Source organism: Leptodactylus fuscus, chromosome 2, assembly GCF_031893055.1.
Source record: "Leptodactylus fuscus isolate aLepFus1 chromosome 2, aLepFus1.hap2, whole genome shotgun sequence".
Classification (NCBI taxonomy): Eukaryota; Metazoa; Chordata; class Amphibia; order Anura; family Leptodactylidae; genus Leptodactylus; species Leptodactylus fuscus.
In genome coordinates, this window is record NC_134266.1 from 86141568 (window position 1) to 86213656 (window position 72089).

Here is a 72089-nt window from a genome sequence, read left to right on the forward strand (position 1 = left end):
ATATAACTTTTGTTTGGTTTCTACTTTTAGGAACTAATACATATTTATTTGCAAATTATTATTATTTAAAAAAAAATAAACACACACTTTGAACCAAAATTGCATGAAGGTGCCTGTTTGTATACAGTACTAAGTGGCATTTTGAAAATGTTGCAGGTGTCTACTTTCAGAAAATATATAGGCATGGTGGGGGAAAGGGTTAGTATGATTTATTTATTTTTTTAACGCTACAATTTACATTTTATTTGTGCATCTGAAAACTGTGAAAATTTATCTGGCAGCCAGAGTTGCAAAATATCCAGAGACCAAATTAATTTAACTATTCCAAAGCTATAACATTAGTTCTAAGCAAGTTAGGGTATGCCAGCCAAGTGCTTCTCAGATGAGGTATGTTATTGGGCTTCTGAGACCAGGTGACAGATCCTCTTTAAGGGGCCGTTCACACTACCGGCGGTGTCCGACAGCTAGTGTCCGCTGCTAATGTCCGTTCAAAATCTTGTGCGGACATTAGCACCAGACACTAGCTGTGTCCGTGACATTTTGCATTGATTTAAATGGACATCGGGTGCGTTCTTTTACTGTCCGTTCCCAAAGATGTCCGACTTTTCAAGCGGACAGCAAAACCCGACATGTAGGTTGGGAACGGACAGTTAAGGACAGACACGGACAGTAAATAAACGCACCCGATGTCCATTTAAATCGATGCAAAATATCGCGGACACAGCTAGTGTCTGATGCTAATGTCTGCACAAGATTTTGAACGGACATTAGCAGCGGACACTAGCTGTTGCACACCGATGGTAGTGTGAACGCTCCCTAACTACACAGCAGAGCTAAAAACCTCTATAAATTGCATCTAACCACATACAGAAAGCGTCACTCCCTGCTATTTGGCTTTACATAAAACTATATTTGAATTTAATGTTGCATGTTTTCATTAAAGAAAAAGAATTTGATAACATATGTACAAATACATAAGGACAAAGTTTCATTTGGTGTAAAATACTGATCCAAACATAGGCTTAGTTTGACATAATCCAGTATGTGAAGCCTTCCTTGTAAGCCCTAACATCCTGTAATGTGCTACTTTTACTAATGATACTTCAGTGCTCAAACAGAGTAAGGCAGATGGTGAATACCAGACAGTCATCACTTAAAACAATTTGCACATTCATTATCCTTTTGGTCCTATAACCATTTTGTGCATATGAATACAAATCAAGCAAGAACAAGTCAAGTGGCCAGGCCATATGTTGCAGAGGCCATCAAATCTTCTTAAACACTTGGGAGGAGGAGATTGTTTTCTGAAGGTTACAATGGTTTCAAACAGATTATTAAGGTTTATAAGGTAAGGCTGAGAACAGTGCATCATGTCAGTTCAAAGTAAAGGGACATCTCCCATGTTAATAAGACATAGTATACTGAAGTATATACTGAAGTATAGTGGTATAGACCCAAAGTTATTCAAACAGCACAGCAGGTTTTCACCACACAAATCCTTGAGATGAAGTGCAGCAATAAAAAACAAAAAAACAACCCAAACATCTTCACATCATACTCTTAGTAGAACCAATTGAAGTAGAAAAATCCAGGTGATTTCCTTTGGGGTTAAAGCTTCACATGAGGTGCAGTTAACACGTTGGTCCACACGGCAGTGGCTGTATGCTAAGGACACACACAGTGATAAGACCATCCATGAACGAGGTAACTGATTTCTTAAGTGGAGTTTCTGTTAGAACAGTCTTGTGCAGGTGATATGTGCATTTGGTCTTCTTCTAGAGTGGAAGACCTCCAGTGCTTTGCCCAAAAAGACTATTAAAAAAAAATTAAAAAAAAATTTTTTACAAACCAAACAACAATTTAAAACATAATAATGTGTAATTCCTCTTATCACTTACCGAATTACATAAGGGAGCAACGCATTCTAATGCAGCCCTGGTTACTATCTTCATTGCTATCGAGTTTTTTCATCCTGTACTGATGGATTTCACGAACCAGAGTATAAAAAGCATCTTCAACACCCTAAGAAGGAAGTTTGCAAAGAAACCATCAGTTATATATAGCTTCATCACATCTATGTTAAGAAAGAAATGGTGGCTGGCTCAGGGAAGGATAAACTTATACCTGTCTTGTCTTGGCTGAGGTTTCAACAAATGGGATTCCATAACTCCTGGCTAGTTCTTGGGCTTGCTTGGTGTCCACAGTTCTTGTTGGCAGATCGCATTTGTTACCAACAAGTACCATAGGGACATCGTCGGAGTCTTTTACTCTTTTTATCTGCTCTCTATAAATCAAATAAAAGTTATTTGTAACATTTAGATTGTAGAGGCCTTCAAGATAATACAGAAGTCATATCACACACACATGAAAATACACAGAGCTGCAGTCATGGAGGCTAAAGGATGATACGGGAAAATTACTTTTGAATAGTTGATAACGTGTCAGATCCTTCTTCCTGAGTATTTAAAAGGAAAAAAAACCTCCAGAAAGATGCTGTTTCACCCAGCATTATACTAGCTGAATAAAAGAACAATTAACACAAACTTCACAGTTCTAGTATCAGTAGGTCGCTTATTCTCACAAGGAGAGCGATTCTGAGAATATCAACAAATTAGACAAGAAAGGCTACTGCATTCACATGACAGTGAAAACCTTCAGTCCTTAATTCACTAGGACTATTCACATGTCATATTTTGATGGTCCACTGTCACAAATCATCAAAATATAGGTTTTGTCCTATTTTCAGCCATTTTCACGGATCCCTTCATACTCTGATATGTATGGGAAATCCATGAAAATTGGTGCCCCCTATTTGCAAGACAGGTGTGAAAAATGGACTTTTTTCACATCTGTTTTGCACCTCTTTAACCCCTTAGCGACCTTTGACGTACTATTACGTCATGGACGCGAGGTACTTCGCGCACCATGAAGTAATTGTACGTCATGGTGATTCCGCCCGCTCACTAGCTGAGCGGGCGGAATCGGAACTGGGTGATGGCTGTTACTGACAGCTATCACCCTTTTCCATAACCTCCGGTCGGTACTTTTACCGATCGGAGGTTTTAACCCTTTGATTGCGATGGTCAAACATGACCACCGCAAACAAAGGGTGCCGCGATCTCTCCCCCCCCCCCCCCCCCGCCGGCACCCCCCGCGGTGAGATTGGTGGGTGCCGGTATCTGTAATATGTAGTCTGGGGTCTGGTTAGTGACCCCAGACAGCCCTGAGCACTCACTTACCTGGTGATGCTCCCGGCGTCTTCTGGAAGTGAGTCTGTGCCGTCCGCACAGCTCACTTCCTGTGTCTAGAGTGAGACACGTGCAGGCTGTCACTGCAGCCTGTGTCTCATTCTATAGTAGAGAATCAGTGATGCAATCATCACTGATCCATGTGTCCCATAGGGACACAAGAACAAGTAAAAAAAAAAAGTGTAAAAAAAATAAAATAAAGTATTTGAAAACAATTAATAAAGTTATAAAGTCCCAAAAATCCCTTTTTTCTATAAAAAATGAATTATGTAAAAAAAAACACAAAAAATTAATAAAAACAATACATATTTGGTATTGTCGCGTCCGTAACAACCTGTATAACAAAACTGAAACAATATTTAATGTACAGTGAACGGCGGTAAAAAATAACGGAAAAAACCCGCCGGAAGTAGTGATTTTTCGCCATCTCACCTTACAAAATGTGCTATAAAAAGTGATCAAAAAGTCATATGCACCCCAAAATAGTACCAATAAAATGCACAGGTTGTCCCGCAAAAAATAAGCTCTCAACCAACACTGTCAAGCGAAAAATAAAAATGTTACGCCTCTCAGAAGATGGCGATGCAAAAATCACTGATTTATGTCCCCAAATGTGTTTTTGTTCTGCAGACTTAGTATCGCATAAAAAAATAACATAAATGAGGTATCGCCGTAACCGTACCGACCTGCAGAATAAAGGTCACATGTTACTTATACTGTACGCTGCATGGCGAAAAATGTAAAAGGTAAAACTCAATACCAGAATTGATTTTTTCTCTTTTAAATCCAGCAAAAAAAGAGTTAATAAAATGTAATCAGTAAGTTTTAGGCACCCCAAGATGGTGTCATTACAAAATACATCGCATCCCGCAAACAACAAGCCCTTATATGGCCACGTCAGCAGTAAAATAAAGAAAATATAGCCTCTACCAATGTGAAGACAAAATCATGCAAAATCGCCAAATCATTACAACACAACTGGCTGCGGCAGGCAGGGAATGTATAAGCTGTGCGAGCGAATATCAGGGGACACCCCAGATTTACAGCTTATGAGGGAAAATATACCAGAAGTGACCCCCAGAGTGACTCCAGTGTGACTTCCCCAATCATAGGAGCTACTGGGGGTACAGTAGGGAATTTAGTGTCTGCAATGTCCTCCGCACCGCTTATACATTCCCTCTTCGCCATCCGCTGTGCAGTCACGTCCGGGATACTAATACTCACTACACCCCCTGATAAATTATTTTAGGGGTGCAGTTTTCAAACTGCGCTCACTCCTTTGGGGAATCCACTTTTCTGGTACCTTACAGGCTCTACAAACATGACATGGCGTCTAGATACCAAACATCTGAATCTGTACTCCAAAAGCCGCATCGCGCTCCTTCCCTTCTGCCCCCTGCTGTGCGCCCAAACTGCAGTGTATGCCACATGTATGACACTGGTGTAACCGGGGTAATGTCATATGTGAGTATAAACTGATATTAGGGCACATATATGACACTGGTGTACCCGGGATAACATATGTAATGTCATATGTGGGTATAAACTGATATTAGGGCCCAGCCAGACACAGAAGGGAAGAAGGTTATTTGGTTTTTGGAGCACAGACTTAGACGGTTTGGTTTTTGGATGCCATGGCACTTTTGCAGAGACTCTAAAATTTCCCCTACAAAATGGGGTCACTTCTTGGGGAATTCCAGTTTACTGGCACCTCCAGGGCTCTGCAAAAACAACATGGCGCCCAGAAAGTCCCTCTAAATCTGTACCCCAAAAGCTAAAAAGCGCAGTGCTCCTTCGCTTCTGAGCCCTGCTGTGCGCCCAAGCAGCAGTTTATACCCACATATATAATTTTTTTGCCCCTCGGGAAGGCCCACTTAATAGTTTTAGGAGTGCAGGTCTCTGACAACACAAAGTGGGTGCAATGCATTGGATACCAAAATGGCATATTTCTTTAAAAATTTCAATTTTTGGGAAGCATTTTTAGTCTCAAAATCATAATACCACTTGATACATTCCTTGACGGGTGTAGTTTCTAAAATGGGGTCACTTTTGAGGGGTTTCTATTGTATTGATACTTTAGGGGCTCAGCAAATGCGACATGGCACCTCAAAACTATTCCAGCAATATATGCCCTCCAAAATCCAAATAGCGCTCTTTCCATTCTGAGCCCCAACATGTACCCATACAGCAGATTATGATCCCATATGGGGTATTGCCGTGTTCAGGGGAAATTGTGTAACAAACTGTGGGGGGCTCTTAATTCTCTAACTACTTGCAAAAATTAAAAATATGGCGCTAAATGGACGATTTATTGGAAAAAAAGTAATTTTTCATTTTCACATCTCAATGGTAAAAAAATCTGTGAAACACCTGTAGGGTCCAAGTGCTCACTAAACCCCTTGATAAATTCCTTGAGGGGTCTATTTTTCAAAATGGGGTCGTTTGGGGGGGGGGGGGGGTGTTCCACTGTTCTAGCACTTCAGGGGCTCTCCAAATGCAACATGGTGCCTGAAACAGATTTCAGCTAAATTTGCCCTCCAAAATCCCAATAGCGATCCTTCAGCTCTGGACTTTACAGTGTGCCCATAGATCACTTTACATCCACATGTGGGGCATTTCTGTAGTTGGGGCAAAGTGCTTGACAATTTGTGGGGTGCATTTTCTTTTTTAACCCCTTGTGGAAATGCATAATTTGGGGTTAAAGCTACATTTTATAGCAAAAAATGTCACTTTTCCTTTTGTTGGGCCAATTCTGTTACACTCCTGTAGGGTCAAAATGCTCACTATACCCCTTAGTAAATTCCTTGAGGGGTCTAGTTTCCAAAATGGGGTGACATTTTGGGGGTTTCCACTGTTTTGGCACATTGGGGGCTCTGCAAAAGGGACATGGTGCCTGAAAAGTATTCTAGTAAAATCTGGCCTACAAAATCCAATTAGCGCTCCATCCGCTCTGAGAGCGACCGTGTGCCCGTACATTGGGGTACCAGCACATATGGGGTATTGTCGTGTTCAGGAGAAATTGTGTAACAAAATGTGGGGTGCAGTTTCTCCTTTAACCCTTTGTGAAGATGAAAAATTTGGGGCTACAGTGACAAAAAAATCTGTGAAACACCTGTAGGGTCCAAGTGCTCACTATACCCCTTGATAAATTCCTTGAGGGGTCTAGTTTCCAAAATGGGGTGACATTTTGGGGTTTTCCACTGTTTTGGCACCTTGGGGGCTTTGCAATCGGGGCATGGCGCCTGAAAAATATTCTAGCAAAATCTGGCCTACAAAATCCAATTAGCGCTCCATCCGCTCTGAGAGCGACCGTGTGCCCGTACATTAGGGTACCAGCACATATGGGGTATTGTCATGTTCGGGAGAAATTGTGTAACAAAATGTGGGGTGCAGTTTCTCCTTTAAACCTTAGTAAACGTGTAAATTCTAGGGCTAAATGAATATATTAGTGACAGAAATTGAAAAATGTAAATTTGACCTCCATTTTGTTTTAATTGTTGTGAAATGCTGAAAGGGTTAAGAAACTTTCTAACTGCTGTTTTGGATTCTTTCAGGAGTGCAGTTTTTAGAATGGGGTGACTTTTGGGGGGTTTTATTAGAGAGGCCTTTCAAGTTCCCTTCAGAACTGAACTGGTCCCTTGAAAAATGTGTTTTGGAAATTTTCTTGAAAATTTGGAAAATTACTGCTTGACTTGTAAGCCTTATAATATCTGAAAAAAATGAAAGGGTGCTTAAAATTTGATTGCTACATAAATCAGAGACATGGTTAATTATATTTATGAAAAAATTCGGGTAGTATGACTTTCTATTTGAAAGGCTTACAATTTCAAAGTTTGAAAACTGCATTTTTTTCAAAATTTTCACCAAATTTCCTATTTTTTCATAATTAAAGACAAAACATATCGACGAAAATTTACTACTGACATGAAGTACAATGTGTTACGAAAAAACAATCTCAGAATCACTTGTGTAAGTTAAAGCGTCTCAAAGTTATCGCCATTTAAAGTGACACATGTCAGATTTGAAAAAAGAGGCCTGGTCCTTAAGTCACTTTTGGGCTGTGTCTCTAAGGGATTAATGTGCATCTAGCCTAGCAATGGCACATAGAAAAACAAATAACAAAACACAAACACTGCCTTTATGTGATAAATAAAGGTCAAGAAGTATATAAACTAAATATTAAATATTTTAGATGGAAAGATATCTAGTCTTCAGCATTCGTAGGACTTGTTCACGTGGAGGAAAACTTTTAAGCTGTGTGGTTTTTGGCGCGGCCAGCCCCAACAGGATGCCAATGCAGTGCATTGGCATTCCGGTGCGGTATCTCGCTCCTGATTAGGCCTGAATGAATGGAATCTATGGCAGGATAGGTCAGGCCGCTTCTTTTTTCCGTTTCTAGTTAGCGGGGGGGGGGGGGGGGGGGGAAAGCAGGTGGCTCCCATTAAAATCAATGGGAGCCATTTTTGCAGGCTGAATTTGAGGCGGATTCCGTGTCAAAATCTGCCTGCAAAAAACTCCGTGTGAACATACCCTTACACTTCACTTCCTAAGACATATGCTGTATTTGCTAGTATGTACAACTTAAGAAAAAGTAGTTGCCACTAGGGAATTACTATCATGCATGGTAATGAGCAAGGTTGAATATGTATAGTGATTGCAAGTTACCTATAGGAGTTTATATCAGCAAATGATTTGCTATTGTTGATTGCAAACACGCAAAGGAAGCCTTCCCCAGTGCGCATATACTGGTCACGCATTGCGCTATACTCTTCTTGACCTGCAGTATCCAAGATATCCAGCAAGCAGGTCTCCCCATCAATTACCACTTGCTTCCGGTAAGAATCCTACAAGACGGTAGGGAAAGAAAAAAAAAAAAAGAATTTACATTTCAGGATACATATAGCTTGCTTAAACCCATCATATACTGAAGGCATTTATTGATTCGCAAGCTGCTATGACATTACCCATGCTACTTGAGCAGCTGAAGGTGACATACTTAGAAACGGTATGGTGCTTATAATGTGCTCTGTAAGACAATGGTGACAACTGAATATGCTTGGGGAAAGTGGTAGACTTTTTAAGTAAAGTTTTGCTAATGGAAAATTCCTTGTAAAGAAAACTACTTCAAGTGTATGCAAACTTTCAAAAACGTTTGATATTCCGACATCTTCGTGTCACTAATAATTTTATATAACATATTTTTCGGACTAGAAGACGCACCGGACCATAAGATGCACCTAGGTTTTAGAGGAGGAAAATAGGCAAAAAAAATTTTGAAGTAAAAAATGTGGTAAAATATTAAAATTTATGGGAGTTGTAGCTTTGCAACAGCTGCAAAGGCACATTGACAGGTGGTCCTGCAGCTGTACAGAGATGCATAGGGTGTCTTTTTTTTGCAGGGTAAGGTGTATTTTTTAGTTTGCCACTTTGAGGAATGTCTATTGCTTTTATCACTTTCTATTCAAATCAGAAGCGAACCAAATGGCAGTTCGGCAATTTAGATTTTTTTTTTTTTTTCCACTATGCTGTTTAGCCTGCAGGAAAAAATATTTTGTAGGCTGGGAATTTTTGGACACAGGGATACCTAAGGTGTATGTGTTTCACAGTAATTTTGTACTTTTATATGTATTCTAGGGAAATGGGGTGATTTAGCGCTTTTTGTTTTTTATTTTATATTTTTTTTTTTAAGACCCATCATCTTTACAGACCCAGGATCTGCCGTAATAGCACAGTAGATGCTTGGATGGGTTCGTGCTGCTGGGACAACCTGTCCCCGCGCCCAGGGCCTAGAGCATCACCCCATTCCTTACTGCTGAAGGAAGCACCGCTGCAGAAAGCTGGAGTAGGCCAATGTATTCAGACTATAAGACACTCGCCCGTACCCATTTTCCACCCAAATTTTGGGTAAAAAAAGTATGTCTTATAGTCCAAAAAATACAGTACTTTATTAACAAATTGTGGCTCTTTTGTATGAAATACTGTATTTGTTTATTCTTTCTCTTGCTTCTACATTGAGAGCTACAGTGTTTCCCCGAAAGTATGACACCCCCTGAAAGTAAGGCATGCGGGGGTTTTCTGTTGAATTGCCTAATATAAGGCATCCCCCGAAAAAAAGGCATGCCAGGCAGTGGTGTGCGGGGTTTCGGGAGGGGGGGCTTAGCGGAGGTTTTGGGGGGCGGGGCTTAGCGAGCTCCACTTCACTGACACAGCAGCCATGCTCTGTGCTCCGTGTGCACAGCAAAGCCGGCTGCTGCCTCTGCTGTTGTAGGATGAGCTCTCCCAGAGGCAGACACAGCAGCTGCCATACAGAAGAGGCAGCAGCCGGCTTTCCTGTGCACATGGAGCACAGAGCACGGCTGCTGTGTCAGTGAAGTGGAGCTTGCAAAGCTCCGCTAAGCCCCGCTCACCACTTCCAGGACGAACAGCAGCACCAGCGCTGCTAGGAAGAAGGGAAAGTTAAGTATGATAACTTCCCCCCTCCCCTACACTACACTACCTACAACCAGCAGTCATGCTGACGCTCCACTAAGGAAGTGCCGGCATGACTGACGGTTGTAATAAGACACCCCCCGAAAATAAGACAGGTCCTATATTTAGAGTGACAATTTAATATAAGACACTGTCTTATTTTCGGGGAAACACGGTATGCTCTACTGCTTACATGGGCTTGCAGGGAAAATAAGAGAAGGTGAGGAAGGACTCCTGAATTTTGTTCATTCATTCTGTACCTAGAGCACATCTATCTATCTATCTATCTATCTATCTATCTATTAGATAGTATCACCTTATTTAGTTAGAACTTTTTATCTGAAAATTCAGTGTTTCTTCTTCTCCCTATTTGGGGCATGTGATCTCAAGGTGAACCCTTGACATTAACATGGCTTTCTGTTCTCTCTAGGTCATCACAAGCAACAGACCTTTCTGTGCGATTCAAACAGCATGTCTGTTCATGGGGGTGACAGTCAAGTGAGGTTTTGCAGGGATGGAATAAAAAAGTGTTTCTTTAAACCCTTCCCGACACCCGCTATACTATTACGGCAGATGTCCAGTACTGAAAAATAGCAGGAGATAAGCAGCTGCCACAGCCGGTGCTAACATCAAATTGATCCCAGGCATCTTTTAATTTTCTCAATTTTTCTCATATGTTGCCTCTTGTTCAACAGATTTCACAGCAATGACACTAGTATAACTATCATCATTCCCTGTTTCTAGATGGTACCAGACTCTAAATTCCCCATCTCCAAACATATCTACACATTATGGCTGGTTTCATAGAAAGCCAATAAACCTATTGTTATGTTTTTGTATTTTGAAAGAAAACTGCAGTATCTGAGTATACAAATTCCACAATACTCCAGTACTCCTCAAACTTGATATTCTTTTTGTCATGCAATTTAAATGAAACCCTTCAAATTCATGTTGACATGTCAATTAACATTTGAGTTGATCCTCCTACTGCTATGACACTTCCCATCCTACTTGAACAGCCAGAGCAGGGCTCCTAGGGATGAAAGCCTGCGCCTAGCGCACCAACTGCCTCATCTACACAAGTAATTTTTCTCTAAATCTGAGCCTGACATACATAGTTAAGTTTGTGGTATATAATGAACTCTGTAACATGGTGGTTACAGCAGAATATGCTTGGGAGAACTTTCACCATACGCTATGCTTGAGCCAGAAGATGATAAAATTCAGAGGCAAGAGCAATGCTCCAGGGAGCTGGACATGATATAATAGGTTTATTGACTTTATATGAAACTGGTCATAATGTGTAGACGTGTTTGGAGATGGGGAATTTACAGTTTGAGCACCATTAGAAACCGGGAATGATGCTAGTGATGGTAGTCTCACTGCAACAGAGACACTTGAATAATCTTTAGGCAACATATGAGAGAAACAGAGAAAATAAAAAGATGTTGTAGAAGAGATGAAGTGATGTGTTCCTGCAGTTATGTCAGTGTGTAAAGCACGTGTCTATACAGGCAAAGGATTGGCTAGATCACTTCAAAATAAAGAGAGATTAAAAGTGAATCTTTATATAATCACATTTGCATCTAGCAGAATTTTGTAAATGTGCAGGATACCATTTAACCTGCTCAACAGAATGTCTTGTAGCACCAGCAAAGTGTTAATGTAATGACCGGACCTTAGCATCTTTCACAACAAGAAGTGACTGAATGTTATGTTAAGGCTGGTAGCGCTGTAGCTTAATATATAGTTCTTTAGGTCACTTGTGAACTGTACCTCAATAGTAGGATCATATTCATCTACAAAATGGTTCTGTATAAGCTGTATAGTTAAGGCACTTTTTCCAACACCTCCAGCTCCGACCACCACCAGTTTATATTCAGTCATTTCTGTAGAGTGGCTCCCTGCTGAAAAATAAAAGTAAAGTGCAAATTGGTAAGGTGAGTCATACTGAATATAAAATCACTCCTGAGTTTTTAACTAGTGATATTTCTAATTCTCTTATTTTATAGCTAGTAGTTCTTTTTTTTTTTTTTTTTGCAGATTGTGAGCCCCATATAGGAATCGCAATGTACATTTTTTTTTCCCTATCAGTATGTCTTTGCAGAATGGGAAGAAATCCACACAGACACAGGGAGAACATACAAACTCCTTGCAGATGTTGTTCCTGGTGGGATTCGAACTCAGGACTCCAGCGCTGCAAGGCTGCAGGGCTAAGCACTGGGCCACCGTGTTGCCCCAGTAGTTCATTCTTTTCCGTATATGAAAGCTGAGAATCTCATCTTTCTTGTAATACCATTTTTTTTGGTAGTTTAAAACCAGAGACACAACTATTTGCAGTGAACATCCCCCATTGGTAAATTCTTCAACTTTGCATGTTGCATTGAGTATGGATGTACGGACAAAAAATATATATATTTCTGTCACCACACACACACTAGCAAAAAATAAAATAGGTTAAATTATAAGGCAATCTATGATAGTAACTACTAACATAGATATGAAAACAGCCTAACAACTTTTGCCTGCAAATGCAATTCTTTTCTATCCTGAACTGCCCCAATTCTGAAGGAGAAATTTATATAATATAGAATGTACTCAGTGCCTTCACCAGCGCCAAGTTAAAGTTCCCATTATTTGTCCACCTCTTTGTTTATAACAACAAGATTGTAGTCATGGAGAAAACGTAACAACCACTAAGATGAAACCACAAAAATGATGATGATTATATCTGCAGGCTTCCTTTTCCGTTTGACATGCACATGAACTTCACAAGGCACCCATACATGGAAAACTCTGGAGCTGCTCAGGAGCCTTCTTCATAGTCACAAGAGCAAAAGTTAACTGGTAGCCTGGGAAAAGCACCTGAACTGGAGGAAGGAAGTAGCAAGGAGGCAGCAGAGGTTCAAAGGAACAAACATACATAATATTCATCTGGCAGATCTTCAGCAAGCTCAACCAGAACACAAAAGATGTATTTCTTCTTCACAAAGTACAACTAGAAGGAAGGCTAAGAAACTTCACCAGTAACAGTGAGATACAATCTAACACTTCTTCCCATAGTCAATTCTATTTTACTGAGTCTGTCAGGTAGATTTGGGAGACATGAACAACTACAGGTCCTTACTGGAGGCTTAGGGCGAATTCCGAAGTTTTCCGCTGTGTTTTTTTTAAATTTTTTGGCGCAGATAGCCGCGACGGGGCACCGGTTCAATGTGTCTGCATTCCGTCGCAGCATCTCGCTCCTGATTAGGCCCGAATGAATGGACCTAAACAGGAGAGAGTCTCGAGTCGTGACTGATTCAGGCACATGGAAAGAGGTTGTCCTACTAGTATACTTGCGTAATCCTGAAGCTGCTCATGGGCAATTCATTCCACACCTATTTTTTCCTCAGTACAGAAATAACCTTCAAAAGGCTGACCTATCAGGACAATTCAGCCCTCGCGGGCAGGGCCCTCTACCCCACCGTGCCAGTCGATCACTGTTAGTATTATATCTACCTGTATATTTTGTGTATTGTATGTAACCCCCAAATGTGAAGCACCATGGAATTAATGGTGCTATATAAATAAACAATAATAATAGTAATAATAATAATTCACCTCCACATGCCCTATATGTGACTGTGATGACGAGTTTATCTCACATCTGGAAACTTCAACCAACATTTGCAAACATGTGTAAATGTATTACACCATTGTGCTACAGTCTACCTTGCCAGGATTTGTTTACAAAGTGATACATATACATACACACACAAACACACACACACCACCTCTCGTGCTGCTCTGATCTGCGGTCAGTATGTTAGGGCTCGTTGACACGTGGGCAAAGCGGCGGATTTTGACAGCGGATTTCGCTTCAAAATTCACCCCTTTACAATGGTGGCCTATGCAGACTGCCGGGCTTCTTTTTTTCCGCTAGTGGCGGGCTGCTGCTAGCAGAGAAAAGAAGCGACGTGCTATCTTCAGGCGGAAACCGCGGCGTGCCTTCCTATGTCGGCTCATTCATTTGAGCCGACATAGGAGGGGAAAGCCGCGACCGCGATGGTCGCGGCAGGCGAGTTTTGACCAGAAAAGCAGATTGATATATGGTTCTGTACTGTAGGAGAAAAAATTCAGTGCTGCAGACTGCAGCACTTATCCAAACTCTGTACTTCCAATAGCTTGCACTCCTAATTCATAGAAATAAAAAGGGTTGTCCAGCTTCAGACAAACGTTATATAATGAAAAGTTGTACAATTTTCCAATATACTTGCTATATCAATTCCTCAGTTTTCTAGATCTCTGCTTGCTTTCATTCATTTTTCTTACAACCAGTGAACAAAAATCAGTCCATTGTCTTTTGACAGGGAGAGTGTGTGCCTACATAGGCAGTACAGAGACTTACAAGTCATTCCTGCTCCGCTAGGAATTCTGGGTAAAAAATATGCAAATCTATTCTCCAGGATGTAATTAATAGAACAGTGCGCTCTTTACACCGCCCTCTAGAGGGCAGCATCCTTAACATCATGCATGACTCAGTTAAAAAGTCTAATTATTCATGATGCAGATTTAATTGCCAAATTAGTATTTCTATTCCAAAAGGAACAGATTCCCTGCTATGGACAGCGCTGTTTCGGCCTATTGGGCTTCCTCAGCATAGCTTAGGGATACTGATTTGGCACAGTGAGAGACTATAGACCAGGGTCAGGGGATAATTGTACACATCAGGGAGAGTGTGCGCCTAGAGGGCGGCGTACAGAGTGCACTGTTCTCCTAATTACATCCTGGAGAATAGATTTGCATATTTTTTACCCAGAATCCCTAGCGGAGAATGACTTGTAAGTCTCCGTACTGCCTATGTAGGCACACACTCTCCCTGATGTATATAAAGTAAAACACACACATTAGGTATACCTGCGTACGACAATGTGTGATCAAAAAGTATAAAGATTTTTTTTCCTATACGTTGAAGAAAAAAAGAAAGAAAAAACAACATTTTACCATTTTGCCTCCCATAAAATTTTGTATTAAAAGCAAACAAAACATCAAACCGTCCTAAAAATGGTGTAAATAGAAAGTACATAAGGCCTACAAATAAAGACGGATTTTTTTTTTATTTATTTTTTAAAGGTGATAAAAGGTAACAAGAGCTATATAAATTTGGTATCAACCTGCAGAATACAGGTAACGTCATTTCGACTGCAAAGTGAACATCATAAAAACAAAGACTGCAAAAATTTTCCCGAATATTTGTATAGTATATTATTTATATTTTTTTGCATCTTGTTTTAAAAATGACATGGCAGCTTTGTTCGGCGGGTCATTAGGATTACGGCAGTACCATATTTATATTGGGTTTTTTTGTTACATTTTACTGTTTTTATAAATAAAACTTTTTGAAAATGAACAATTTTCCACGATGTAATAATACAGCACAGATCGGGAAAGGGTTAAAGGGTTTTTCCCATCTCAAGGATCCTAGCTATGCTGCTAGAATATGTAAATTCACGAGTTTTCCTAAATACATTGCTTTAGCAATGCTGCTTCATTTGTGTGCTCTATGAGATTATTCCTCCCATGGTTTACACACTGTTGTCAAAGCACCTGGCCTGATATCTTATATGAGGTCAGAGGATGTAATTCACTACTCTCTGGGGAGAGCGGAGTTCTTTCACTTGTTTATTTTCTGCTGTGCATATGGACAGTCAGGTCAGCTAAGGGGGCGTTCACACTAGCGCCGGTGTCCAACAGCTAGTGTCCGATACTAATGTCCGCGGAAGATTTTAGCATCAGACACTAGCTGCGTCCGTTCACAATTTGCATTGTTTTAAATGGGACACAATGTAGTGTCCTTTAGTGTCCGTGGGTGTCCTTAAGTGTCCGTTTACAAAGGTGTCTGATTTTTCAAGCGGACAGCTAAATCCTACACGTACGATTTAGCTGTCGGCTTGAAAAATCGGACACTTAAGGACACCCACGGACACTAAAGGACACTACATGGTGTCCCATTTAAAACAATGCAAATTGTGAACGGACACAGCTAGTGTCCTATACTAAAATCTTCAGAGGACATTAATAAGTAGCCCATGTTTCTTTCCAGGCTACAATGTACGTATGTGCCAAATGTCAGGCAAATCCGTTCAGTCGTTTTTGTGTGACTGAGGACCAAACATCCAAACACACAAACATCAAAACTTTCATACTCATTAAATTTGTAGGAGATAGATAGATAGATAGATAGATAGATAGATAGATAGATAAAAAAAAATTCTTTTTTAAGGTCTTCACTATACTTTTTTTTTTTTTTTTTTTTAATTGCTCTCTGTCTCACAATGGGACTTGAACCAGGAATCTCTGAACCCCAGTTCAATGTACTTCAATACATAATATTGCAGAACACTGCAGGTCGGCTCCCTATGGGGAATGTACATAGGCAGTCAGAAAGCTGTTCTTACCTCTTGGCTGCCATGGCAACCCCTGGAAACCCACAATCTCATTACAGGGGATCCAAGGTGTGACAGAGGGTTGCCCCCTGGATGCCACTATCACTATTGAAGATATTCTGGGACTAAAGCCGCCTACTCAGCAGGAGTCTCGAGCCTTGGCATGATTGAGCAGGATGCTTAGGTTTATTATTTTCAGCATCCTGCTGCAAACTCTGCCTCCCATTGAAAACAATGATAGGGAGGAAGAATGCACCCCTTAAAATCCACAGCAAAGTCCTTGTGAATTTATTCTTGCAATTTATCCTGCAACAATTAAGCCCAAATACTGCTCTGTGAACAGAGTAAAAAAACAAAAATTGAAAATGGCTGCAGCAGGAAGGGGTTAATCAGGACAGAATTTTAGACCTAAAAGTGTTATGAAGATAGTAAGTATATTTTAAATATGATTTTTATTGAAAAGAAGAAAGCTTTTACAATACAATAAAAAAAAGCAATAACAAACATAAGAAGAATCGGCATACGTCCAAGCAGTAGAATAGGAATCGCAAGCTGGAACTCCGGGCTGTAGGTCAAATACATGAATGACACAAACATGACCGAACACACAAAGACCAAAGGACCAGATACACAGACGCTACAAAGACACCAATTCTACAAGAAGACAAGAAAGGAATGAAAAGGGGAACACAACCAGAAGGGAACAGGAAAGAAACAAGAAAAAGAAAAACAAGGAAGACGGAATAGGAACAGAAAAGAACAAGAAAGCCAAACAATGACATAAACAACATAACCACATACCTGAATACAATACCAGAAAAACACAAAATACATCCGAAAAATTGAACACGATAAAATAAAATAAAGCCACCTGGGATAATAACATAGTAGGTAAATAGTAATCAAGGGGACCCCCTGGGGGCGGCCTGAGGCCGAGGAGATAGAGCATCCTTATTAGACTCCACATATGAAATCCAGAGAGACCACTGGGATCGAAACTTGGCATAAGTATGGTTTTTGTTAGACAACAAACGTTCCAAGGTACATGCCAAGTTCACATGGTGAATTAGTTCAGCTAAGGTCAAACACAGAGCGGACTTCCACTGGCGAGCGATCATGGCCCGAGCTGCGAGCACGATCTGACCCAGGACGACCTGCATCTCCGAGGGGAAACTACCAATATCCAGGAAACAAAGGGCGAGACCAGGAGAGGGACAGATATCAAAACCAGCTATGGCGGACATGAAATGAAATACCGCTATCCAGAAGGTTCGTACCGGAGGGCAGTCCCACCACAGATGCAAGAATGAACCTACTTGGCCGCATCCCCTCCAGCAGAGTCTAGAACAAGAAGGATCAATATGCGCCAACTGGGTCGGAGTCCTATACCACCTCAGCATAATTTTCAAAGCCGTTTCCCAATGTGCAGCCCCCTTAGATACACGTTTAACAAACCCAGCTGCCGTATACCAGTCAGACAGAGGGATGGTTCTGGCAAGATCCGCCTCCCAACGGAGCAGGTGAAGAGGCTTGACCCGCTCCGGGGGAACAGAGAAAAAGCCATAAAACACAGATAACCCACCTCTAACAGGCGTGGACCTATTCCACAGCTTTAAAGCTAGCCTGGGAAAGGTCAATCTAGAGGGTTCGTAGGATTGAAAAAAATGACGCAACTGCAAAAATTTTAAAAAATCCGTCTTAGGGAGCTGGAACTCTTCCTGTAACATGGAGAACGACTTAAGCCCGTCATCCGTAAACAGCTGTGTCACTCTATAGAGACCCCTAGAGACCCAACCACGGAGTCGCAGCTGGGGAAGAAAGGAGGTTAAATATAGTATGGGTAGCTTTGATAAAGGGACCAGGTCTTCTCTGGAAGTATATGACAAAAAATAACGCCAAGCGGACACCGTGGCCCTAATACTCAGTAAGGGAGGGGAAGTGACGGGCAGACTTGAATCTTTAGGGCGTAAAATACTCACAAGCGGGGCATCCAGAAGGCATTCCTCAATTTCGGCCCAGCGCCATTTAGAAGTCTCATCCCACCTGACCCTAAGATGATCTAGGACAGACGCCATATAATATTTTTTAACATCTGGGACACCCACACCCCCATGGGACCAAGGACGTGTCATCACCTTAAGTCGAACCCTGGATCTCTTACCCTCCCAAATGTAGTTGGAAAGAATGGACTGAAGTTTGGTAAAATAGGAGTCAGGGAGGGGGATAGCAACTGTACGGAACATATACAAGATTAAGGGTAACACCATCATCTTAACAATAGCAATTCTGCTCGCCCAAGACAACATTGGCTGTGAGAAAGAGGCAAGAAGAGAAGTAACTTTGGTCAGAAGGGGGATGTAATTGACAGAAAACAGATCAGAACTAGGGACCGTCAGGGAGATGCCAAGGTAAGCTATACGGGAGTCATTCCATTGGTAGGGGAATTGAGAGCAGAGATCCCGTCTCAGCGAGGGAGAAATGAGAACAGGCAATATCTGTGATTTGGAGGAATTTACCTTATAATAAGAAACTTTACCAAATCCCTCCAAGACCTCTGTAGCAGCACTCAAGGAGGAACCAGGAGAAGTCAGGGCCAGTATGACATCATCAGCGTATAAGCCGATTTTATGTTGCTGGCGACCCACAGTAATACCCTCAATATTTCCCGCCGACCGAATGGACTCCGCCAGAGGCTCCATCACAAGCGCAAAGATAATAGGGGAAAGAGGGCAGCCCTGGCGAGTACCATTCGAGATCCGAAAGGGCTCAGACAGGAAGCCCGATGAGAGTACACGAGCCGACGGGTGGGAATACAGAGCCAGAATAGCAGATTTAAAGACTGACCCCATACCAAACTTATCCAAAAGGCTGTCTAAGTAACCCCAGTGGACCCTATCGAAAGCCTTCTCAGCATCTAAAGCCAGAAGCAGAGAAGGCGTACCATCTTTTTCGGCTTTCTGAATAAGATCCATAAACCTCCGTGTGCCGACTGGCGCCTGTCTACCGAATACAAAACCCACCTGGTCAGGACTGACCAACTGGGGGAGAAGGAGGAGCAACCGCTCAGCAAGGATTTTAGCGTACAGTTTGATATCCGTGTTCAGGAGGGAAATAGGTCTAAAATTAGCCGGGACAGTGGGAGATTTACCGGGTTTAGGGATGGTCACTATAGTGGCTGACAACATTTCCTTCGGGAAGCATTGCTCCTCCGCTGCCTTCCTGAACACAGCTAGAAGATAAGGGGACAAAATATCTGCATATTTCTTATAGTAGATCCCTGAGAAGCCATCAGGGCCAGGGGATTTCAGTGGTTTCAGTGAGGCTATAGCTTCCGTAACTTCAAACAAAGTGATAGGCGAGGCTAGGGAGGCAGACTGCGCAGGGGAGAGGCGGGGCAGGGCCACAGAATCTAAAAATCGATCGATTTCTTCCCTAGATGGCTGGTACGTCTGGGGGTCATCCCTAAGATTGTATAACGACTTGTAATATAAGCGAAACTGCTCTGCAATAAGGCGGGGGTCAATTACTTTAGTACCCGAGTCATCCACAAGGTGAGCAATACGGGTTTTGGGACGCGACTGCTTGATTTTTCTAGCTAAAAAGGCGCTAGCCCTACTATTATGCACATAGGCCTGACATTGAAAACGCTTAAAAGCTAGGTCCTGTTGACAAGCCAGAAGGCCCTGCAACCGGAGTTGACATTGCCGAATCTCAGCAGAGACAGAGGGAGTGGGGTTAAGTTTATTAATTGCAGAGAGGGAGGATAGGGAGCGAAGTGCAGCATCTATGTCTTTAGAGCGTTCCTTTTTTGCCCTCGCACACGCCTGAATAAGCATCCCTCGCATATATGCCTTATGGGCATTCCAGAGCACATGAGGGTCTGATACAGAGGGGGAGTTGAGGGAAAAATATTCCCTCAGGGCCTCACGGAGGTGCTCAGCATAAGAGGGGTGATCTAGGATATACTCATTCAGGCGCCATTGGGTAGGCATAGCAGTGGAGAACTTCTCATGTAGAGAGAGGGACACTGGAGCATGATCAGTCCAGGTGATCAGCCCAACATCCGTAGATTCTGTCTGCATCAGCCCAATTTTATCAGTGAGAAAAAAGTCAATACGGGAGTAAGAGGAGGACGAAGAAGAGAAATAACTATAATCACGTTCTCCGCCATGTTGACAACGCCAGACATCATAAAGGCCCTGGTCAATCAAAGAGGAAGACAATATAGGGGAGCGTCTCTTGGGGTTGGAGGAGTCTAGAGAATTATCTACTAAGCAATTAAAATCCCCCCCAATGATCAACATACCAGTAGCAAAAGTTCAGATCTTGGAAAGCACAGATTTCCAATACTGCGCCTGGGAACGATTCGGGAGATAAACAGTGACTAAAGTATACTTAACATTGTTAATAAGGCAATTAAGCCCCAAAAACCGACCCCTGGGATCAACTAAAGTGGATTCAAGGGAAAAGGCTACTGAATCCCGCACAGCAATAAGAACCCCCTTACGCTTAGCATTGCATGAAGCCTGATATACATGAGGGAAAGAGGGATTAGAGAACTTAGGGCATTTGCCAACACAAAAATGAGTCTCCTGGAGGAAGAGTACATCGCAGCGAAGGCGACGGGCCTCCCTCCAGACAGAACTCCGCTTACAGGAGCTATTCAAACCCCTAACATTAAGTGAAGAGATACGGAGTACCATAGCGATAATCTAAAAAACAATGGCGGAAGACCCAGGTGGCTACACAGAAAAACAAGGATGCATAAAATATGTATGAACAGGCATAATAGGCATACAACATTCCAGGTATGAAACAAGAACAAAGAATGCGAACAAAATAACATAGTGTCAAAAAACACCGAATAACCAAAAGTAATCAGCTGGGGGGGAGAGAAAAACAGGTCAGTAACACTCAGCGAGAGTGAGTATTAGAAAGGCACACAGGTCACCTAAATCAAAGAATAAAATTATAACATTAGACAGGGCAAGTCAGTCCGCCGAGGCGGCTAACGGATTCACTTACGACCGCCCACCACAGTCCATTCCTTAGCAAGATGAGAAGGCCGCACTGAGGATTCAGGCACAGATGAGTGAGAGTCAGCAGGGGCAAGCTTCCATTTACGGAGGAGGGACATGCCCGCCTCCACATCAGGGACAGAATGGAAAATCCCATTGCGGGGAATCAGCAGCTTGGTAGGGAAGCCCCAACGATACCGTACGCCCCGGTCCCTGAGGATCTTGGTGATGGGAGCCAGCTCACGTCTGGCCTGCATAGTAGCTGCGGATAAATCGGGAAACAGGGAAATGGATGCAAACGGAGCTGGGAAGGTGCCACATTTCCTGGCTTCTGCAAGAATCGAGTCCTTGACTTGGTAGAAATGAACCCTCGTTAACACATCTCTCGGGACATCCACAGGAGCAGAGTTCGCTTTTGGAATACGATGGGTTCGATCCAGGGTGAGCTCCAGCTCAGTAAGTCGCGGGAGAATTTTCTTGAAGAGGCGTTGAACATAGGCCGCCAAGTCCTCCGATGCCACATCCTCGGGGACACCACGGATCTTAATATTGTTGCGTCTAGACCGATCCTCAGCGTCAGCAGCTTTAATTTTCAGCCATCTGACCTCCGCTTCCAGGGTGTTGTGAGCATCAACCAAGTCATTATGAGCAGTCGAAAATTCCTCCATTTTGTTTTCAAGGTGGTCAGTCCGCTCTCCCAAAGCATCAATATCCTGTCGCAATTTGCCCACCGCAGAGGAGACAGTCTTGTTAATCCCCGCCTGTAGAAGAACAAGCATCCCTTTCAGGGTATCACACGTTACAGGGTCTGAGGAGGCCGGAAAATCAGAGATGTCCGAATGAACAAAATCAGAGGTAGCAACAGAAGCAGGTAGGACATCAGCGACCCATTTACACACCGGTTCCTTGCCAGATGGAGAACCCTGAGGAGACACAACAAAACTTCTCTTACCACCATCAGCCAGCAGGGGGAGACGATCGGCTGAGAGAGAGCCCACTTCAGGCAGAGAGTCCGCTAATTCAGACCGTGGAGGCGACTTCGCTGGAGAGCGGGAACCTGAAGGTGAAGAAGGCATCGAACGCGACATGGTGCTCGAGAAGAAGTCAGATAGCTTCCTAGGGGTTTTGGAGGAGGATGGTTTCTTCCAAGGCATAGTAAAGACAGCAGGAAAGGTCAGGGATGCAACCGAAGACGGTGAGGCCGGAGGGCAAACTTATGCGACAGGGACAAAGTTCGCGGAGCAGTGCAGGAGGTCAGACAGCAGCAAATTCCAACAGGGCGGTAGGGGCCATATAACAAGAAGCCTAACAATCAGCTGAGAGCCGCCAGAGGTGACACTGTTGGCGAGTTAATCCAACATGGTGAGATAAGGAGCCAGCGGTGGGGACACACAGGCAATTATAAATCCACGGGAGCCCAGTGTGAGGAGCCCCCCCTGGTGGTGGAGTAGGGGCTCTGCACTCACAAAGGGCTCAACCAGATGAGGCAGGGAGCAGGCCAAATAACATGTAAAGTCCAGTCCAGGTGGCAGGTGAGGAGCCCCCCCTGATGGTGGTGTAGGGGCTCAACACTCACTGAAAGTAATATCACTCAGGCAGGGGAGCAGGAGGCAATGACCAAAAAAAAAGTCCAGGGGGACGGAGAGGAGCCCCCCTGATGGTAGTGTAGGGGCTCAACACTCTCCCAACCCCCCTGAAACCGCAGAGCACAGGCGCTTCACAAGATGGCCGCCGCCACTGCCAGTCCCAAGAAAGCAATATGAAGGCCGCACAGCAGGTTCCACACAGGCCAGGGACAGACACCGGACTCCGGAGGTGGCACACAGGGGGTCAGAAGAAGTACCGCTCACCTCCGTACAGCAGCCGCTGCCACAGCGCAGGGATGGAAGACGGGAGCCAGCCGCCGCGATCCACAGGAGGGAACCGGATGTGAAGATGGCGCAGCAGGACAGGCCGGCGGGTAGGCCGCAAAGCCTCCGAGGCCAGCAGAACCGGGATGGAGGCTGAAAATGAAGGTCCAGAAGGCACCGCCGTGATCCAGGGACACACCGCCGGGCGTCACTGACCAGGAGCAGGTAAGTAGAAAGGAGATGCCGAAAGGAAAAGGCCGCAGATGCCGGGAGCTCCAGCAGACGCGTCCTCTCTCCTTGCCGGCTAGCCACGCCCCGAAGATAGTAAATATAGTTACACAGCATCACAATGAAGGAAAGGTGATAAAGAACAGTGTAGAACTTTTTTTTTTTTCTTTAACCCCTTCCCAACATCCACTATAATAGTACGGTGATGTCAGGTTGTTTTTTTTTTTTTTTAAATTGTAATACAAAATTTTTCAATAATTGAGAGGATAACAGAGTAATAGCAACAAAAACAGCTGCCATAACAACAAATGGCAGAAAAAGTACCAAGACGCAATAAAATTATAACTGTAAGGGTACAGAATAGCAAAAACAATAACAAGGCCAGGGAAAAAAGGGAGACAAATAATAAAAGTTCTAAATCTCTTCTTTCCCTAGAATACATATAAAAGTAGAAAATTACTGTATAACACATACACATTAGGTATCCCTGTGTCTGAAAGTGCTCGGTCTACTGAATATAGAGCAGTGATGGCAAACCTTTGCCCAAAACTGCACCGAGTGCCCAAACTGCAACCCAAAACCCACTAAATTATCACAAAGTGTCAACACGGCAGTTTAACCTTAATACTGTGCTGATCCACAATTTAGGACAATTACGTACGCGCAAAATACAGCTCTGTGAATAGGGCTTTACAGAGCTTTCAATTATACAAACTGCATTTGGTACTTTTGAACAATTCATGTTCACTATTTACATTGTACAGATCTGTTTTATAGGACCATGCAATGTTATTTTGACCTGTAATAATATCACCTCTGCTATAAAACAGAAACTGTGTGATTATAAATAGTGAAGGGCCCCCACACAGTCCAATCTGCTCCACAGTGACCCCCACACAGTCCAATCTGCTCCACAATGGCCCCCACACAGTACAATGTGAACCACATTGGCCCCTACACAGTACAATGTGATCCACAGTGGCCACCACACGGTATAATCTATTCCACAGATGAGTGCCCACAAAAAGGGCTCTGAGTAACACCCCTGGCACCCGTGCCATAGGATCGTCATCATGGACATAGGGTATCTGCAGTGCTCCTGTTCCGTCGGGAAGGGGTTAATAGGAGTACTGCAGATACCCTATACTCAGCCAGGCTGAATTCCAAGTGGGGGGGGGGACCCAGTACTCAAGCTCAGGGAAGGGGCAGACAGACAACCAAAACATTAATGTTTTGGGTAAAACAGACTCTCACACAATGCAACACTCACACCACTTCCAAATCAGCTCTTGAGACCGTGCAACTTCCACAAAACACTCCTCCAACTTCAGGTTGGTAACAACGAAAACCGGCGAGGACTAAAGCCAGAGGCGAGTCTTTTACAGACCCCGGAACTACGTGATTGCCACAGCTCGGTGGCAAAGGGAATGACCAGAGAGCCACACGACACCAGCTCAAATCCCCAGACAAACCCCACAGAAAACACACAACAATTTTACAAACAACTCAGGTCCTGACAATACGTTAAATAAAACCATATAAAATCGGTATCTCTGGAATTGAACAGAAACATAGAATACAAATGACAAGTCATTTTTGTTGCAAAGTGAAAGCCGTAAAAACGAAGCCTGTTAGAAAGTCAGACAAATTCACTTTTTCTTCAAATCTACCCCACTTCTAATTTTTTTCCAACTTCCCGATACATTGTACAAAATAATAAATAGTAGCTTCATGAAGAACAATTTGTCCTGCAAGTATTAAGACTTCATATAGTTCTGAGACCGGAAAAATAAAAAAAGTTATAGGGTTTGGAAAGGAGGGGATGGGGAGTCAAAAATGTACAACTAAAATAAAAAAAAATTCATACTGGTTAAAATTCATTCTGGAAAAAAAAAAAATCTATTAAGAGGAGACAATCACTATAAAGCCACAGTCACTTCAATAAGCTGTAAATATACTGTGTTGCACAATGTTCTATTCATCGTTGTACTGTACAGATGTGACAGCAGAGGGGCACACCCTTGTAACATTTCCCATCTAAGAACGTGTCCAATTTCACATGAAAGACATCCCAAAATGAGTTCAATAGTATACTACAGGAAGCTAGTCATCTCACTAACAGTCTGAGAACAGTATCCTACACCAATATCATCATGTGTTTGAGCTGTGCCTGCGCTGGAGCACTGCCGCCCTTTCAATCAGCTATACTATACTAAGGATAGGTCACCAATACTTAAAGAGGACCTTTCATGACCTCAGGTACATGCGGTTTTATATACTGCTAGAAAGCCAACAGTGCGCTGAATATGTGCCCCGAAGCTGGAAATATCTGTGCCTTGACTGTACTCGTCCATAGACTAGTACTGGGGGGGGGGGGGGGGGCGTTCCTCACAACTTCATGTCATCACTGGGCGGTAAGGAACGCCCCCTCTGACAGTACAAGACTATGGACGAGTACTGTCAGGGGGGGGGGGAACATTCTTCACACAGCCTAGCTAGACTGTCAGACTGTGGGCAGAGATCAGTAACGGCTCCAATATCTCCAGCCCCGGACACATAACGGGAAATCCAACAATGCGATAAATTGAGAGCAGTATATAAAACCACATGTGCCTGAGGAAATTAAAGGTCCTCGTTAAAGGGGCTGTTGTACAAATAACAGCTATCCCTAAGAAGATTACAAGTGTCCCAGACAATTGACCCCCCAACAATCAGTAGACGATAGACTCGCATTTCATTCCCTTCTATCAGACTGAGAGACTCTCATTGAAATGAATGGAGGCAGGGGTGTACCAGCATCCTGCATCCACCACAGCTACAGTGTTGGCCAAAAGTATTGGCACCCCTGCAATTCTGTCAGATAGTCAGATCTGTCAGGTGGTGGCAATAACTAAATCAGACTTGCAGCCAGTTGAAATGGATTAAAGTTGACTCCACCTCTGTCCTGTGTCCTTGAGTGTACCACATTGAGCATGGAGAAAAGAAAGAAGACCTAAGAACTGTCTGAGGACTTGAGAAGCAAAATTGTGAGTAAGCATGAGCAATCTCAAGGCTACAAGTCCATCTCCAAAGACCTGAATGTTCCTGTGTCTACCGTGCGCAGTGTCATCAAGAAGTTTAAAGCCCATGGCACTGTGGCTAACCTCCCTAGATGTGGATGGAAAAGAAAAATTGACGAGAGATTTCAACGCAAGATTGTGCGGATGCTGGATAAAGAACCTCGACTAACGTCCAAACAAGTTCAAGCTGCCCTGCAGTCCGAGGGTACAACAGTGTCAACCCGTACTATCCATCAGCGTCTGAATGAAAAGGGACTGTATGGTAGGATACCCAGGAAGACCCCACTTCTTACCCACAGACATAAAAAAAGCCAGGCTGGAGTTTGCCAAAAATTACCTGAGAAAGCCAAAAACGTTTTGGAAGAATGTTCTCTGGTCAGATGAGACAAAAGTAGAGCTTTTTGGGAAAAGGCATCAACATAGAGTTTACAGGGAAAAAAAATAAATGAAGCAAAATAAATGAAGATATTAATACCGAAGAGTTTGTGCTTGCAATCATTTTCTGGAAGAAAATGAATATTATCTGACAGAATTGCAGGGGTGCCAATACTTTTGGCCAACACTGTACATTCACAGTGGGGTAAAAACATACTACACAGACAAAATAAAGCAATAATTTAACTACATACAAAATGGGAGAGACTTGGTCCCTGGACAAAGCCTACAAGATAGGCGAAACGCGAGTCGGGTGGTAGCATGGTACTAAGGGTATGCTTCATCATTTACATTATTAATTCAAGCCTTTCCCTTTTATTATGACTTTGGTCTGAAATTTGTATTGCCCTAGTGACCTAGTCATGTGTTCTGCTATTAGCGATTTTTCATATACATATTTATATGCTGTATGGTTACTTTGTGCTTGTGCATATTAAAGGGATCCTATCACTCATACACAATTTTTCTAAGTACCACATCGGAATAGCCTTAAGGGTGAATTCACACTGAGTAAACGCTAGCTTATTCTGAACGTAAAACACGTTCAGAATAAGCGGCGTCTAAAGCAGCTCCATTCATTTCTATGGGAGCGGGGATACGAGCGCTCCCCATAGAAATGAATGGGCTGCTTCTTTCACTCCGTGCAGTCCCATTGAAGTGAATGGGGAGTGCCGGCGTGTACGCTCCGGCATGAGCAGAGCTTGCCGTATACGCCGGCACTCCCCATTCACTTCAATGGGACTGCACGGAGTGAAAGAAGCAGCCCATTTATTTCTATGGGGAGCGCTCGTATCCCCGCTCCCATAGAAATGAATGGAGCTGCTTTAGACGCCGCTTATTCTGAACGTGTTTTACGTTCAGAATAAGCTAGCGTTTACTCAGTGTGAATGCACCCTAAGAAAGGCTCCTCGTCTCCTACCTTTCATCATCTTCTCCGCACCTCCGTTCGCCTACAATCCCGATTCTTGTCGCTATGCAAAAGAGTTCTCTCGCAGCATTGGAGGCGGGCCTCAATGCTACGAGATTACTCTCTCCAGCGCCGCCTCCATCTTCGTCAGCAGGCTGCGCATGCCCACAGGCCACGGGAAAATGGCCGCTTGCACAGTATTGTAAGCGGCCATTTTCCCGTGGCCTGTGGGCATGCGCAGCCTGCTCTGCCCAAGGCCTAGAAGTTACAAGTCACCGCCGGAAGAAGAGGCTGAAGAGGACGCTGCTGACGAAGATGGAGGCGGCACTGGAGAGAGTTCTTTCACAGCATTGGGGACGCTGCCAATGCTGTTTGAGCGCTGAGGCCCGCCCCCAATGCTGCGAGATAACTCATTTACCTCATACTGACAAGAACCAGGATTGTAGGTGAACGGGGCACAGAGAAGACAATGAAAGGTAGGAGATGAATAGCCTTTCTTAAGGCTATTCCGATTTGGTACTTAGAAAAAATCGTGTCTGAGTGATAGGATCCCTTTAAGGGGGAGTTCACACGGTGTAACGTGCCGCGTGATGTGGCACGTGTACGCCGCGGGACCCTTTGCGTGCCGTACACGCTCCCATTGATTTCAATGGGAGCGGGGATCGTATGCGCCGCGCTAGTTTGCGGCCGTGCATTTATTCATTAGTTATTAGTTCCTATGTCCATGCAATGTTATTTCTGGGATCTTGTGAGACTCTCCTAAGTTTCTCCCATTTTGTATTTAGTTAAATTATTGCTTTCTTTTGTCTGTGTAGTATATGTTTTTATTACACATTAATAAATATATATTATTATTTATTTCTATACGATTGTGTGATTTTTCTATATTGGGTATGTGTTTAGCATTGTCCACACATTCTGTTGTGTTACTTGCCTCTTTTGGATTTTTCATTCACAGTGAGGATAAAACACACCTCGTTCCTATCATCGGTAGGGTTTTCTCCCCCACCTAACAGCGATTTATTCTCTAGGATAGAGAATAAATATTTTTATTACTTTAAAGGCGTTGTCCCATCACAAGGATCCTATCTACACTGCTAGCTTATGTGGATTTGAGACTTTTCCTAAATACACTGCTTCAGCATAACTGTTTTGTTTGGCTGCTATCTGAGATTATTCTCTTCATTGTTTGCTAATTAAATTTTGCTGATAAGTGCTGAGACTGATAAGGGAGTCTGTTACCTCTGTATGTAAATACAAGCTGACTCTTGGTCCTGTAGCATGTAAATTTGGGATTCTCATCACCTATCAAATCCAGCTCTGCTACATCAGCTTCATATTGAGCATCTTCCAGTGATACTGTACTAATTTATTTACAACCATCCCTCATTACTGACTGCAAACATGTACTGCTATGAAGAGAGCGAGCGGAGCTGGCTTTGTCTGGGAGATAGCAAGTGAAAACCCGCCCACCGACATATTGAGAAAACCAGGAAGTGAACAGAGCACACAGCCTGCAATTTGGTTAACAGGCGAGTTGGGAATATCCCATCCCTCAACAGAAACCTATGCGCAAGTGGAATAGAGGCTATTGAACGATGCAGAGGGTTAGAGTTGTTGGTGAAAAGTCCTCTTTAAAGTGGTTTTCTGGACAAAAGTAATTTTAAAAATGAAGGTCCATTAGCGCTATTAATAGGTTAATAAGTGCACCCAAATATCTTTAGCAGTGTTTTGATTGGTTTCTGGATTTCAATGTGAGCTCCTGGCATCCTCTTCATCTTCCTGTTCTGTTTTCCTACAACTGCCATGATGTATTATACCACTCAGAGCTAACTCACACCACCCCCCTCATTTACACCATCGTTGATTCTATAACTTTCATATCCACTACTAGCCATTCCTAAATCACCCCTTCACTTCGCCTAGGCATCACTTCAGCTGCATAAGCAGTAAGGGAGCACGCCCAGATGATGTGACGTCTCGTGGCGAAAGACAGGCAAGTATGATGGGAGTTAAGATTACATATAGGAACAGTATAGATTGTGTCTGTGAAGGTTATAATCATGTAATGTATGAAAAACATTGTTATCATTAAAATCTGAATGCTAGATACAGTTGCTTATGCTTGAAACTGCTATAATGTTATATGATAAGATGGAACCTGTATCCAGGATAGGTGCAAGAAACAACAAATGCTTGGCTTGCTGCCAGAAGACAGCTCCCCAAGGTTACCACGCAGGACCGGGAGTAGCTGGCTATATATGGCACTGCTTAAACTTTTTCAGTTTGATTGAGATGTACCATACCAATCAGGAATGAATATGAAAACTTACATTGTTGTTATTTCTCTTCCTTTCTCTGCTACTATTTAACTGCACGTTGTTATAATAAAGCGTGTCAGTGCACTCTCTACACTGCTAAGAGAGGAGTAAATACCAACATTTTGTGTCTGATATCAATAACATCTTCAAAAACTGTGTCAGTATGTACTCAGTATGGTGCAACACGGTGGCTCAGTGGTTAGCACTGCAGCCTTGCAGTGTTGGAGTACTGGGTTCGCATACCACCAGGAACAACATCTGTAAGGAGTTTGTATGTTCTCCTGACCGCCCAGTTTCCGTCTCCTGTCCATTTTCTCTTGGCAGAAGACGGAAACCCGCTGGTAAACCAGGCATAGGGAGTGGTACTACAAAGGTGTGTATAATGCCATAGCAATGTGCCGAAAATCAGTGGGCTCACACCCCCAGTGATTTAAGGCACCCCAGGGGCCACTCAAACCCCCAGGGCAGGACACTAGAAGCCTTCGAGCGCTTCCTCGGCCCCCAGCCAAGATCCCCAGGCACCTGGTGGTCACCAGGCCCCTACAGTGGCCCACCGCTACCACTGGCAGAACTGGTTACTAGCTGCTGCTTCTCCCAGCAACACGCCTCAAGTGGTTCTCTTATCCTCATCTCCACAGTCCCAGGCCTCAGGTCCCTCCATGATCACTTGATCTTAGCCAAAAGGCCGAGAAGTGATTACTTGAGTCACTGATTCACAAGAAGAAAACAGAGTCTGTTTCATATGAACCTAACCTATCTGCAGTGAAGGGGACACGGCACACTTCACATTACTATCAGTGAGGTTTCTGGGGTCAGACCACAACAACACAGTAAGGATCTAGCCTAAGAACTTGTCCTGGAAGTTTCTAGTTCTGTCCTTTCGATTCTCCGCCTTGACAAACAAACACTTGGAGACGCCCGCGGGCAATGGCTGGACATAGTGGTGACCCTCTCTAGGAAGCTCTCCAGGTATAGCGCCATCCATCTTCTGACACTAGCATTATTTTAGGTATTTGTACCCGTTTTGATGGTTTCCAGTCTCTGGGACTTTTCAGTGAATGACATGCACTTCCTGCCTATTATTTCGCATATGGTATACATGGGCGGTTTTCTCGCAACACCCTCCCTGCTGTTTTACAAAAGGTAACCGCACAATACTCCTGGAAGCGTCACTGTGAGCGCCATTGCTGGGAATTCCTACCACAGCACTCGCATTATACAGCCGGAGATCTCAGCTGAACGTCCCCTTTAAGGAGAGCGCTATGTAGACAGCTCGTACACTGGCGGCGCTGTAGGGGCGGCGAAGCTTCTCTACTACTCCGGACTCCACATACACGTGTGGAGCAGAAGCGACTAGGCCATTGCCGGCACTCACCCTCCACACCATGTAGGTACGCTCCCCCTCCAGGTCCATGCACCGGTCACGTTATCTCCGGCTTCCTTGCCTTCCTGGCTCCTCACCCGGAGCGACCACTCTGTCCGGGCGCACCCTGCACCCCTCCTCCCCTGGCAGCCGCTTCCGCGTCTCTGCTGCAACACTCGCGAGATTTCGGCCTTCCACACACTTAGCCCGCCAAACTCCTCTCAACGTAGCTTGCCCTATCTCCAGCACTGCTCATGAGGTAAACAAGGCCGAATATGCCAATAATTCCACGTGGGAGTCATGGCCTTCTATAGATGCCGACTGCTTAAGGAGCCGGATACGATAGTTCTGGTGTAAGTGAACGTGCAGGGACTTCCCTTCATACATAGACGCAACTTTACAATTCTGGATTTGGAATAATCGTTAGATCTTATTCACATTATACAGCGGTAACCACGTTAGTGTATCTAAATAGAGGGCAGAAACACCCTGGCAAATGTATGAAAGCCATGCCACTGACCACACACTGAGCCACTGGGGGTGCGCACTTCTGGGACCCCCACCTATCTGGAGAACGTGGTCTCCAGAGGTCTCCCATTGTAGATGCAGACTCGCTCCTTCTCCATTCATACCAATGGGACATACAGACATGGCTGAAAGCTATACTGTACTTCAACGGTTTACGTTACTCACCTGTTCTCAAAATCTGTGGGGGCCTCAGTAGTCGGACAGCCACTGATCCACAATTTATCCTCTATCCTGTAGATCAGCAATTCTCAACCTGTTGGATCGTGACCCCTTTGGAGGTCAAACAGCCCTTTCACAAGGGTCACCTAAGGCAGTTGGAAAACACCTATTTCCAGTGGTCTTAGGAAACAAGACACCGCCCTAAAGGGATCGCAAGGGTCCGGATCCCTGGAGCTCCACAGCTGTATCTGCATGCTGTGCCATAGAAGACCACCAGTAGGACGTTGCGGCACAGGTGGCGTGATGACCTCACGCCACCTGTGCCACTATTACAGGGAGATTCTTCGTCCTCTCCGTTCATCGTGGGAATGCGGTAAGGTGAGTACAAGATTTATTTTCTGGTAAGGGAAAGGAATCGCCTGCTAAGGAGGCAAACTAAGAGTAAAGATGAGCGAATAGTATTTGAAACTCTAGTTCCGATTGCCTCGCTTCATAGGAATGAAAGGAAGCGGCCGGCGCTTAACCTCTTGGTGTTTGGCCGCTTCCATTCATTCCTATGGAAGCGAGGTATTCGAAACTAGAGTTTCGAATACTATTCGCTCCTCTCTAATAAGGAGGCTAATATTTATAATGGAGGAACTATTAAACATAAGGGGCACTATTATAAGAGAACAATTATTATATATAAAGGGGATATATTATAAGGGGGGTAGGGAGGAGAAATACAGGATTTGAGAAGGAGACACTGCAGGCAAAGCTGAAATGAGATGGGAAAACCCCTTTAAGCACTGATTTCTAGCCATGAGTGATTCAGTTTTATCCAGGTTCTATTTTAGTCAATTGACATTCATCCATTCTTGTAGTTGAGTAAAGCATGGGTTTATAGCTAGAGATGGATAACTAACTCCGTTCCTGAAGGATAAGTATAATTTGGCATTTTCTGCATAGCAGTGATATGTCCAGCCATGTCTCTGGATTAAATTACTTATCATCACTAATTTACATATCATTGGATACCCTTTTTTTTTTCTCGATAACACATAGGAATAGCCTTATGAAGGCTATTCATCTCCTACCTTTAGATGCCTTCTCCGTGCCGCTGTTTGGTAGAAATCCTGGTTTTCGTTTGTATGCAAATCAGTTCTCTTGCAGCATTGGAGGCGGTCCCCAGCGCTGAAACAGCACTGGGGGCGTCCCCAATGCTGCGAGAGAAACCTCCATCTTCTTCAGGAGCTGTCTCTCTGCGCGTCTTCTTCCAGAGCTGGGTTCAAACTTCTAGGCCTCGGGCAGGGCAGACTGTGCATGCCCGGGTCACAAGAAAATGGCCGTTTACACTGTAAACTGGTGTAAGTGGCCATTTTCTATTGGCCCGGGCATGCGCAGTTCGCTCTGCCCGAGGCCTAGAAAATAGAAGACACAGAGAGTTCCAGAAGAAGATGGAGGCTTTGCTGGAGAGTTCTATTCCTACGTGTTATCGAGAAAAATGGGTATCCAATGATACGATCCCTTTAATGAAAGCGTGATGAATGCAAACTGCATTGGGAATAGAACAAGTTTTGTGATACTTCATATTTTGAGGGCAGTAGTGATGATAAGCCAGGAGATTCTATTTGTGGTCGTGCACTCAGGAAGATACTAAGCCACTGTAAAACTGCCATCAATTTTAAAGAACTCCTTAAAGGAATTCTATCATTAGAATGAATCCCTTTTTCTACAAATACAACATAGGAATAGCTTTAGAAAGGCCTCTGTCATCTTCAGGCGATGCCTCTCCGCTGCGTCATCACCGGCGAGTCTGCATTCAGGATACAAATCCTGTGCATGCTAAATTGAATATCCGTTATGCCATTTTACTGTGGCCTCTTACACTAGGCTCATGTATGTCTACGGAGTAAGGAGCATGCTCAGTAGCTACACAACCTCCCTCCAACTCTAAGTGAAGCCATGTTTGCTTCAGAGTTGTTTTGCACATCAGCTGGTAAGAACAGTATGCTTCCACTGCTGCCAAACTCTACATGATTGCTTACAAAGGCATCTTACCTTTTTTTTTTTTTTTTTTTTTTTTTTTCTTTCTTTAATGGGTACTTAAAGGTGTCCGCCTGTGGCCTTCCACGGGGAAATTGTTTTTTTCGGTACGACATATAGGACTTTGTGTTCAGCCGAAAAAACCTCTTTCCCTGCAAGAGGCTGCAGGCGGTCATCTTTAAAAACCCATTCAGATGAATGGGTTTTAAAGCACACGGCAGAATGACACAGGGGGGACAACGGGCGCAAGTGTGAACACCCCCTTTTGCAGGTTTGAACTTGCCTGTGTGCGCAAAATGAGATGGCACTATATATAACACTTGATTAGGCTAATTGTTTAATTATTTTACTTTTCTTGCATATTGTTATATTAATAAGGCAAAATCTCCCAAACTCATTGTTTATCAAGTTCTTTTTTTGGGACCTCACATGATATAAATTTTATTTTACATGCTGAAACCGTTTATATTCCCACTATAGTCGTGGCCAGACTACTACAGTCCTATGAAAAAGTTTGGGCACCCCTATTAATCTTAATCATTTTTAGTTCTAAATATTTTGGTGTTTGCAACAGCCATTTCAGTTTGATATATCTAATAACTGATGGACACAGTAATATTTCAGGATTGAAATGAGGTTTATTGTACTAACAGAAAATGTGCAATATGCATTAAACCAAAATTTGACCGGTGCAAAAGTATGGGCACCTCAACAGAAAAGTGACATTAATATTCAGTAGATCCTCCTTTTGCCTCTAGTTGCTTCCTGTAGCTTTTAATCAGTTCCTGGATGAAGGTATTTTGGACCATTCCTCTTTACAAAACAATACAAGTTCAGTTAAGTTTGATGGTCGCCGAGCATGGACAGCCCGCTTCAAATCATCCCACAGATGTTCAATGATATTCAGGTCTGGGGACTGGGATGGCCATTCCAGAACATTGTAATTGTTCCTCTGCATGAATGCCTGAGTCGATTTGGAGCGGTGTTTTGGATCATTGTCTTGCTGAAATATCCATCCCCGGGGTAACTTCAACTTCGTCACTGATTCTTGAACATTATTCTCAAGAATCTGCTGATACTGAGTGGAATCCATGCGACCCTCAACTTTAACAAGATTCCCGGTGCCGGCATTGGCCACACAGCCCCAAAGCATGATGGAACCTCCACCAAATTTTACAGTGAGTAGCAAGTGTTTTTCTTGGAATGCTGTGTTTTTTGGATGCCATGCATAACGCCTTTTTGTATGACCAAACAACTCGATCTTTGTTTCATCAGTCCACAGGACCTTCTTGCTCAGGCGACTCTGTTTGTGGCGTGCTTGCAGAAACGGCTTCTTTCTCATCACTCTCCCATACAGCTTCTCCTTGTGCAAAGTGCGCTGTATTGTTGACTGATGCACAGTGACACCATCTGCAGCAAGATGATGCTGCAGCTCTTTGGAGGTGGTCTGTGGATTGTCCTTGACTGTTCTCACCATTCTTCTTCTCTGCCTTTCTGATATTTTTCTTGGCCTGCCACTTCTGGGCTTAATAAGAACTGTCCCTGTGGTCTTCCATTTCCTTACTATGTTCCTCACAGTGGAAACTGACAGGTTAAATCTCTGAGACAACTTTTTGTATCCTTCCCCTGAACAACTATGTTGAACAATCTTTGTTTTCAGATCATTTGAGAGTTGTTTTGAGTAGCCCATGATGCCACTCTTCAGAGGAGATTCAAATAGGAGAACAACTTGCAATTGGCCACCATAAATACCTTTTCTCATGATTGGATACACCTGGCTATGAAATTCAAAGCTCAGTGAGGTTACAAAACCAATTTTGTGCTTCAGTAAGTCAGTAAAAAGTAGTTAGGAGTATTCAAATCAATAAAATAAGGGTACCAAAATTTTTGCATCGGTCAAATTTTGGTTTAATGCATATTGCACATTTTCTGTTAGTACAATAAACCTCATTTCAATCCTGAAATATTAGTCCATCAGTTATTAGATATATCAAACTGAAATGGCTGTTGTAAACACCAAAATATTTAGAACTAAAAATGATTAAATTAATAGTGGTGCCCAAACTTTTTCATAGGACTGTACTAACTTTATCTTTTTGTGTGTGTACACATGCTGTTTTCTATCTTTTTTTTTTTTTTTTTTTTAAAAATCCTATAGCGTATCCTATACCGTTAGTTAACAATCCACCGTATGCTATTTTGCCACAATAGGCGTTGGCTGAAAAATATTATGCCCACTTGTTATTTGGTTAATTTTATTGGGACAATTTGGTTAATTTTATTGGGACACCACATTCTAGAGCAGGGGTCCTCAAACTTTTTAAACAGTGGGTCGGAGGCAGAGCAGGTCGCACAGACATTGGGAGCGGTGCCCTCCAATAGGTAAAGTGAAGTGCTCTCCATGGCCTGGCCCGAGCTCCCCAGGAGCTTCATTATAAATACACGCTTGTCGGCGGGGCCAGACAGAAGTGCTTGGCGGGCCGCATGTGGCCCTCGGGCCGCAGTTTGAGGACCCCTGTTCTAGAGAGTTGATTTTACATGTCAGAACATGTTGTTACGTAACATTAAACGTCAGCTGACTACTATTAGGCCATCTGTTTCATTGTTTCATGTCCCCACATGCTAGTTTCATACATTTTTTTGGACACGACATGCTAGAGAGTTGATTTCACATGCCAGCACCATGTTGTCACATAGCAATAGGCATCGGTCGACTACTATTATGCCACCGGTTTCATATACCCACCTGCTAGTTTCATACATTGTTGGGGCACCGCATGCTATAGAGCTGATTATACATGCCATCATATGTTGTCAAGCCACAGTACACTATGTCTAGGCTGAATACTATTATGCCACCGGTTTCATGTGCCCACCTGCTAGTTTCAAACATATTTGCCACACCATATGCATAGAGCTTGATTGTACATGTTGTCATATGTTACCAAGCCACAGTATGTCTAGGCCGACTACTATTATGCCACCTGTTTCATGTCCACAACTGCTAGTTCCATACATTTTCGGGACACCACATGCTATATAGCTGATTATACATACTGCCATATGTTGTCAAGCCACAGTATGTCTTGGCCGACTTCTAGTATGCCAGTAGTTTCATGTCTCCACTGGCTAGTTTCAGAAATGTTTTGGTCTCCACATGATGTATATTTATTTTTGAATGTTGGTACATTTGAACATATTGGGACATAGTTAAATATTCTATTAGTAATGCAATCAAATTAACATTTTTATTTTTCAGATTGTGTATATCACTGATGAAATTTTTTTACAGAAAAAAATTCTGACTATCAGGTAAGCACTTAGATAAAAAATGATTTATATTTTGAAATTATCCTAAATAACCATGAATAATTATAATCTAATTAGAACTTTAAAAATTCACTAAATTTTGATTGTTTGTTATACTGAAAATGTTGTTTTTGTACCGTGTTAACCAGTGGGTAGAAAATATAAAAAAATAAAAAACCTGAAAGTCTTCAGTAGGTGATACCTTTTTTTTTTAATGGTTAACTCGAAGCCGGGAGCTTCGAAACGTTACATTCTGTCATCATTATGAGTTAGCCATTAAAAAAGGTGTCACCTACTGAAGACTTTCAGGTTTTTTTGTTTTTTTTTTGTTATACTGGTGATTGATTTTATTTATTTTTTGCATATAATCATAAAACAATTTTGAGTATTCCTTTTCTACTATTGTTTGTAAAATTTGTAAAATACTTTATTTTAGTATTTTTATATTTTAGATTGATCTTGGGTTAAGTTGCAGTAGTTATATGTATGTCTGGGAGCTATGGACTGAATCCTCTATACCCAGTGGTGTAGTTTTTCCGCTATCCCTCCCTGTTGGTGTGGCGTTAGGCCAGTATCCTCAGGGAGGAAGTGGATACTCTTACTCTTTGCATCATAAATTGGGTTTTGGAGGCTGATATTATTCCTAATTCAGTTCCAATATACTCCGGACATACTTTGCATGTTATAGGGAGGTAGGATTACTGAGTGAAAGGGCTGAATAGGTGAATTAAAGCTACACTGACTCACCCATAATGGCCCTACCCCCCTAGGGATGTGGCACAAAGGTTAGTGCACACCCATTTAAAATCTGGTGATTCCACTGCCTGGTTTGCCGGAGATTTGTTTTTACCTTTTTTGTTGTTTTTTATCTATAAATAATAAAGGTGAAGTTTTATATTTATTCATGGTACTTGTTTTTGGGATGACTCTCCCTTCAGTGAATCTTGTAAGAAAGAAAAGTACTCGGTATTGAGAAGTCAGTGAATTTAGATTGATCTTTACATTCATCTAGACTTGCTGTTCTTCAATCTTTGAAATAGAGTGTAAGGTAATACTTTGTAATATACATTGTCCATAATTCAATTAATATATTAACCCCTTAACGCTATTTCACATACATGTGCAATGTGGTTAGTTAATGCATTCCCAAGTGCATGTAAATGATGGTGATCAAGCGGGCTCAAAAGCAAAGCCTGTGCGATCACCGCAGGAGCCCAACTATATCTGACCGCCAGGCTCCTGCTGTAACAGACAGTGATAACACCAATCCCCGCTGTTTAATCCTTAAGATGCTGTGGTCAATAGTGACCGCTGCATTTTAGGGGTTTCTAAGTGAAAACGAAACTATCCAATGGCATCTGGAGTGGGTGTTAGCTGTGACCGCGTCATCCAAGTGGTTCTGCCATCTAAGGTCTGGAGCCTCCACATACCTGGTTGATCCTGCTAGTAAGTGATGAAGTCTGCCTATGCCTCTGCATAGGCTGACTTCCCTATAGACTGCAGTACACGTGTATTGCAGTCTCTAGTGCTGATCCAACAATGTTTTGTTTTTTTTTTCCACCAAGAAAGAGTTAATGAAATTTATTCTGATTGTTATAGTCACCCAGAAAATACATCTCATCCCGCAAAAAACAAGCCCTCATTTGGCCAGAAAAAAAAAAAAAAAATATATATATATATATATATATATATATATATATATATATATATATATATATATATCTCTATCTATATCTTGAACAATTTGACGACAAAGCCCCCCGCAAAATCGCCAAATCATTAGAACACAACTGGCTGTGGCAGGAAGGGAAGGTATAAGCTGTGTGAGCGTATATCAGGGTACACCCCAGATTTACAGTTTACAAGGAAAAGACACCAGAAGTGGCCCACCTCATTCATTGGAGCTACTGGGGATATAGTGGGGAATTTGGTGTTCCCAATGTACTTCACACAGCTTACATATTCATGCTTCACTATTCACTGTGCATTCACACCTGGGATACTAATACTCACTACACCCCCTGATAAATTCTTTAAGGGGTGCAGTTTTCAAAATGGGGTCACTCCTTTCGGGATTCCACTTTACTGGTACTTTAGAGGTTCTGCAAACATGATATGGTTCCAGATACCAAACATCTAAATATACACTTCAAAAACCACATAGCGTTCCTTCCCTTCTGCACTCTGCTGTGTGCCCAAACTGCAGTTTATGCCAACATGTATTACACTGGTGTACCCAGGATAATGTGCTTAATTTCATATTTAGTTATAAACTACTACTTGGGCACAGAAGTGAAGGAGGACGATTTTGGTTTTTGGAGTACAGATATAGATGGTTTGGGTTTTGGACACCATTACACTTTTAAAACGTTTACATAGAGTTTTATAGGAAAAGACGGCTGTCATTTACGGCCGTCATTACGGCCGTAAATTACGGATGTCTTTTCCTATAGAACTCTATGTAAACGTTTTATGACGGCCGTAAAAGACACACAAATTACACACAAATGACGCCTGGCGTTACTCTGTGTGAATGGAGCCTGATAGTGATTTCAGTGTTTTGCTACTCTAGGGGCTCTGCAAGTGTGACATGGCACCCGAAAACTATTCCAGCAAAATCTGCCCTCCAAAAGCCAAATACTGCTCTTTCCATTCTGAGCCCCATTCATGTACCCATATGAGGAATTGCTTTGTTTAGGAGAAATTGCTTAATAACCTGTGGGGTGCTTTTTCTTTTTTTAACCCCTTGGGAAAATGAAAACTTTGGGAATAAAGTGACATTTTAGTAATTTTTCACTTACACATTTCAATGTTAATAAAATCTTTGAAAAGGCAATAAGGTCAAAATACTCACTATACCCCTTGATGAATTCTATCAGGGTTGTAGTTTTCAAAATGGGGTCAGTTTTGGGGGATTTCCTCTGTATTGGTGCTCTAGGGGCTCTGCAAATGAGATATGGCACCGAAAACTTTTCCAGCAATATCTGCTTTTCATACTCCCAGTGTTGCTCCTTCCTTTCAGTGCACTGCTGTGTACCCAAAAATCAGTTTACAACCACATGTGCAATATTTCTGTGCTCTGGAAAAATTGTATCTGCATTTCCTCCTTTAAGCCTTTGTGAATGTGTTAATTTTAGGAATAAATAAATGTATTCTAGAAAAAAAAAAAAAGAATTGTCTGAATTTCACTTCCTTATTGTTTTGATGTCCGTGAAATGCTTAAAGGGTTAACAAACTTCCCAAATGCTATTTTCAATAATTTGAGGGGTGCAGTTTTGAAATGGGGTGATTTATGGGGGATTTCTAATATATAGGTCTTTATAATCCCCTTCAGAACTAAAATGGACCCTAAAAAATTACCGTAGTTTGGGAAATTTTCTTTTAAATCTGGAAAATCGCTGTTAGGGTGCATTCACACTAAGTATACACTGAGCTGATTCTGAACGTAAAACATGTTCAGAATCGGCGCGTACAAAGCAGATCCCATTCATTTCAATGGGAGCCAGCATACGCGCATATCGCATTGAAACCAATAGGGAAAAAAGCAGCCCATTCATTTCAATGGGGAGCGCTCGTATGCCGGCTCCCATAGAAATGAATGGGATCTGCTTTGTACGCGCTGATTCTGAACGTGCTTTATGTTCAGAATCAGCTCAGCGTATACTTGGTGTGAATGCACCCTTACACTTTGTGGAGGATGTCAGCTTGTGTAACCTCCATTTTGTATTTCAGACGTGGTCACAACTACCATTTTGTTGAGACTATGCGGTCAGACATGTGCTGTGGACTCCATTTTGTTTAGAGAAGCTCACAACCCCCGCTCAGCCCTGGGGGGGGGGTGTCCTCTCCAGCTTCTTATCCAATAGGCATGCACCAGGACTATTGTTACAACTTCTCCACCAATCATGTTGTGCTAACTATGCAAATCCAACCTGTTTTGTCTGTGCAATGTATTATATACTACTTCATTGTTACCATTAAAGACAGAACACACTTTACACACACAAGCTGTATGTGGAGTGAGTTTCTCTGAGCCTGTCTTATTAAAAGGAAAAGACAACTTTATTAATTTGGACTTCAATACGGTGATACGAATTGCACTCACAACTTTAAAGCCTTCTAACATCCAAAATAAATTAAATGACAATTAAAAGATGATGCCAAAATAAAGCAAAGATATGGTAGATATTAATGTATTAGCCTCTGCCCGCAACTTCGTCTGCATGTTGTTTGCGTCGATGATCTGCCTATATTCAGCAAATTGCAGCCATCGAAGGTTTGCCTGTTCCGACATTTCGGCAGCTCTTAAGCTGTCCTGCCGCTAAACTCATTCCTCACACCGTGCCTGTGACTGTTCCGGCATCTCAGCAGCTTGCTGGGACACCATATAATGAGCGTGTTGTTGGCGTTGATGATCCGCCTGCTCCGGAGTTTCGGCAGATGTCAAGCAATAGGTAAAAAAAGCCTCCCATTGATTTCAATGGGATCTGTTTTAACGCCGCTAACTCTGAACGAGTTTACGTTCAGATTGAGCAGAGTGTTTACTCCGTGTGAAGGCTCCCTAAGGCTGGTCTTACACGACCGTAGTGTCAGTCCGCAATTGAGGGTTTTCATTTGCGGACACCTTTATATTCAGTGCGGCCTCTTACACCACCGGATTATTTTATCCGTTGTGTGCCAGGCCTCCACACTGAATAGAGGAGGTCCACAAAGTCCGTGAATTCACGGCACTGCACAGACTCGCCCATAGAACTCTATGGGCGGGTGCGGCAGGACACGGGCGTCTGCGTTGTTTATGTTGCTGATCAGCAACTTGTGGTCCGTAAAATCAATACGGTTGTGTAAGACCAACCTAATATATCATATCAGTTGTGAAGCCATGTCATTTACCAGGATAAAAAGTAGCCTATGTTTTAATTGAGGTTACAAACTATGTGCCAAATTTCATTCAAATCCATTCAGCGGTTTTTGCTTTATTGAGGAACAAACATCCAAACACACAAACTTTCACATTTATAGTATTAGTAGGATTTGTGTGATATGACTGTTTGAAAAGCAGACATTTAGGCTTTTTTTTTTTTTTTTCAATAACTCATTCATTTAGCCCTAAAATTAACATAATCTCAAAAGGTTAAAGGACAAAATGCAGCTCACAGTTTTTTATGCAATTTCTCTCAAGCACCGAAATACCCCACATGTGGGTGTAAACTGCAGTGCATGGAAGGGAAGGAGCGGGGCCACACGGTGGCTCAGTGGTTAGCACTGCAGCCTTGCAGCACTGGAGTCCTGGTGTTCAAATCCTGCCAAGGGCAAAAAAACATCTGCAAGGAGTTTGTATGTCCTCCCCGTGTTTGCATGGATTTCCATCCCATATTCCAAAAGAGACATACTGATAGGGAAAAATGTACATTGTGAGCTCTATGTACATTTAATAAAAAAAAAGAAAGGGAAGGAGCGACACTGGGTGTTTGAAAAGCAGATTTTGTTGGAATATTTTTTTTGGTACCCTGTCTCATTTGCAGAGCCTCTGATGTTCCAGTACAAAGGAACCCCCCCACACTCCCCCCCCCCCCCCCAAAAAAAAAAAAAAAGTGACCCCATTTTGGAATCTACACCCCTCACAGAATTTGTCAAGAAGTATAGTGAGCATTTTGACCCAGCAGCCTTTTCCCAAATTTGATTAAAGGGGTCCTGTCATTCAAACTAAATTTTTTTTTTTTTTTTTTTCTCGCTCAAACGTAGGAATAGCCTTAAGAAAGGCTATTCTTCTACTACCTTTCGATGTCTTCTCCGCGCCACCGTTCACTTGAAAACCCGTTTTTTTTTTTGTCGGTATGCAAATGAGTTCACTAGCAGCACTGGGGGGCGGGCCCCAGCGATCAAACAGCACTGGAGGTGTCCCCAATGGTGCGAGAGAACTCTCCAGCACCACCTCCATCGTCTTCAGCAACAGCTTCATCATGCGTCTTCTTCCGGCGTGTGTGTGTGGGGGGGAGGGGGGGTCAAAATTCAATGTATGCGCAAGTTGGCTCTGCTAGCGGTCCTCGGGCCCGACGAAAACTGGGATTTCAAGCGAAGAGAAGACAACGAAAGGTAGGAGACGAATAGCCTTTCTGTGTCTGCATGATGGGATCCCTTTAAGAATGCTTCCTGAAAATTAATGTACAAATTGAAAAAAGGAATTTTTGTACTTACTGTTAAATCCTTTTCTCGTTTCACTGGGGGACAGCACCTTGGGTATAGACCTGGCCACTAGGAGGCGAACACTAGGCAAACGAGACTGTCGGCTTGCCACCCTATACCCTCTCACAGATGCAATAAGGCAGTTTTGTACCACAGCAGTAGGAAAGAGTCCAAAAAAAGAATATGGAACAAACAATCAACAATAAGTGCTAAACTGGTGAAGAAACAAATAAATAACCCTCTGCAGAAAAAAAATAAAGGGTGGGAACTGTCCCCCAGTGAAACTAGAAAAGGATTTTACGGTGAGTACAAAAATCCCTTTTTCTTGCATATTTCACGGGGGCACACAGCACCTTGGGATGTCCAAAAGTAGTCCCAAAGGGAGGGAAAAACAGCCATGCGCACTGCCGCCTGCAGAACTTTACCACCCAAGATGGCATCGGCAGAAGATACAGAAAGGTTCTGGAAAATTTTGTGAGTGTGCACAGAAGCCCAGGTGGCAGCCTTGCAGACCTGGGAAACAGATACCTGATGCTGAACAGCCAAGGAGGCACCAACAGCCCTGGTAGAGTGAGCTGTCACACGGAGGGGCAGATCCTTACCCCTAAGCTGATAGGCTTCCTTAATGAGAGACTAAATCCATCTGAAGATGGAAACTTTGGACGCAGGCAAGCCCTTCCTGGAGTCTTTTGGAAGAATAAACAGAGCATTGGAGCGTTGAAAAGGGTCCGTGAGAGCTAAGTAGACCCAGACTGCCTGGACAACATCCAGACAGTGAAGGAAACGTTCACAAGGATGCTTGGGATTAGGACAAAAGGACGGCAAGACAATGTCCTCATTGATGTGAAAAGTCACCACCTTAGTAAGAAAAGACGGTGGAGGACGAAGGACACCCTTGTCCTTGTGAAGAATCAAAAAAAAAAAAAAAAGGAACCTGGGAAAAGGAAAGTGGATGACAAAAAGTACTCTCACAGGAGCAGGCCCAAGACGTCCATGAGCAGACGAGAACCTGGCTGACCGTGGATCACAGGCCTAATGCATGGTGTTGACAACAAGTTACGAAGACCCCCCGAAGACATTTCAGAACCCTGGCTTTACAAGCTGCCATAAAATGCAGCTGAGGCAAGGCGGAGAGGAAAAAACTGTCTTGAGACAGAAGGTCAAACACAGAGAAAAAGGCAAGGATTGAATGCCAGCAGTAATAATAATAATAATTTAATAGTAAATTTTATTTATATAGCGCCAACATATTCCGCAGCGCTGTACAATTTGTAGGGTTCAAATCCAGACAGAAAGATACATTACAAAGAAAATCATTTCACACAATGGGACTGAGGGCCCTGCTCGCCAGAGCTTACAATCTATAAGGTAGAGGGGGTGACACAAGAGGTAGCAGTTGCGGCATTGCTTATGCAGAGGTCAGACACTTTTGTAATAGAGGTGACTGTCATTGCATAAACATAAGACTTTATGAGCAGTTGACAGTCGTGTCCTGTAACGTGGATGGAGCTTGGACAGATAAAGTTATCCTTAGATGACATCATATCATGTGGGGAAGTGTGGGAGTGGAGACAGAGGAGGGTTAAGGGTTTATGTTAGACATTGTGATAGGCCTGTCTGAAAAGATGCGTCTTTAGTTTGCGTTTGAAACTGTAGAAATTGGGAGTTAATCTGATTGTCCGGGGTAGAGCATTCCAGAGAAGTGGCGTAGCTCGGGAGAAGTCTTGTATACGAGCGTGGGAGGTTCTGATAATAGAGGATGTAAGTGTTAGGTCATTGAGTGAGCGGAGAGCACGGGTTGGGCGGTAGACAGAGATGAGGGAGGAAATGTAGGGAGGGGCGGCATTATGGAGAGCTTTGTGGATGAGTGTGATAACTTTATATTTTATTCTATAATGAATAGGCAGCCAATGTAGTGACTGGCACAGACCAGAGGCATCGCTGTAGCGTCTAGCCTGATAGATGAGCCTGGCCGCTGCATTCAGAATAGATTGTAGAGGGGAGAGTTTAGTGAGGGGAAGACCGATTAGTAAGGAGTTACAGTAGTCAAGGCGAGAATGAATCAGAGAGACAATAAGTGTCTTTAGTGTATCTCTGGTAAGGAAAGGGTATATTCTGGAGATGTTTTTGAGGTGGTGACATGAACGTGCGAGTGATTCAATATGAGGGGTGAAGGAAAGGTCTGCATCAAACATGACCCCGAGGCAGCAGGCCAGTAACATGAGATCCGGGTACCAAGCCCAGCAGGGCCAACCCAGAGTCACCAGGATGGCTGGAACCCCCTCAGGTCAAGCTCTTGATCCTGAAGAAGAGTAAGGAAGAGGTACAGAAGGAAGTATGACCAGAGAATCACCAAAGTGGCAACGGCGGTGGGCCCAGGGACCTGGCCTCAAGGCAAAGAAAATTGTGACTCAGGAGGGAGGCGAGAGGTCGACATGCCCCACCTGAGGCAAGCCAGAGGATGATCTACAGATGGAGCGGCCACCCGCCTGGGAAGGTTTCTTCGGCTAGGATGTGAAAAGCTGGCCTGGGCTCTGACCAGATACTCGTAGGAGGAGAGAGCACCAATGAGACAGGGTCAGTAAGATGCCCCCCCAGGATCAGAGGAAGTTCTGGAGTAGTACATCCACTTTGGACCACAGGCCCTGAACTGTCAAGGCACAGAAGGACCGCTCCCCAGTCAGAAGACTGGCGATTGGGGGAAAACCTGCGAAAGGAGGAAGAGAGAATTCTCTAGAAAAAACTCCAGAGAGGCGAGCCAAGAAGCTCCAGGCAAACCCGAGAAGGGTAGAACAAAGGTAGAAGCTGGACACAGATTAGTCCTAGCAGCCAAGAACCCACTACAAGGGCTCGGGGATGGCTGAGCCAAAGGGAGATTCTGGAAGGACAAAACCATCAAGTCCAGGACTCGGAGACAGAAGAGAAGAGAGAATAACTTTGATCTCCACAGGCAGGACTCATCAAAATGGGGGGGGGCAGGCAATCACTGGAGATACGTCCAAGACGGTACAAGAGAGGCCATTATCCCATTAAGATGGTCCACGCCCCATAAAATTATGGGATACATCAAAAGAGGTATAGATTCTCATGACAAGAACAGTTATGCCTCTATACAAATCAATGGTACAGCCACACTTGGAATATTGTGCGCAATTTTGGGCCCCGATATACAAGAAAGGCATAAGTGAACTTGAAAAAGTGCAAAGTCGGGCAACCAAAATTATTAGGGGAATGGGTGGATTGGAGTACAGCGATAGATTAACAAACTTGGGTTTATTCAGTTTAGAAAAGAGATGTCTATGGGGAGATCTAATAACAATGTACAAATACATGAAGGGACAATACAGAGAACTTTCTAAGGATCTTTTTACTCCTAGGCCAGTAACAGTTACAAGGGGACATCCACTACGTCTGGAGGAGAGAAAGTTTCACCATAAACATAGAGTATAAGCCCCCCTCTGCTTATACTTGAGCCAGGGTCCAATTACAGGGTCAGACTAGCGAACCGGTGGACCCCGAGCCTCAACTATTAATCCTCATTTTGTTAATACAAATGCCTTGGTCAGGGGCCCCAATCGGTTCCTTAACCAATGCATTTGAAAATGAGGCACAGAGCACAGGACCTGCATAAATTAAATGAAGTGGGAGGTCGGGAGGTCCTTTAGTGCTACAGTAATGATTTTTTGGCACAAGGCATGGAAGGGAAGGAGCAACACTTGACATTTGAAAAGCAGAATTGGCTGGAATAGTTTTAGGTGCCATGTCTCATTTGCAGAGCCTCTAGAGTACCAAAACAATGGAAACCCCCCAAAAGTGACCCCATTTTGGAAACTACACCCATCCCAGAATTTATGAAGGGATAGAGTGAGCCTTTTGACCCTATAGCAGTTTCACCGATTTGACTAACCTTGGGATGTGTAAGCGCAAAATTACTGAAATGTCCCTTTATCCCCAAAGTTTTCATTTTCATAAGGGGTTAAACGAGAAAAAGCACCTCACAATTTGTTAAACAATTGCTCATGAACGCGGAAATACCACATATGTGGCCGCCCTCGGTATGAGAGAGCCCGGGACTGTGTGTCTGACACTGTGATCTGTAGTACGGGGGCACCACAAGGTACTGTTCTTGCCCCATTTCTCTTCACACTGTACACTGCTGACTTTAGGCACAACTCATCCAGCTGTTGCTTACAGAAGTACTCCGATGACTTTGCTATAGTAGGCCTTATCACTGATGGTGACGATAGGGAATACAGAGACTTAAACCAGGACTTTGTTGAATGGTGCCAGCAGAACCACCTCAGGATTAATGCTGGACAGACCAAGGAGATGGTGGTGGACTTTAGTAAACGTAGAAGTGCTCCGACCCCCGTGGAGATCCAAGGGACATGCATTGAGATAGTCAGGACCTATAAGTATCTGGGTGTGTTCCTCAATAATAAGCTGGACTGAGCTGATCACATGGATGTGCTGCACAGAAAGGGTCACAGCAGACTCTACCTGCTCAGGAGGCTGAGGGCCTTCATAGTCCAGGGGCCACTTCTTAGGGCCTTTTTCAACTCTGTAGTTGCTTCAGCCATCTTTTTCGGTGTGGCCTGCTGGGGGAGCAGTATATCAACCGGGGACAGAAATAGAGTTGATAGGCTGATCAGAAGGGCCAGCTCTCTCCTGGGGAGCCCCTTGGACCCAGTACAGGTGGTTGGTGACAAAAGGACACTGTCCGTGGTGAGCTCCGTGCAGGGAGAACAAATCCCACCCCATGTATGAGACCTTGATGGCACTTAGCAGCACTGTAAGTGACCATCTGCTTCACCCCAAGTGTGAGAAGGAGCGCTAACGCAGGTCCTTCCTTCCAACCGCGATCAGGCTGTATAATCTACATCAGACCAAGCGAAGATCACTCCGTACAGAAAACTAATGATTATGATTATGAAGTCTTCCTTTCTTCTTCTGTTTCTTAGCTGCTATGGACTCCTAGTATATCTTCTCTTCTCACCTTATGTGTGTCTACTTCCGTAATATATTACTGTGTATTATCCTGTACCTGTATTACTATGCTGCTGTAACATACTGAATTTCCCCACTGTGGGACTATTAAATGATTATCTTATCTTAACCTGTTGTATGGGTACATGGTGGTGATTTAGCGTAAAGGGGTTAATTTAGTTTCAGTAACTCCATGTCCCTCACATTAACCCCCTGTGTACCTCACATAAGAGTTACTAATATTTGAGGCACATGGGGGTACTAATAAAGGACCTTAATTATGAAGATACCTAATTATTACTTTCATATGTCCCACGTATCAGTAACTCTTATATGAGGCACACAGGGGGTTAGTGTGAGAGACATGATGGGGTTAACTTCTATTACTATGAGGCACATGGAGAAACTAAGCTGTAATGCACATGATTATAATGTCTAAATTAATTGAAATTTTCCAGTAGCTGCTGCATTTCTTCAACTCCCCATCCCCCCCCCCCCCCCCCCCCAACCTAGGCTTGTACTCGAGTCAATTTTTTCCAGATTTTTTGTGGTAAAATTAGGGGCTTTGGCTTATATTTGGGTCGGCTTATACTCACGTATATACGATATATCATTTGATTTAGGAAAAGGGAATTTGGGGGTTTTATTTATTTCACACACTATTAATTTTTTTTTGCACTGGTTCAGTACTATAGACTGCAATACATGTGTATTGCAGTCTATAGAGGAAGTCAACCTATGCAGATGCATAGGCTGACTTCCTGCATCTCAGCAGGATCAACCAGGTATCTGTCACTGGCTGGACCCCGGGCTGCAGAAGATACATAGGGGTTCACAGAACCCCTTGAATGCTGCGGTCATGTTTAACTGCGGCATCCAAAGGGTTAAGCAGCGGTGTGTTAGCTGTCAGATATATCCCAAATTCTATATTTTAACTGGAAAAGTTGGGGGTCGTTTTATACGCTGGAAAGTACAGTACATAATTTATTTATTGTTTTTCAATATCTTTTTTTTTTTTTAGATACCCGAACAATGCCATGCTGCTTGGTCAACAATTGCCTGAATAGAACAGGTAAAAAGGGACAAAGCCCTGATATTATGTTGCACAAGTTCCCTAAGGATGTTGCACGTATCAAAAGTTGGTTACAACAAACTGGCCAATCATTCGAAAACATAGATGCTTTGGCATCAAACATTTCTGAGGGCCAGAAAAAAGGCCGATATTTTTTGTGCTCTACACACTTCACACGTGACTGTTATCTAATCACTCCAGGTGGGCGAGTTCTAAGACCAGATGCTGTTCCCTCAATTTTTCCGATGGTTGTTAAAGGGGAGAGTATAATACATGAGAACTTGAAGAAGAAAAGTAAGCGTAGAAGAAAATGCCATTTAGACGATATATCTGTTGTTGTCATTGGACCACAATCTTCTGAAACCTCTACAGAATTTGCTTTGGAGGAATTTAAAACGGAAGAAATTGAGGAAACATGTGATTCCAGATCTTGTACAATTGGTACACAAACAGATTTTACTATCTCTAATTCTATTATATTGTACGCAACAGAAGTTGAGCTTCAAGAAGATGAATCACTTAACAGTCAGGCTCTGTGTCAAAGTGAGAGCGTACCAGTGGTCTCTACACAAATAGACCAACATAAAAACAACCACAGATTAATTCTACAGGATGCCGTATCTTCGCTCACAAAATGCCAAGCTGTACGTACTCTATTATTAAGAGATCCAGAAACTAAAATTATCAATCCAGTTGGCTCTTTACCACCTATAAAAAATGAATCTGACTAACACAAATAAATCTGTGGAGGAAGAAGGATTGGAATGCACATCGAAGAACGATAGTAGTTTTGTACCAGAGAATAAGTGTGGATATGTTTGACTTGACTGATAACTTCCAAAATATCAGTGTTGAAGAGCCAGAATTGGCTCCGTCTGAACTCCAAATGGTTCAAGATAAAAAAAAAAAAAAATGTTTTAATTTTTTAAAGCTGTTTGAATTTACTAGTATTAAAAGTGAAATGCCAACATGCTTCTGGTTGTCCTTCTACTGTCAGGACATTCTGCAAAACTTTTGACGGTTCTTCATGTAAAATCGCCGGTAGATGTTGGAATGGACACACATTTCTTGTAATAGAAACACAACCTAAAATTAACAGTTATCATGCTGGTAATCTCCTCTCATATTATTTAGTAGTCTAAACTTTGAAAAAAAATCAAGGAATTTTTTTTTTATATCCTTGGGTAGATAAGCATATCACAGGCCACATATTACCGATATCAGTCACAGTTTCTATTCCCAGTAGTAAATCTGGCTTGGTATTGTGAAAAAGAAAATGTGAAGACTGAATAATTCCAAAAAGTGTGTGTTATTGGTGATGAATAGTGTGTTAGTCCAGGTCATAGTGCAAAATATTGTGTCTATACAGTTACCGACAAAATTCTTGATTTTGAAGTTGTTCAACGCACTCAGTGTTCATTGTCTACAGCCATGGAAAAATATAGCTTTGGCGTAGTTATAGATCGTTGTTTGGAAACTGGATTTAAAATATTTCCTTCAGACTGACATGAGATCCATAAAAGAAAAAAGTGTACTGCTAATAACTGCATCAATCAACAATTTGATATGTAGCACTTTGTGAAATCACTAAATAAAAAATTAACAGCTGCCAACCGACTGAAGCTATGCCAGGTAATTACACCCGGGGTTGACAAAATGTGAGCATAAACCTTGAACGCATTCAAGTTAAGTGGCTATCCTTATTAGAGCACATTTTGGATAACCATGAGTGGGAAGGAAATTTATATACAAAATGTTCACACAGCACACTGGATGATCCAAAAAAGACATTTTTTGACTCAGAAAGGAAACCTCTCCATATCAAAATGTAATGAAAATTGTTAATGGTAAGCAGTTGCAAAATTAAATACCACACCTCATACACAATTGTCATACAGGTCAACTGGAAAACTTCCACAGTTTGGTAACAAAATGTATGAAAAGGATCCATTTTGGCATTGATGGAATGGAAACATGTACCAAACTTGCAGTTCTCACACAATCAAAATGTTGCATGTCAAAACACTGTGGCAAGAACTACCGTATTTTTCGGACTATAAGACGCACTGGACTATAAGACATACCTAGATTTTAGAGGAGGAAAATAGGGGGGAAAAAATTTGAAGCAAAAAATGGTAAAATATTTAATATACGGGAGTTGTAGTTTTGCATCAGCTGCAAGGCCACATTGACAAGTGACACTGCAGCTGTACGGGGACGCATAGAGCGTTTTTTTTGCGGGGCCAGATGTACTTTTTAGTTATACCATTTTGTGGAATGTCTATTGCTTAGATCACCTTTTATTGAAGAAAAAAAAAAACCCGGCGGTTTGGCACTTTTGATTTTGATGTTCACCGTACAGGAAAACTATTAGTAGACCGGGCATTTTCGGACACAGGGATACCTAATGTGTATGTGTTTGACATATGATTTTCTACTTTTATATGTATTCTAGGGAAGGAGGTGATTTAGAACTTTTATTTATTTCATTTTTTTTATTATATCTTTTTAAAGCTGGGGGGGCTTGAACCTGCAGTCATTTGATTGCAAGTCCCATAGACGGCAATACAATTGTATTGCCGTCTGTGGGACATTCTGTACATTACTATTACAGCTGGTCATGGACCAGCCGCAATAGTAATATAGCAATGACAGGCCTGGGAGCCTTCAGTAGGCTCCTGGCTGTCACCCGAACAGGTCGGCTCCTGCGATATCGCCACTCAGGAGCTGGCCTGCAACCCTCCCCGGCATCCGCCTTTCTATTACATCGGATGCCGGATGGCCACATTCGGACTATAAGACACACCCTTCTTTTCCCCCAAAATTTCGGGGGGAAAAAAGTGCGTCTTATAGTCCGAAAAATATGGTAATACAGAGCCGAAGGATACTAAAAGAGCAAGTCTAGTAATCCTAAAAGGCAAGGGGAGATGGATTGTTCGTGAAGTCTATGATAAAATAAAGGTTGGCTACCTTGAGGGCATTTGTGTCAAATTGTAAAAGGTTAAATCCATCATGACTGGACATCACGGGCACCAACCCTTAAGCTCCGTTCCCATGGAGCAACGCGCCACTCATTTTGACACATGTTACGGCGGCTGTATATCACAGCCGGCAGTGTGCTCAGGACACATAGAGCTTATTTGTTAGCCCGGTGTTAATCCTTGATATTGGGGACACTGGTTAGGCCATAGGAGTAGTGAAGTTGCCTCTGATGAGCCAGCACCTTTACCAGTGAACCGTGTCAGGCGGCTTACTGGTGGCCAAGTGTGTTATTAGTGTGAATGTGTGTGTGAATCTCTAGCCAGTGAACCATTATCCTGGCTATAAACTGACTGTTTCATTGCTGGGTCCATTTAATGCGGGCTCAGTATTAGGTGTGTGTTTGATCTGGGTTGCTCAAGACAACCAGTGGGCTTCTCCCGAATGAAGGGCTGTTTAATAGTAGTAAAAACTAAGTCTAAACAGTGAGGGAAATTGCCAGTGAGCTGAAGTCATAACTGGACACTCACTCTGTGCTACAGTTCAGGGGTAAACCACACATTGTATTATCCCTATCAATTTTTATCACTTTATCTCATGGTAATGAGCTTTTAATCAAATTATTAAAAGTCAATTTTTAGTGCACATTTTTGTTTTGGTTGACTTATGGGTGCATTACCTTAGATTATTTACTTTCAATTGGTCAGTTTGTCGCTTTGGTTAGTTTGAAGCTTTTTTACCTATTGCTTTCAATGTGATACGCGCGTATTATATCATTCAGTAGATATTCCCAGTTTTCTTTGGTATGCAAATGAGTTTTCTCGCAGCACTGGGGGCGTTTCCCTATGTTCAAACGACAATGAGGATGTCCCCTGTGCTGTTTGAAAACTCCAGCGTTGCCTCATCTTCTGACATGCCTCTCTGCCATATCCTTTGCAATGTCTTCTGGAGCTGGTCTACTAAATCCCAGACATGAGGCGGTACTGGAGAGTTTTCTTTCTTTCTTTTTTTAATATAGATTGTGAGCCCCACATGGGGTTCACAATGTACATTTTTTTTCCCTATCAGTATGTCTTTTTGGAATATGGGATGGAAATCCATGCAAACACAGGGAGAACATACAAACTCCTTGCAGATTTTTTTTTGCCCTTGGCGGGATTTGAACACCAGGACTCCAGCGCTGCAAGGCTGCAGTGCTAACCACTGAGCCACCGTATGGCCCCCCCCTGGTACTGGAGAGTTTTCAAGCAGCACAGGGGATTCCCCCAGTCCTGTTTGAGTGCAGGAGAACGCCCCTAACTGCTGCAAGAAAACTCACTTGCATACCAAAGAAAACCGGGAATATCTACCGAACTGTGGCGCAGAGAAGACTTCTACAGTCCCTAACAGGGATAAGGGTCACTTATCCATGTTGTGGAATCAAAAGCTTATAACCTGACTTTAAAATCATCTATTGGTTTTAGAAATGACTCATATGAAAGCTGAAACCCTCCCAAATGTTTTTTTTTTTTTTTTAAAGAAAATAAATTGGCTTCACTGATGAAATATTGAACATTTAATGAACACAGAAAGGTCAGATTTTTGCAAAACAAAAGTTTTGTCGCCTTGTCATATATAATGCCCCCAATCCTAGTTTACAGTCTCGCCTGTGCTCACTAATTGATCGGTTAATTAGTGGGTGCATATAAAAAGAACTCCAGCACCCCAGATCTTCATTTGAACTGCAACTTCACTTCTGACAACATGCCAAAAATCAACCCTGCGACCAAAGCCTTGATTATTAAGAGGCTGAAGACCAGATCCACTGCAGAGGTGGCTGGCAACTTTAATGTGTCTCAGCATCAAGTACAAAGAATTTAAAAAAGATTTGCGCAGACTGGAGATGTTTTTGACAAGCCCAGGTCCGGGAGACCCCACAAGACAACTGCTCAGGAGGAACGTTTGCTGGTTAGAAAATCAAAGCCAGCCCCTCTTCCACTGCAGCAGAGCTCCAACAGGCCTGGTCACCTCAAGTCCCTGTGTCAACTAGGAAAGTTTGTAGGACTCTGCCTTGAAATGGTCTCCATGGTCAAATCTGTGCCCAGAAGCCAGCACTAAACAAAAGGCAATTAAAAAACCGTGTGGCATTTGCCAATGCCCACAGCCTGCTAAACGGAAGGACGTTGGAAAAGTGGCAGAAGGTGGATTGCTCAAATGAATCTTCAGTTGAATTACACCACAGCCACCGCAAATACTCCAGGAGACCTACTGGAGCCCATATGGATCCATGATGCACCTAGAAAACAGTTAAGTTTGGTGGTGGAAATATCAGGGTCCTGTGTTACATTCAGTATTGGGGTGTGCAAAACATTTGCAAGGTGGAAGGCAATATCAATAGCCTAAAGTATCAAGAAGTATTAGCTTCCTCTTACATTCCCAATCATAAAAGGGGTCACATTTTGCAGCAGGATGGTGCTCCATCTCGTACATCCATCTCTACATGAAGATGAAGGTGCTCCAGGACTGGTCAGCCCAGTCACCAGACATGAACATCATTGAGCATGTTTGGGGTAGGATGAAAGAGGAAGCTTGGCAGACAAAACCAAAGAATCTTGATGAACTCTAGGAGACTGTAAGACTGCATTCTTCGATATTCCTGATGACTTCATCAATAAATTGTATGAATCATTGTCGAAACGCATGGTTGCAGTTCTTCAAGTTCATGGAAGTCACACAAAATATTAAATATGGCTCTAATAGCACCACAACTTCATTCACCAATGTTATGAAACATATATTTGTATTTGAATTATTGGTTTGATTTTCACTTTACTTTATGTGGGTGACAAAACTTTTGTCTTGCCAAAATCTGACCTTTCCGTGTTCCGTGATCAATATTTCAGCAGTGAAGCTAATTTATTTTCTTTAAAAAAAAAAAAAAAAAACATTTTGGAGGGTTTCAGCTTTCTTGTGAGTCATTTCTAAAACAAATGGATGACTTTAAAGTCAGTTTATAAGCTTTGGATTCCACAACATGGTTAAGCTTCAGAACTTTTGTCAGGGACTGTATTTTGAAGTATTTTTCTATATTTAATTTTTTTGTTTTTTTTTACACTAACAGCCAGACTCAGATTAAGTATCAAACTAAAACTTTTCCATGGCTGCTGGTGACTCAAATCAAATTCATCTGTGTAAATATATGTGTGTGTGTGTGTGTGTGTGTATATATATATATATATATATACAGTCCTATGAAAAAGTTTGGGCACCCCTATTAATCTTAATCATTTTTAGTTCTAAATATTTTGGTGTTTGCAGCAGCCATTTCAATTTGATATATCTAATAACTGATGGACACAGTAATATTTCAGGATTGAAATGAGGTTTATTGTACTAACAGAAAATGTGCAATATGCATTAAACCAAAATTTGACCGGTGCAAAAGTATGGGCACCTCAACAGAAAAGTGACATTAATATTTAGTAGATCCTCCTTTTGCAAAGATAACAGCCTCTAGTCGCTTCCTGTAGCTTTTAATCAGTTCCTGGATCCTGGATGAAGGTATTTTGGACCATTCCTCTATACAAAACAATTCAAGTTCAGTTAAGTTTGATGATGGCTGAGCATGGACAACCCGCTTCAAATCATCCCACAGATGTTCAATGATATTCAGATCTGGGGACTGGGATGGCCATTCCAGAACATTGTAATTGTTCCTCTGCATGAATGCCTGAGTCGATTTAGAGCGGTGTTTTGGATCATTGTCTTGCTGAAATATCCCGGTGTAACTTCAACTTCGTCACTGATTCTTGAACATTATTCTCAAGAATCTGCTGATACTGAGTGGAATCCATGCGACCCTCAACTTTAACAAGATTCCCGGTGTCGGCATTGGCCACACAGCCCCAAAGCATGATGGAACCTCCACCAAATTTTACAGTGGGTAGCAAGTGTTTTTCTTGCAATGCTGTTTTTTTTGGACGCTATGCATAACGCCTTTTTGTATGACCAAACAACTCAATCTTTGCTTCATCAGTCCACAAGACCTTCTTCCAAAATGAACTGGCTTGTCCAAATGTGCTTTTGCATACCTCAGGCGACTCTGTTTGTGGCATGCTTGCAGAAACAGCTTCCTTCTCATCACTCTCCCATACAGCCTCTCCTTGTGCAAAGTGCGCTGTATTGTTGACCGATGCACAGTGACACCATCTGCAGCAAGATGATGCTGCAGCTCTTTGGAGGTGGTCTGTGGGTTGTCCTTGACTGTTCTCACCATTCTTCTTCTCTGCCTTTCTGATATTTTCTTGGCCTGCCACTTTTGGGCTTAACAAGAACTGTCCCTGTAGTCTTCCATTTCCTTACTATGTTCCTCACAGTGGAAACTGACAGGTTAAATCTCTCAGACAACTTTTTGTATCCTTCCCCTGAACAACTATGTTGACCAATCTTTGTTTTCAGATCATTTGAGAGCGGGCTGTCCATGCTCGGCGACCATTAAACTTAACTGAACCTGAATTGTTTTGTAAAGAGGAATGGTCCAAAATACCTTCATCCAGGAACTGATTAAAAGCTACAGGAAGCGACTAGAGGCTGTTATCTTTGCAAAAGGAGGATCTACTAAATATTAATGTCACTTCTCTGTTGAGGTGCCCATACTTTTGCACTGGTCAAATTTTGTTTTACTGCATATTGCACATTTTCTGTTAGTACAATAAATCTCATTTCAATCCTGAAATATTACTGTGTCCATCAGTTATTAGATATATCAAACTGAAATGGCTGCTGCAAACACCAAAATATTTAGAACTAAAAATGATTAAGATTAATAGGGGTGCCCAAACTTTTTCATAGGACTGTATATATATATATATATATATATATATCTTAGTAAATAAAGTCTTTTTATTTCAAAAGACTTTTGCTTAATTCTTATTTTCAACAAGGTTATTTGATGTTAAAATGTTATCAAACTGTCTAGGTGATCATTCTGCAATAAATTCACATATTTAAATGCGTATTAAACCCAAATTAGCATGAATAGAAAAATTGGTCAGATCTTACCCAAGCCGTGGTCACATGGATGCGATGGTATGCAGAGTAAAGGGTCCCAGTCACTGAGTTCACCCTAGGGTACTGTCCCTGAATTTCCCACAGTTTCTCCTGCCCTGACAAGGGCAGTCCCAAGATGAACCCTCAACAAAAAATATTGTCCCTACCAGTTCCTATGCGTTTCATGATGCATTAGCACTAGAGTCGAGCGAGTACTGTTCGGATCAGCCGATCCGAACAGCACACACGCATTGAAATCAATGCATGCAGCCGGCACGCGGCGGGTTAAGCGGCCGGCTGCTGTCAAACCGGAAGCACCAGGTGCTTCCATTCATTTCAATGTGTGCGTGCTGTTCGGATCGGCTGATCTGAACAGTACTCGCTCAACTCTAATTAGCACCAATCATCAAGTGACTTAGCTACCGTTTTCTGAAAGAATGCAATAAAAAAAAAAAACATAAATCCCAAACACAGTGGTGAATAGGGAGGTCCTATTAAAAGAAAACAAAAAAAACAACAACAAAAGTTAAAGCTTTCTCAGGGAGAAACAGCTCACCTGTAGTAGGTGACAGCGCCATATTCTTGCCCACCGATGATGCCTGGGACACAAGCGTCACACCTGCAGGCCGATATGCGAGACCGCCAGCAGTAAGTAACATGAGATCACTGGTATCTTGCGCATGCACAATAGAGAAAAGCTAAGATAGAACTGCACGCAATCATCGCCGTTGGCCCATGCATGTGCGCTGTGGCAAATCTCAAAATCAAGCAGCGTGCATGTGTGAACCGCTCCGCCACTACGAGTATAACGAAACTGCCAAAGGGAGGAGAAACTAAAGCCACTCCCTCCACTATTGGCACATTGTTAAACTGCTCTGCAGCATAACTCCAAGGGGAAAATAACTAACAGAGATGCACACATCAGTTAAATATATCAACCTTGGCATCCCTGTCCCATAGCTATTTAACTAGAACAGTATGCTCATAAGTCAAATGAACAGGACAAAAAACTGGACAAAAAAACGGCTAGATGAAACAGCAGAAGTCCGTTAGGTGATTCAGCCCCCAATTTAAAGATCCATTCAAACTCTCACTGAAGAGTGAGTCTCTTCCAATCTCCATCTTTAACCGGTGGTTTTACAATGTCACTCCCCATGAAGTGTAGACAACCCACATCCCCCCATGACAAGCATTAATTTGTTTCGCTATTGGTGTGTCATGCTGATTCCAAAGATCACTCAAATGTTCTCCCACCCTCCTCCTCAACTCCTTGTTAGTCTTGCCAGTGTACTCAAGATTACACTCACAGGTCACTTTATAAATGACCCCCTGTGATCGAAATGAAATGTTTGATTTGGAAAGAAGTGTCCCTGGGAGGAACAAAATGACTCCGCTGTAATCGATCTTTTAAAGATCTACCCTTCTTAAACGTAATTTATGGTTTATTCCCCCTACCTCCTAAAAATCAGGGTCTATGCACAAAATCCCCCAATGATGGAGAATTTCTCTTGCCTGTGAAGCTCCATTATTGAATGTAATTATTAACCAGATACTCCTATCTCCAAGTATAAAGTCATTATTATTGGGTATTTCAACTACCCAGATATCAACTGGGAGGCAGAAACTTGCAGATCCAACAAAGGGAACAAGTTCTTGTCAGTAATAAAAGATAATTACCTATCACAACTAGTGCAGGATCCAACAAGAGGTGAGGCAATTTTAGACCTAATTTTAACAAATGAACCTGACACACTGTCAAAAGTGGAGGTTGGGGGACATCTGGGTAATAGTGACCATAACATAATAAGTTTTCTTGTACACATTAAGAAGATGTTCAGTAGAGGGGGTACAAAAACACTAAACTTCAAGAAGGCCAATTTTAACCAGCTGAGAGAGGAGCTTAGCAGCATAAACTGGGACAATGTCCTTCAAGCGACAGGAGCACAAACTAAATGGGACATGTTCAAAAGCATTCTAAATAGGAGCACTAGAAAACACATATCCTATGGGAATAAGCTGGCCAGAAATCATAGAAAATCAATATGGGTAACTAAAACGGTACAGAATGCAATGAGGGATAAAAAGGAAGCATTTAAAGTACTAAAACAAGAGAGTAGCGGCACAGCATTAAAAAACTATAAGGAAAAAAATAAAATGTACAAAAGACAAATAAAGGAGGCGAAGATTGAGGCTGAGAGAAAAATTGCCAAGGAAAGTAAAAATAATCCGAAATTATTCTTCAATTACATAAATAATAAAAACTGACAATGTAGGCACTCTCAAAAATAATCTCGGTATGAAAAATAACATTTTTTGAGGAGTCTTCAGTAGTTGATAACTTTATTAATGGCTAACTAAAAAATGATAACATATTGCGAGCTTTCGGGAAACTAAAACGATCCCTTCATCAGGCTGGTAGTTATCCCGAAAGCTCGCAATATGTTATCATTTTTTAGTTAGCCATTAATAAAGGTATCAACTACTGAAGACTCCTCAAAAATTTTTATTTTTCATATCCACTGGCTAACAGGGTACAAATTTATTTTTCCTTATACAAATAATCTGGGTGTAATGGAGGAGGAAAAAGCACAAGTATTTAATGCCTTCTCTACAGTGTTTGCACAAGAAAATCCAATGACCAGCAACACGATTAGGGGTAATGTTAACTCTCAATTAAATGTCACCTGTTTAACCCAGGAAGAAGTGCAGTTCGGCCTTGAAAACCCTAAAATAGAGAAATCGCCCGGTCCGGATGGAATACACCCCCGAGTGCTGAGGGAATTAAGCATTAGATACACCTGTATCTAATATTTAAGGATTAGTAATGACTGGGTCTGTTCCACAGGATTGGTGGCAAATGTACTGCCAGAATCAGTGGTGGCAAATGTACTGCCAATTTTTTAAAAAGAGGTGTAGAGGTGAACCTGGAAACTATAGGCCAGTAAGTTTGACTTCTGTGGTGGGTAAGATATTTGAGGGCTTTCTAAGTGATGCTATCCTGGAGTATCTCAATATAAATAATGTTATAACACACAATCAGCATGGGTTTATGAGGAATTGGTCCTGTCAGACTAATCTGATCAGCTTCTATGAGGAGGTCACTTCAAGACTGGACATGGGTAATGCAGTAGACGTGGTGTACCTGGACTTTTCAAAGGCTTTTGATACTGTTCCACATAAAAGGTTGGTATGCAAAATGAGAATGTTGGGATTGGGGGAAAGCATATGCATTTGGGTTAGCAACTGGCTCCCTGATAGGAAACAGAGGGTACTTGTTAACAGTAAATTTTCAGACTGGGTCACAGTCACGAGTGGGGTGCTACAGGGGTCAGTGGGATTTTGGTGGACATCAAGCTTACCTTTAGTAACCAGTGCCAGGCAGCTGCTGCCAAGGAAAAAAAATAATGGGTTGCATCAAAAGAGGTCTAGATATTCATGACAAGAACATAGTTATGCCCCTATACAAATCACTGGTACACTTAGAATATAATGTGCAATTTTGGGCCCCAATATACAAGAAAGACACCGGTCTCTCTTTTTTCATCAAAAGTTGTGTTCTGTCACAGGCAAGGGAATTTTGATATGCACTCCGTAGAATACGATCCGTGTACCCTGGTTTAAAAACTGCACCATTAAGTCCTTAGCCTGGTCCACAGTCCTGTCCTCGCAAATAATTTCTTCTCAGTCTCAAATATTGGCCCCTAGGAATACCTTTTTTTCAAAGAAAAGGGGTGACTACACCCAGGGGTGATCCTGCCCCTTTCGCCGCCCGAGGCGAACTACTAAAAGCCGCCAGCCCCCCTGCCGGGGGAGGGGCGGATTGTGGGCGTGGCTTAGCAGAGGGGGCGTGGTGACTCGAAGGGGGCGTGGCTTAGTGCTGTTCGCCGGCAGAGAGCAGGCCCGGAGACTGCCTGCGCTCTGCCTGAGCGTGAGGGGAGGCTGCTGGAGTAGCGCTGCTCCAGTGGCCTCCCCAAACCACTGCTCGGTGCTAAGCCAGTCCAGGACAGCTTGCAAAAATACCGCCCTCCCTGAGGCCCTGGCATAGCGCCGCCTGAAGCGCTCGCTTCAGGTCGCCTCATGGGAGGTGCGACGCTGACTACTCCCCTATTGAAGCAGTAAATTTGTGGCCGTGGGCTTTCTATAAACCTTGGTGTTAAGATGTCCACTATGATCCCTTGTAATGAGCACTTCAAGAAAAGGCAAGGTTGTACCTCCAATTTCATACGTAAAAGATAAGCCAATCATTTTATCATAAATCAATTTACAAACTCAGCAAAGGATGTACTGTTACCTCTCCGTAGTTCGATGTTATTGGTATGGTCTTTGTTCCCCTCTGTAAAAACAACTGTTTCCTCCCACCAGCTCAGGAGCAAATTTGCATACGTAGGCGCACATGGATTGCCCATTGCAGTGCCCCTGAGCTGGTAGAAGTGTCTCCCATTAAAAAGAAAAAAGCTTGGAGTAATGGAGAATTCAATAAGATCGAAGTCCAACCTATTATGGTTATTCTGTGCCCCTAGAACGAAGAAAATGACTCACTGCTAATAGATCCCCAGAAGAGGCAAGATATTCGCCTGCTTCGTAGACTTTAAGAAGGCGTTTGATTCAGTATGGCACCCAGGCCTACTCCTATAACTCCTAGAGAGTGGAATAGGAGGAAGAACGTACGACGTCATCAAGAGCTCCTACATCGGAAACCAGTGCAGTGTGAAGGTGAATGGGAAAAGGACAGCATACTTCCAACAGGCCCGAGGGGTCAGACAAGGCTGTAGCCTGAGCCCAACGCTCTTCAACATCTATATCAATGAACTGGCTACAGCCCTGGAGGCCTCACCAACCCCAGGCCTCACCCTGAACAATCGAGAGGTGAAGTTCCTGCTATACGCCGACGACCTCCTACTCCTGGCCCCCACCGAGAAAGACCTCCAAGAAAGCCTGTCAGTGCTGGAAAAATTCAGCACCACATGGGCCCTACCCATCAACCAGAAGAAGACCAAAGTCATGGTATTTCAGAAGAAGGGCCACAATAAAGCCTCCACCCCACAATTCATACTGAACGGCTCCACACTGGAGAAAACCAACAGCTACACCTACCTGGGGCTGGAGCTCAGCCAATCAGGAAGCTTCAAAGCAGCAATAGAAACCCTGAAAGCAAAAGTCTGCAGAACCTTCTACGCCATCAGAAGACAACTGTACCACCTCAAACCACCGGTGAGGGTCTGGCTGAAGATATTTGACGCTGTCATCTCCCCGATCCTTCTCTATGGCAGTGAGGTTTGGGGCCCAGCCACCTACCCAGACCAGTCAAAGTGGGATTCCAGACCAACAGAGAACTTCCACCTGGAGTTCTGCAAATACCGGCTCCATGTCCATCGCAACACCTCCAACATGGCCTGCAGGGCAGAGCTAGGCAGACTCCCCGTATGGCTCACCATACAGAAGAGGGCGCTAGCTTTCCAGGCACACATCCAGGGGAGCAAGCCCGACTCCTACCACCACCAAGCATGGCTAAGCCACCTGAGCAAACCAGACACCCACCAACCAAACAACAGCCAACCACCAAACCAAAAACACCGACAGATGATAACCAAGGCCGAAATAAAGGCGACCACAGAGGCAAACAGAGAGCGGTACATTGAAGAATGGAAAAATGAAATAAATAACTTCAAGAAACTCACCGTGTACCAATCCCTACAAAGGGACTACACCATGGCCACCTACCTGGAGAGAATACGCCACCCCAAGCACAGACAGACCCTGAGCCGGTACAGACTGAGCGCCCACAACCTAGAGATAGAGACGGGGCAATACAGGCAGACGTACAAGCCACGGGAGAACAGACTGTGCCAGCACTGTGACCAGGGGGCCCTAGAAGACGAGACCCACTTCCTGCTACACTGCACCAAATACTCAGCTGTGAGGGCCGTCTACTACCAAAGACTCTCTGCCCACATCCCAGACTTCATATCTGCAGACGAGAAGAGGAAATTCTACATCCTACTGGGAGAAGAAGAGGCCACTGTGGAGATCGCTGCCCAATACGTGTCCAGCTGTCACCAAATAAGAGGAAGATGAGACGCCACGGACTGTTATATTTATCCCAATACACCCGCCCCACCTCCCCATATAGCAGTCACCAACGAAGAGGAAGATGAGACTCCACGGACTGTTATACCCCAAACCACCCACCCCCACCATACCCACCACTCACCCACCCGAGTCCAACTCCCCCCCCCCACTTTACTAGCTTTGGCAATGCCAAATATCTATTCGGACGTGCCAATAAAGCTTTTTTGATTTGATTTGATTTGATCCCAGTTATGATGAATAGAGGAATACAAAGCCTCGATGTCTATAGAGCATGATATGACATCACTGTCAAGAGTCACTCCCTCTAATTTTCTAAGTCAGAAGTGTTCTGGACAAACGAGGGCGGGGACATCACAGAGGTCTTAAGATACGGTCTAAATAGACACCCATGTTCTAACAGAGGCTATCAACTCTGGAGACGATTGGCCTGCCCTTTAGAGTGGAAAAAGGCCTTTGTGGACCTTAGGCAGGCAGTAAAAGGTAGCTTCCACTGGTGTTGGTGGAAACAAAAACAAATTCTTTCTCAGAAACCAAATTCTCATTCTTAATGCACTCTGAAATAAAGAGTATAATAAGTTACCAAATTCAACCATTGGATTCCAAGGTAAGACACAATAATTCTCTTTATGGAGGAGGATGATTTTTCACATATTGCGAGACATTCATCAAAATCACATCCCCCACCCCCTTTGTCTGCAGGCTTTATTATTAACTCCCTATCCTAGTCCAAGTTACCTAAAGCCAGCATCTCTTCCTTGTTCAGATTAAAGGGGGAATGTGTTTGAGTTGGGTTTTTTTTAAGATCATTGACAACACAAGTAACAAAAACATCAATGCAAGATAGATCACGAGGAGGCATTCTAGTACTGTCTAGATGTAAATCTGTGAGAGGTTTAGAACCACTATCCAGGCCACTAGTCACACCTAATTCAGACAGCAACCTTACATTGGGCAGGTGTTTCAGAGGAATGCTTAAATCAGCGGATAACCTTTTGTCCTGGCAAAAATTTTAAGGTCTTTGACCCACAAAACGAATCAAAATTAGAGCTGGGAACAAAAGATAATCCCTTATTCTCCTTCTGTCTCTACTCCCCTTCCTTCATAGATTGTAAGCCCTCGTGGGCAGGGCCCTCTACCCCACTGTGCTAGTTTGTCACTGTCAGTATTATATCTACCTGTATATTTTGTGTACTGTATGTAACCCCCAAATGTAAAGCACCATGGAATTAATGGTGCTATATAAATAAACAATAATAATAAAATCATTAATCTCAAACTGAGACAGAGTTTTTGAGGACAGGTTAATCACTTGGGATTCGGGCAGGTCAGAGACTGGTTTCAGTTCCTCAAAAGATATATAGAAAGGAGGGGGAGGGGAAATTCAGGTTCAACTTGCAAGTATTTAAAAAAGGTATATCCAAACTCACACTCCTGAAGACAGCCAATGCACGGAAAATCTTCACGATATATCAATAATACAATCTTCTAGATATATCGACGATATTTTTTTCATTTGGAGTGGCTCGGCGTCGCAGCTCGACCAGTTTCTATGTGCCTTGAATGTCAATGATTTAAACATTCATTTAACTTGGAAATTTAGTGTTGACCAGGTAGAATTTCTTGATCTTCTAATTTCCTGTGACTCCGACGGTAATCTTTCGACTAATCTTTTTAGGAAGAAAACCTCCACCAACTCCTTCCTACACGCTACATCTGCTCATTTTTACAAAACTATTGACGCAATCCCAATCAGTCAGTTCCTGCGAGCGAGACGTATTTGTTCGCAGGATTCCGATTTCGAAGAACAGGCTTCGGACCTTGCCTCACGCTTCCATCAGAGAGGGTATAAGTCTTCAGCCATCAAACATGGCTATGATCGCGCTAAACAGTCAACACGTGCTTCTTTGTTGGCCCATGACAGTAAATGCGTGTTAAAAATGCTAGACAAGATACAAATTCCAATCTTCGATTCATCACGACCTTCAATTCACAATGGCGGGACATATATGATGTCCTGGAAACAAGATGGCCGATCCTAACAGATCCAGATGTTGCAAAACATCTACTAGCAAGACCGAGTGTTACGTGGAGAAGATCTCGCAATCTTCGTGATCTCTTGGTGGATAGCCATTACATCTGTAAACCTACGGGTATTTTTGGCTATAAGGGCCCAAAATGGGGCTTTTATCCGTGCGGTAAGTGCTCTATGTGTCCCTATATGATAAGGTCTAGGGAATTTTCTGTTTCGACAGGTACTAAATCCTACAGGATTAGACATAACATCAATTGCAACACGTCTGGGGTTGTCTACCATGCCACATGCCCTTGTGGCCAGATTTATGTGGGTATGACAAAAAGAGCACTTAAAACACGTGTATCTGAACACGTGAGCAGAATTAGGGCGGCCGCCAATGTGTTGGAATTGGAAAAACTGCAACCAGTTCCAAGACATTTTAAAGAGGCACACAATTGTAATCCCAAGGGCCTTAGGGTCTGTGGTATTGATCACATCCAACTAGGATCTAGGGGTGGAGATCTCAAAAAAAACCTCTTGCAACATGAGACACGGTGGATCACCGTCTTGGATACGGTTTCATCCAACGGCCTTAATGAGGCCGTCAACTTTTTTGTAATTAGGGTCCCGGTTGTTTTGTTTTTATTTTATTTTTTGTCTAATGTGCTTTATACAGCAGGTTTATGTTGTTTTGTGTATGTATACTCATATATGTTTTTCTTATTTCTATGTTTAGGGGTTTATAGAGTTTTCTATCCGCCATATTGCCTGATAATATGAAGAGAATTTGGCAGGAGAAAATGGAAAATCTGCTCAGCTGATATATACAGAATTGTGCACATATTTATAAAGTTTTGTCTGTCATGATTTTGCATAGTTATACACTTGTTGTGTTTATCAATTTTAATTATTTTTTTATATAATTTTATTTTTATCTATTATTTTTATTTTATTTATTTTTTGTTTTGCACTTTTTACTTATATGTATTTTATACTTACCTTTATATATAGCCTTATCACTTTTAATAAAATTTGCACTGGTCACTTTTGCACGGTTGTACATCTATATAATGATATATTACTTAATTTGTATGCACTTTATTGTCACTTTGATATTATCATGGGTATTACCACTATGTATAGTCATTGACACACATATATAATTTTATTTTACTGCATTTCTGTGTTTCAGTTAGAGGTTGCTCTGGCTTTAATTTTATCTACATTCCTGCTGTGTTTTCATAGCATGGTTACATCTAGATGCACATATAATGTTGCCAACTCTTGTTGCGTCCTCATGGCATGGTTACATTTAGGTGCATACATATATATTGTTGCCAACTCCTGCTACATTCTCATGGCATATTTACATCTAGACGCATACATACAATGTTACCATCTTTACTCCTTCGTGTCCTATCGGGAGAGTCGCGCAGCATGCGTGCGCTGCTCTCGTGCGACCCGGTCACGTGCCTCTGTGTCACATGATTGGCACGTCTTTGACTGTGCCGATCGTGTGCGCATGCGCGGCCCGGCTCGTATGACAGCATCACGTAGGCTGGCGCGCTCATACACCTGTTCGGACACGTGATCGGCCCCTTTCTCTATATATACCCTGCGTGTATGGAGCGTGGTTATGCCTCCTGAGGAAGCCGTCTGGCGAAATGCGTTGAGGCGACCCTCCGGGTACCCGCATTTGTGGTGCATCTCTATCAGGGCAGGTATTGCAGATATGGCTACAGGTACTTAGTTCCTTCAATACTTTGGATTTATGGTTTGTCATGTTGGCTCTTCACTGACTAGGCCCATACACTCTAACACGGCCTGTGGGCGTGATTTAAATAGACACTGTGAGTACATGTATTCACTCCTTGTTACTTGGTTTAAATATCATCTAGTACAATTCTTATTATATTGTCTCCGGTGTGGATTGAAATCCTCTAATTACTAATGGAGTGAGTTACATGTCAGGGTATTGGTCTTTGGAGTTAGCCACATATTTATATATTTATTTATTTATCTACATCATACAACCTTACATCCATTTGTCCAGTATTTTACTGTTTTGACTTTGGAAGGTATATGTATAGATTTAACTTTTTGAACTGGACATGCCTGTTACATCTGCAATTATATACTCTATTATATGATACTATGCATGATATCTATTCATACTTTCACCCGCCCTGTATGTTTCTCTGGTGTTGTGTTGTTTGTTTCATGTTCCTTCCCATCGGCTGTTATTTTACGATATATGACTAAATAAATATTTTGTATTTTACTTGTTACTGCTTAATCGTTTATGGCCACATATCTTTGGTTGTTGCGGAAAATCTTCACGGCCCGAAGACATATATCCAGAGAAGCTACGACTAAGGAATCCTTATTCCGAAACGCGTAAGCTAGCTAGTCACCCATGTGGCTCACTGCATAATCCCATCTATGTAAAAATGCTTGCTGAAGAATTTTGTGATTTTTAATTGCATCTTTATTAAAAGTAAAATTTTATGGAAAAAGTCTTTGCTGGACTTTTACACTGCAAACTTTTCCTCAAAAGATATATTTGTTCTAAAAAAAAATACGGAACCTGGAGGTTTAGAAATTCTTTCTCTGCCCCCTTGTGCGTCCTCTCGTTGCCTTATTATGAGTTTCAGAGTCAGAGCGATCAGTATCGGTGGAGGATAACTCAGTATCCCCTCCCGTGAAAGTACTATACAATAGTACTTTATACTTTATTATCCCTGCACTCTTGGAGGTCCCGGGCAAACTGCCATGTTTCCGTACCTTTATATGATATTGAAATTTTTCCAAAGTAGTTTGCAACTGATTTTCTTTGTTAGCAAACTCCGACTAACTCTGAAATTTCTTTATTACATTCAATTGTTGTTTTAATTAGGCCTTCAAGACTTCAAGGTGTGATTTCTCCTCCTCCAATAATAACTGCAATAATTTAATGGAGAAACCAGTGGCCTCCTTCTCCCATTTCACTATAAGATTAGGGTTCCTAATACGGGCCGCAGGAAGCAAACTAACCCTTAAACCCCTAGGTACAATGTTACTTTTGATGTAACTTTCCAAACTTTGTATTTCCCATCAGGAAACAATCTTTTCATTAAATGCAACACCTAGATCACAAAAGGCTGCATTAAATGATGGGGTATACCGCTTTTGGACAAAATTCTTATCTGAAAAAACCTCCTTCGCCTCAGTAAGCCACTGTTCCTTATTCAAGCCAACTGACAATAACCCAGCCATACCAATCAAATCAATATAGAAAAAGCAAGTAAGATAAGGACATAGGTCCAATACATTACTAAGGACAATGTCAGCAATTACACCAGAAATGAATGAATTATTTAAGTATTTTTAATGAATTATTTAAGTATTTAAAAAAAAAAAAAATGTATGGAAAAGTTAAGAACCAAAAATATTTCCTGTAATCTTAATTTGATTGTCGGTCAATTTAATACTTTGTTCAAATTTTTAGTTTAAATTGAATTCAACATTTCATATTATTTTAAATTTGAAAATTATTAAATAATAATGAATAGAGATGAGCGAGCAGCGTTCAATCGAATAGGTATTCGATCGAACATCAGGCTATTCGAGATATTTGATTCCAATTGAATACCACGCGGCAAACGCAGTAAAAATTCGTATCCCGTCCCACCTTCCCTGACGCTTTTTTGGCACCAATAACTGTGCAGGGGAGGTGAGACAGGAACTACGACAATGTAAGCATCGAAAAAAAATAGGAAAAAGCCATTGGCTGCCGAAATCAGGTGACCTCCGATTTATAAGAATAGTGGCCGCCATGTTCGTCTCAGTTGCGGTTTGGAGAGATAGGGAGAGACATCTGCTGAGGGTCAGATAGAATTGTAGGTTCTGTTAGGCAGGAAATCTGAAGAACAACAATAGCTCTTTTCAGAGCTATACTGCAGCAAGAGGAGATATATAGCTCGGTGTATCCCCCAAAGAAACCAAAGTTGTATACAGCAAATCTGTGTATAGTGGATATACGTTGAATCCAGCTTTCCTGGTTGTATTCCACTCCCAAAATGCGTAAGCTAGCGCCAAGAGACGTGGACAAGGACGCGGGCGTGGAAATGCAGCTGGGGAGCAAGGTTGCATTGAAGCTACAGCGCATCCCATGCCTACTCCTCTGGGGAAGCAAGCATTGCACTTCTCCACAGCCCTGGCTTGATGGCCACATTAAGTAGGGTGCAGGGTACAACACTAACCAGGCCCGAGCACCAGGAACAGGTGTTACAATGGCTGGCGGATAATGCTTCCACCACATTCTCCACCAGCCAGTCAGCCTCTACCTCAACTCCTCCTCCTACCCAACAGTCTGGTCCTCCTTCCTCCCAAAATGCCCAATCTTCCCAGCAGAGTAATCCCACCTTTCCCACCTCCCAGGAGCTGTTTTCGGGTCCTTTAACTGTCCCTCTCTTTTCCCCACTTCCCGAATCCCAGGAGCTACCAGACGAGTTTCTGTATCCTAATGTCCAAACACTGGAGAATCCGCCATCTCCTGTTGATTTTGTTGTTGTTGACCAGCAACCCACCCTCAGTGACGATAATGAGACATAGTTGCCATCAGGGCAGCCTTTTGCCATGTGCGGTGTGCAGGAGGAGGAGCCGAGAGAGGAATTGGAAGAGGAGGTGGTGGACGAGGACACTGACCCGACCTGGACAGGGCGGATGTCAAGCAGGGAAAGGAGTGTAGATGTGGAGGGAAGTGCAGCACCAAAGAGGGTGGCTAGAGGCAGAGGCATGCCCAGAGGCACAGGACAGCTGCTTCACCGAAGCCAGGCCAGAGCCAGCAAGGCCCAAGATGTTACCTATTCTAACCAGCCTAGAAAATCTCCCCCATCAAGGCCACGGTCTTCGATGGTGTGGACATTTTTCAATGTATGCGCGGAGGACAAATATAGTGCGGTTTGCACACTTGTGCAAGGATTAAAGACCCATGTCTTTAACTTAGTGGTGCAACTCGAAACTGAGTAGGGGCTCTGAAAAGAGCAACCTTACGACCACTGCCATGCAATATCATTTGGAATACAAGCACTGGGCTCAGTGGGAGAGAGCAAACGCAGGACAATCGTCGTCCGGCATTGCCGCCACTGCCTCTCCAACTGTTGCCAGTGCTGGTGCTGGAGTCCAGACCACCAGCCAGGACACCTCCACATCTGGCTCTGCCACTTTGGGGACTTCTCCCTCATCCTCCTCTTTTCTTGCCTCCGCTCCTTCTCCTGCACCATCATGCGCCTCCTCCCAGCAACCCACCATCTCCCACACGTTTGAGCGCAGGCAAAAGTACAGCGCTACCCACCGACATGCACAAGCCTTAAACGCGCACATCTCCAAACTCCTGGCCCAGGAGATGTTGCCGTTTTGGCTTTTGGAAACTCAGGCCTTCCATGACCTGAGGGCAAGTGCGGCACCTCACTATACCAACCCTAGCTGTCACTTACTTCTCCCGCTGTGTCATCCACGCCTTGCACCAGCACGTGTCACGCAACATCAGGCGGGCCCTAAGTTCTGCACTTTACACAAAGGTCCACTTGACCACCGATGCGTGGACAAATGCATGCGGACAGGGACACTACATTTCACTGACGGCACACTGGGTGAATGTAGTTGAGGCAGGGACCGGGTCTACCTTGTCTCCCTGCCCAATATTCCTGGCAGTGCCTCTGAACCACCACCACCCTCCTCCTCCTCCACCGTTAAATTGACTCCAGCTACGAGTTGGAAACGTTGCAGCACTGGCGTTGGGAGACGTCAGCAGGTCGTGCTGAAGCTCTTCAGCTTGGGGGACAGACAGCACACTGCCTCCGAGGTGAGGGATGCTCTCCTCAATGAGATGGCAATATGGTTTGAGCTGCTGCACCAGGGCCCAGGCATGGTCGTGTGTGATAACGTCAGGAACCTGGTAGCGGCTCTGGAGCTTGCCAGCCTCCAATACGTTCCATGCCTGGTCCCTGTCCTTAACTTAGTGGTGCAACGTTTTTTGAAAACATACCCAAATATACACGAGCTACTGGTGAAAGTGCGGCACTTGTGCGCCCACTTTCGCAAGTCTACAGTAGCCGCTGCTAGACTCAAAACACCCCAGCAACGCCTACATCTGCCCGAACACCGGCTGTTGTGCGACGTCCCCACACGCTGGAACTCAACATATCATATGTTGAGCAGAGTGTGTGAGCAGCAGAGACCTTTGATGGAGTATCATCTCCAAAACCCTAGGGTGTCACAAAGTCAGCTCCCTCTGTTTCTCAACCATGAGTGGCCATGGATGGGAGACCTATGTGAAATCCTACGGGTGTTTGAGGAGTCCACCAAGGGGGTCAGCTGTGATGACTCACTAGTGAGTGTAACTATCCCG

The 72089-nt window shown here is 43.0% G+C and overlaps 1 protein-coding gene and 1 long non-coding RNA gene across 3 annotated transcripts; one reads left to right on the forward strand and one right to left on the reverse strand.

Moving 5' to 3' along the window:
- Positions 1–887: 887 nt before the first annotated feature.
- Positions 888–31478, reverse strand: NRAS (NRAS proto-oncogene, GTPase). Of its 2 annotated transcripts, none has more exons than XM_075264090.1 (6): positions 31338–31478; positions 11493–11620; positions 7914–8092; positions 2125–2284; positions 1899–2022; positions 888–1812 (listed from the first exon to the last, which is right to left on the reverse strand). In XM_075264090.1, the coding sequence occupies exons 2-5, from the start codon at positions 11601–11603 to the stop codon at positions 1903–1905; spliced, it is 570 nt and encodes a 189-aa protein (XP_075120191.1). In that variant the 5' UTR covers positions 11604–11620; positions 31338–31478; the 3' UTR covers positions 888–1812; positions 1899–1902. The 2 variants fall into 2 exon arrangements, with proteins under 2 accessions (XP_075120191.1, XP_075120190.1); XM_075264089.1 differs by having other exon boundaries at positions 11493–11623.
- A 67-nt stretch (positions 31479–31545) lies between these two features.
- On the forward strand, positions 31546–50555 carry LOC142194832 (uncharacterized). The gene is made up of 3 exons (XR_012715053.1): positions 31546–31678; positions 37297–37349; positions 49537–50555. It is a non-coding gene; the product is annotated as an uncharacterized LOC142194832 (long non-coding RNA).
- The last annotated feature ends 21534 nt before the right edge of the window (positions 50556–72089 follow it).

What these genes read in the sequence shown, in the direction of transcription:
- NRAS (XM_075264090.1), bottom strand. Translation starts at nt 11,603, where the DNA reads ATGACTGAATATAAACTGGTGGTGGTCGGAGCTGGAGGTGTTGGAAAA. An exon ending in GCTGATATAAACTCCTATAG is followed by an intron (nt 2,285 to 7,913) that starts GTAACTTGCAAT and finishes TTTGATTTATAG; the next exon opens with AGAGCAGATAAAAAGAGTAA. An exon ending in CCTCAGCCAAGACAAGACAG is followed by an intron (nt 2,023 to 2,124) that starts GTATAAGTTTAT and finishes CTTCCTTCTTAG; the next exon opens with GGTGTTGAAGATGCTTTTTA.